At 37.7% G+C, this 72,089-nt stretch overlaps 1 protein-coding gene and 2 pseudogenes across 1 annotated transcript; 1 reads left to right on the top strand and 2 right to left on the bottom strand.

Moving 5' to 3' along the window:
• Nucleotides 1–817, bottom strand: part of LOC143589097 (protein RESPONSE TO LOW SULFUR 3 pseudogene) — a 2,110-nt pseudogene extending 1,293 nt beyond the window's left edge.
• Nucleotides 818–1,992: 1,175 nt separating this feature from the next.
• Nucleotides 1,993–4,413, top strand: LOC143589100 (uncharacterized). The gene is made up of 4 exons (XM_077069950.1): nucleotides 1,993–2,312; nucleotides 2,392–2,445; nucleotides 2,981–3,106; nucleotides 4,088–4,413. The coding sequence occupies exons 1-4, from the start codon at nucleotides 2,097–2,099 to the stop codon at nucleotides 4,268–4,270; spliced, it is 579 nt and encodes a 192-aa protein (XP_076926065.1). The 5' UTR covers nucleotides 1,993–2,096; the 3' UTR covers nucleotides 4,271–4,413.
• Nucleotides 4,414–16,828: 12,415 nt separating this feature from the next.
• LOC143589095 (cellulose synthase-like protein D3) lies at nucleotides 16,829–60,732 on the bottom strand (annotated as a pseudogene).
• Between the last annotated feature and the right edge of the window lie 11,357 nt (nucleotides 60,733–72,089).

The following is a 72,089-nucleotide window of genomic DNA, read 5'->3' as shown; positions in this document are numbered from 1 at the left end:
AGTATAGAGCCGGAGGTCTCACCGGAAGCAGCCTCTCTATCCCCATGGGGTAGAGATAAAGCAGTCTACATCTTACCCTCCTCAGACCCTACCATAGCTTTACCATTGGTGGGATATACTGAGTACGATGATGATGATGAATTTTTAATATATTTTAAATATGTGTATTTGTTTGTTTTAGCTTGATTCAAACCGGGTAAGTGTTCAATCTCTATGTGTCTTAAGCTTAACTGAAATCATGTTGTATGTATCTGTTATATATGTAAAATCTTATGAAATTTATTAATCAACTAAAGCAAATAATAAACCAACATACTATTGGAATTCCGTTGCAAGTATTAATATAGCATAATCTCTCCTAAAACCAACACACCACTGAAATTATTTATAGTTTAGTCGGATTTGTCGGCTACACTGCCCCCGATCCCTCGAGTTGGGTGTTCAGTATGCAGAATTGGGTATGGGAGAAACCAAATGGAAAGTGAAGGGTGATGAGTGATTGGGTATGTCATGTAATCCGGGTAGCACCTCCGATACAATGGTAAAATATGATATGTAGATTGATTTTACACTATATATAGAAGTCAATATAAAAGTGATGAATTTTAAGTTTAGTGTTCTTCCCAAAATCGACCTAACCAGCCCTCACATGCAGCCCATTTTATGATTAAACCAACGTTAAACCACTTCTAAAAGTTAGGAACATCAAATGTTTTGATTATAGGCCAAAAGATATCTCAAATCCATTTAAAAGCATATTGAACTTTATGTATGACCTCATACTTGATCTAGGGAAGAAGCTAATCTCGTTTACCATTAAGAAATAAGTTTTTATGCTTTCCTGCACTTTCATTTCCGGATTCAGATGTACTACTCTTCTTGGGAGCGCCTCTCAAAACACAAACACAATACACTAGAATTTTGCACAAATGAGGAGATCTAAACAACCAATACTCCTTTTACCAGCCTTTAAGACTTGAGTTTGATACAACACCAAATCCCAAGTATTATTTGTTTATGTTTACTATATGTGGCGAAGACTACGACCAATAGGTTGTGGCGACAAACAATGATAGTAGGTGTTTCTCGTCATTTAATTCTAGCCGAGCTTAAACAAGCTGAAGCTTCAAAATAAATAAGTAATCTTATTTAATGGACCTAAAAAAACCTATTACTTATATAACTTTTATTTAATACACCAGATATACATTTATATAATAGTATGTAACATAAAGAAAAATTAAAAAGATAACTAAATAATTACATTGTTTAATATAAATCAGTTGTTGTTTAAAAATATATAAAATAATTAAAAAAATATATATAGTAGTTGAGCTTGACAATAAAAACGACTCACAAGTCAAGCTTAAGTTTCACAAAGAGCTCGAAATCATAATAAAACTAGTGAAACTGAAGCCTCTTGAGTGAAAAACAAATGAGCCTTCGTAAATATAACTAAGCTTATAGTTTTTTTTAACAAAGCTTATAGGCTTTTTAGTTTTTATTTACAAAATAAGCTTAGCTTAGTGTTTGGTTTAGTTTTTTAAGCTTATATTTATGAGTTTATATAAGCTAATATGAAGAAATTTATTTGAAGATGGATTTTTAGCTTATTTGTGTAAAGGTGTAAGTTACTCTCGTTTATCCTCAAATGGTGATGAATTATTAGCTTATTATTGATGTAACTTATTACTTTAACAAATTAAAAGATAATAAACTTAATAATTTATTAAAACACATAATTAACTTGTAGAATATATAAACTAATTTAAACACTTATTAAAAATATTTTATCAAATAATAGAAAATAAGCTATAAGATATTTTGAAAGATGAGCATAAGAAAAAAAGAAAAAGGCTAGACCAAACACCCACTAAAAGGAAAGAGAGACGCATAATTCGGCCATCCATCCATCAATCGTTAGCCACAAAGCCAGTGACCATCAACCGTCGTCCTCCCACCAAACCGTTCATGGCGACAAGCCACCCACTCCAAAACCCAAAGCCACCTCCTTTCCACCACCAACAGACCCACCTACTACCTCACTCAGAGTTCAGGCATTCAGGCGATCCGATTTCGACGTCTTCGCCAAGCGTATGGCCTCCGGAGAGGCCTGGAAAGACGCCTGGCGCACTGCCATTAATGGCTTCGAGCACCTCGTTTACGAGGCCAAGAAGACCGCCGAGCGACTCGACCGGGAGTATTCCGTTGGCCGCTCGGCGTCTGACCGGGCCAGAGAGCTTGACCGGGATTATTTGATTACGCAGCGCTGGCGGACCTTTACTCTTGATTTCACTCGGAATTGGCCTAGGGTTTGCTTTTATTATTAACATTCATATTATTTATTTATATTATTTGAATTCAAAATATATACGCAGTTTTGTGTTTCAGTACAGGAAGCAGTTTAGTGATTTTCTGGATACACCATTAGGGAAGAGTTTTGGGGTAAGCAGGGTTTTACTATGTCTTTTTGTATAATCTATTTATTCTTACTTGTTGCTTTTGCATATAATTTAGCCCGAGTTCACAACAGATTTCTTGTCTATTAACTATAGTATGTTCATCTTTGTATGAAATTTAGGGTTTTAGATTTTGTGATTCTTTGACTGACTGCTATTGTTTTATGTGAGTTTCCTTCGCATTGCTCCCTTTAGATGAACCAAGAATTGTACTATATAATTGTATATTGATTATGTCTATAATAGAGTTATATAGGGGCTCTTGAGTTATCTTCCATATATGATAATTATATAACCTGTCTAATAGTGGATACCCTTGAAACAAAGTTTTAATGGTTCTTCGTTTTAGCATTCTTCAAAAGATTTATATGAATACATTGTAACAATAATAATATTAATTGCTTAAATGACTTAGTGGTTACTCAATTCTAGTGTAGTCGTAGAAGGTAACTTACGCCATAAGCAACCTGTGAGGTTTTTTTTTCCCGCTTAAATTGCTAATAAAATGATTGTTTTTGTAGACTATCTTCTTTCTATGGTTTGCACTTTCTGGATGGCTGTTTAGGATTCTGATATTTGCAACATGGGTATTACCAATTGCTGGCCCGTTACTTATTGGGGCTGTTGCCAACAATCTCGTCATTAAGGTGATTTCTTAGTTATTTATATGTGATTTTAGAATAATAAGTTTTTCCACTTGATTACTGCTTGTGGCAGACTCATTTCTCAACCACCCTATCCTGTTTATTTCACCACTTGGTTGATATATTGTTGGCCTTGTGAGTATATTTGCTTACAATATAAAACAATTTTTTCGACATGGATAATTCTTAGTATCCAAAAAATGGGCTGCAAATGTATATCAATTATCTTTCCCAAAATTCAAAACTTATCCCAGTTGTTGTGATTTTTCAAATTACTGAGTAAAGGAAGGATTACAACTAGGGGTGTCCATGAGTCAGTTTTAGGCTCAAACCGAACCATTAACTGAAAATTCGTTTTTTGAGTTTTTAAAAACCGTTATGCTTCAGTTTTGGGTTTCCACAACGGTCGGTTTTATCATTTGGGCTCAAAAATTTTGGGTCGAAAACCAAATGGCCTAAGATAATTAATTTGAGCTTGAAACTTTGAGTCTTATTCTTTTGTTGAGTAATGATTAATTGATCATTGCATTTGAACCTAATGTTTCTGGTTTACAATATTTATTATTTTTTTATAAATTTCATAAAAGGTTTTTTTTTGGGTTTTGGGGTTCAGTTTGATATTTTCGGTTTTTGGTTGATGTAAACTCAAAACTGGACCGAAAAATCAGATTTTTAGAAAACATAAAGGCAAACCGTTGGTAGTTTTATGGGTTTGGTTGTCTGTTTGTTTTGGTTACGGTTCAGTTATATCGGCTTTGTGCAACTTCTAATCACAACATGTTTTCATTTCAACTTATTATTTTACTGTTACAACTTCAAACAGCAAGAACACATCCGAACACTATTACAAATTTACAACTCATAATCGAATTGTCAAATTCTGACTATTCAGCACATATAATCACTGCCAAATATTTTAATTCCACCATGTCGCGTAACAATCTTCATGAAATGTTAAAAGTATGCCATTATTGACTTCCACAGGGAGCGTGTCCTGCATGTAAGAGACAGTTTGTCGGTTCCAAAAACCAGATGGTGCGATGTGCTGGTTGTGGAAACATTGTTTGGCAACCGAAAGGAGACTTCTTTTCTAAAGGTGGGGCCCGCCCTTCTTCGTCTTCAAGATCTGATCCCGAGATAATAGATGTTGAGTTTGAAGAGAAATGAACAGATGATCCATAAATACTAGTAGTAAACAAAATCAAATCACTGGTTGATGTCTGTCTATTTTGTTTGCCTTTATTAGGTGTGATAAATATGGTTATGTAACTATAATTCTCTTTATTGTGTTTAAAATTTCTTCCTTTTTACTAGGGGTGTGCATGGGTAGGTTTGGGGCGGTTTTATGTCAAACCCATAACCATAACCAATATGTCGGTTAATGGATAACCATAACCATAACCGATCCGTTATGGCGGTTTCGGTTAATCGGTTTTTCAAGGTTATAGCAAGTCGGTTATGGGTCGGTTAACCGTGACCAAAACATGATGTAATTGAGTCTAAAACTTTGATACTAAATATTACCTAAAAAAATTAAAATTGGCATAACATAGTTCAACAAAATATATAATCCATAGTATTCATAATATATATATTCAAACAAACAATAAATGGATTAACTTTCTAGTAAAATTAAATCATATAGTAAGAAGATGAGAGCAATATTAGTTTCTCTCCTTTAATTTTCAGCAAATTATCAACGTCTTCTAATTATAATTCACAAAGTTGATAATCTTGTAAATGGGGCGGTTCGGTTATGGCGGGTTTGAAATTATCTTTAACCAAAACCAACCTGTAATTAACGATTTTAAAAAATTCATTAAATCGACCCACCGGTTATGTCGGTTATGATTCGGTTAACGGTTTTGACGGTTAGTTTGCACACCCCTACCTTTTACCATCATGTTTTTATTATGTTTTGGGTACCTGATTGTTGGGCACACAAGCACTGAACTTGTGTGATATCCCATTGTGCCTAGCAGAATATAAAAGTGATACCCAAAAGATTGTTTTGGGCTCTGGAAAATGCACCTATTTTCAGTGAGGTGCAGTGAACATTGTTTCAGGTTATATCAACATTGTCTTTGGAAAATGCATCTCATTTTAGAGAGGTGCACCTCATGTACATGTATTTGTCCTCTAGGTGCACAATATCGGGTATTTTTAAAATCCGGAATCGGTTCGGAATCGGTTTTTTTGGGTACAAAATGGGGCTGGTTCTAGTCAGGAACCGGGTCGGTTCCGGACCCGACCCGATGGACTGAAATGGGAACCCAGTGGAACCGGTTAGGGTAGAAACCGGGAGTAATGGATTATGTTAGTAAGTGCTTAACTTGTTTGCAAGTCAAGGCTGAACACCAGAAACCTTATGGAAAGATGCAGCCTTTAAAGACACCAGAATGGAAGCGGGAACACATCACCATGGATTTCATAACTAAGCCACCCCGTACAGCTAAACATCATGATATCATTTGGGTGATTATGGACCATTTGACTAAAAGTGCTCACTTTCTGCCTATATGAGAGGCCATCTCGTCAAAAATGTTAGCAAATGTGTTCATTAAGGAAGTCGTGGCTAAACATGGAGTGCCGTTGTCAATAGTTTCTGATAGAGATACTCGCTTTACTTCGAGATTTTGGAAGAAGTTCCATGAAGCTATGGGAACCAGACTGAACATCAGTACGGCGTATTGATGTGTTGTAAAACATACTTACTTTCCTTATGATTTTATCATGGTTTTTATGCTTAATTGTTTATTTTATGAAAGTATTGGGGGTTAAGCGCAATAATTTACAAAGTTTAAATGTTAATTGTAGGTTTATGAAAGATGGTGAAAAAAGAGTTAAGTTGGAAGACTCTAGGGGCCTTTTTGGTCAAGTTTCAAAACTACAACTCAAGGCCCGACCCAAGCCCACAAGTTAGAAGCCTTACATGATATTATATTAAGTTAATTAACTTAATTTTCTGCCATAATCCAGCCACAAAACCGAAATCAAAGAACCCTAACTCCTACTACCTAGTCTGATTGGCAGCAAGAGGAAAAAGAAAGAAAATTTTGTGGTGGCTAGTTGGCGGCTAGTAAAGAAAGAAAGAAGGCTTGGGTGACTTGGGACAACAGCTATACTCATTTTTCATCATTTATATCAGCCATATACTCTAAGTAAAACTCTCATAAACTTTACTTTTTGTTCAAGAATCCTAACTAGTTGAATTGATCTTTTTCTTTGGATTGTTTTGCAAGTAATTGATTGTTTGACTTTGATTTAGTTATTCTTGGATTTTGAATGAGTTTGATTATGTTTATGTTGATGTTTATGATGATTTACTTGAATGTTAATGGCTGTCCAAACTTAATGAGTAGCTAATCTTGTTTGTTCTACCTAGGTTTGATGAATATTGTTAGGTTTTGACTAGTAATATGGATTGTTAATGATCATGGCTTAAATTGTTAATGTAAAGTTTGATTTAACAGTAAATTAGATTGTGTTTAGTGGCTGTGTTTTGTTTGATTATACCTAATAACCTCGTGCTTTAATTAATTGAATCGGTTTTGATTAATTGTTGCATGTTTAAGGCTCTTTACTTTGTGTTTAGGGTTTATTTGCGGGAAGTACAACCGTAGGGATAAGTGGGTAAATTAATTAGATAAAATCAGTTGTGAAACATCTTCTTAGAGACCGAGAGGTGATAAGAAGTAAACTCGTCTCATTACTTTTACTTGTTAGAATTAAGATCGCGCGAGAACGGGTTTTGTTCTTGTCGGGTTTGGGTGTTTGAGTGATTAGTTGGTCTAGTTTAAGTTAAGTTGAATTGTTCCTCTATCCTTGGTTGCGCAGTATTCGTTTCCATTAGGCTAGTGTGTCGGTGAGACCGAGAGTTGAGTCGGTATTAGAACACGTTAATAATTTGTTTTCCCGGTTTGTTCTTAAAATCAACTAAGATAAGTTAGAGTTTGTTAGTGAGACCGAGAGGTGATCTGACCTTCTTGAGCGAACCTTAGTTGTGTCATCCTTTAGAACCGGTGTCGTGAGAATTTTCAACCCATTGTCTTGTCATCTCCTTCAATATGATTCTTACCTAGGTAGACGTTTTTATCACTGCAATCAAAGTTTCCGAAGTTTTGTCAAAAGTTTTCATTTAGTTGAGTTAAGTAGTTAAATCAAATTAAAAAAAAATCAATTAAATATTTTGGTGAGTCTTGGTTAGAGTTTAGTGATTATAAACGTTTTCACGTGTCTTCGAGTTCGATATCCGGACTTTCCTCATCTGTGCTATACGCGACCGGTACACTTGCCGTTTGTGTGAACTAGGATAGATTGTTTGGTTTTTAAAGCTTAGTTGCGACTTGTGTTTTATATATATATATATATATATTATATATATATATATATATATATATATATATATATATATATATATATTTTCGCACAACAAGTTTTTAGCGCCGTTGCCGGGGACACGGGTTGAGGCGTATTAAGAAAGACTCGAGTTAGGACTTGCCTTGTTTACTACTTGTTTTTCTTATCTGTTTTGTTTGTTAGTTTAAAATAGTTTAGCTAATTATAGTTTCTTTTTTTATTTTAATAGTTGTATGCGACGTACTCGATCTCTAGGACCACCAGAAATTGAAGGATTTCCCGAACCAGAGAGAAAGCTTTTTGAGAGACGTCGTACAAAACCGTCTTCTAGTTCATCTACATCCGTCGGTAATACATTCTCTTCTCCTAGTTTTTCTGAACCCGTCATTTGGGATAGGATTATGGGCGACGCTAATCCACCACCGAGGAGGACAGTTGCAGACCGGGCCCGTCCGGTCGATGCTGGCGCGAGATCCAGCATTGCTCCACCAGCTATAGGAGTTCAAACGACTTGGCAGATTCCATCTAATGTTCTGAACACGATTGCTCATTCTGCTCAATTTCACGGGTTACTCCATGAGAACCCACATGCTCATATCACTCGCATCACACGAGTTTGCGACACGTTTCATCTTGCCGGCGTATCCGAAGACGCCATCAAACTCCGAGTCTTTCCGTTCTCACTCGTTGATCATGCGAGTCTGTGGCTTGAGTCCCTCCCACAGGGATCCATTGCTACTTGGGCTGCCATGCGACCCAATTTCTTGAAAAATACGATCCTCCGGCTAAGGCTGCTCGTTTGCGTAACCAAATTCATTCTTTCCAGATGGAGGACATCGAGAGCTTCTACGATGCGTGGGAAAGGTTCAAAAATCTACTTGCGTTATGTCCAAACCACGGCCTACAAGACTGGGCGGTTGTTGAGAAGTTCTACAACGGAGTGACGTACGCAACTCAGAGTATGCTCGACACAGCTGCAGGAGGTAACCTACTGATAACGAAGGATACGGATGAGTGCATTGCCTTGTTTAACGGTTTAGCCATGAGTGGATACCAGCGACCACCAGTTAAGAGTACCAAAACCGTCGATTCCCTATCACGCGGCATGCATTCGGTCGACACGAGCACCGCACTTGCGGCACAAGTTGAAGCGTTAGCAAAGATCGTGAAGGACTTGCAGGTGAAAAGTAAGTTATGTGAGATCTGTAGAGGACATGATACTGTTCAGTGCCCCGTAGGTTTCCAGGAGGAGGCAGTCGACTTCGTTAATAATCCAAACCGAAATCAACATTCTTTCAATTCTTATAATTCGGGGTGGAGAGGTAACCAAAATTCCAACTGGAGGAACGGAAATCAGTCCGGCTTCCAGCAACGTCAGAGCCTATTCCAGGATTCCGGTGAGGGAACGAGTAGTGGGGAGAAGAAGCCCACGTTAGAGGAGATGATGGCACAGCAGACACAGATGCTGTCGCAACTCATGACTCGAGAGGACTCCCGTCACAAAGAAACTCAAGAGAAATTCCGGGAGCACGAGTCATTCATGAGAAATCAAGGAGCGTCAATTCAAAATCTTGAGCGTCAGATAGGAGAGATAACAAGTCGTCTAAATGAGAGGTCGCCAGGTACACTTCCCTGAACAAAATCCGAAGGCGTTCGCGAAGGCTGTGATGACAAGGAGCGGTGCAGGGGCACATAGCGAGCCCGTGATTCAAGAGGCGACAAGAGGAGTCGTTAACGAGCCTGTGGTAGATGTAGAGGAGCAGGTAGACGAGGAGATTCAGTTGGAGTCTCCACCGGCCAAGGTGCATCAGAGGCACAGCCCCGGAAGTTCAGCACAGGCCGAGAACCAACCATTACCCAGCACACCACCGAGAGTCTACAAACCTAGACTCCATATCCCGGGAGAGTCCGTAGGGGTAGAGACGAGGAGCAGAACTCCAAATTTCTTGTTCTTCTGAAGCAACTTCATCTTAATATTCATTTCCTTGAGGCACTTACGCAAATGCCGAAATACGCAAAGTTTCTTAAGGATATTCTTTCGAACAAATAGAAGTTAGCCAAAGTCTCTTCCATTCCTCTGAGTGCTGGTTGCTCTGCAGTCTTGCAGAGAAAGTTACCAGAAAAGATGTCCGATCCTGGGAGTTTCACAATTCCCTGCATCTTGAGTGATAATACGGTCGTCCATGCGCTGGCAGATCTTGGTTCCAGTATTAATCTCATGCCATATTCCGTGTATCGCAAGTTGGGTCTAGGCGAACCGAGGCCCACCCGTATGAGTATCCAGCTTGCTGATCGTTCTGTGAAATACCCCCGAGGGGTGGTCGAGAACATGCTTGTTCATGTCGACAAGTTCATCTTCCCGGTGGACTTTGTCATCCTGGACATGAACGATGACGATAGTGTCCCACTCATCTTGGGCCGACCATTCCTTGCCACTGCACAGGCATTGATCGATTTCTGCGAGGGTAAATTAATCTTAAGAGTTGGGGATGAGAACGTCACCTTTGACGTTCGACAGTCACTGAAACACCCCAAGTCTGCTGATGACTCCTTATACTTTATTGATACCATCATGGAACATGTCGGGGAGTTTCTCAGCGAAATTTGTGGAGGATCTGCCTCCGACACCCAGATTCTCGATAGGGAGATTCCAGAGATTGAAATGGTTGCCGTAACCAATCAGTCCTTAAATGACGACACCGAGTCGCATACCCCTGAATCTGGCGTGTCTGCTGAGATCGTACGAGACTATCCGATGGACCAACCTTCGGTCGAGAGTCCTCCTTCTTCCTTAGAGCTTAAGGATATACCTTCCCACCTTGAGTATGCATTTTTAGATGAAGAGAGGAAGCTTCCGGTTATCATTGCATCTGCTTTGACCGAGGTCGAAAAGGAGAAGTTGTTGAGGGTGCTACGAGAGCACAAGGAGGCTATTGCGTGGAAGATTATCGACATCAAGGGTATCAACCCGTCGTTTTGCACTCATAAAATCCTCATGGAGGAAAATTTCAAAACTGTCGTCCAGCCGCAACGGCGGCTTAATCCGAAAATGCAAGAGGTCGTAAAGAAGGAGATCATTAAACTCCTTGATGCGGGGATCATTTTCCCCATTTCTGATAGTGCTTGGGTGAGTCCAGTCCAAGTGGTTCCTAAAAAGGGTGGCATGACTGTTGTCACCAACGAGAGGAACGAGCTTATTCCCACGAGGACTGTGACGGGATGGCGAGTCTGCATCGACTATCGCTGACTGAATGATGCCACCAGGAAAGACCACTTTCCTCTCCCATTCATTGATCAGATGTTAGAGCGTTTAGCAGGTCAGCAGTACTACTTCTTCCTAGATGGGTTCTCCGGGTACTTCCAGGTTCCGATAGCTCCCGACGACCAGGAGAAAACCACTTTCACCTGCCCTTACGGAATGTTTGCTTACAAACGTATGCCGTTCGAACTTTGTAACGCTCCGACCACATTCCAGAGGTGTATGGTGGCCATTTTCCATGATACGATCGAGGATTCCATGGAGGTGTTCATGGACGATTTTTCCGTATTTGGGAGTTCCTTCGATCATTGTTTATCAAATCTCGAGAGGATGATGTCCCGCTGCGTTGACACCAACCTAGTCCTTAACTGGGAGAAATGTCATTTCATGGTTCGCGAGGGCATTGTTCTAGGTCATCGAATCTCAAGTGCGGGGATAGAGGTTGACCGGGCAAAGGTCGAGACCATATCTAATCTTCCCCCGCCTACTTCTGTGAGATCAATTCGTAGCTTTCTAGGTCATGCCGGGTTCTACCGCCGGTTCATCAAAAAAGATTTTTCTAAAATCGCGAGACCCATGACCAAACTTTTGAAGGATGCTCCATTTGTTTTTTCTGAGCAGTGTATCGAGGCGTTTGATATTCTAAAAGACAAACTCGTTAACGCCCCAATCATGGTTGCTCCCGACTGGTCGTTACCATTCGAGTTGATGTGTGACGCGAGCGACTTCGCAGTCGGAGCGGTTCTTGGACAACGGAAGGATAAACATTTCCATCCGATCTACTATGCGAGCCGGACCTTAAATGGCGCACAGGAAAGCTATACCACCACCGAAAAAGAGCTTTTAGCTGTGGTGTTCTCTTTCGACAAATTTAGATCCTATCTGGTTTTGTCCAAAACGATTGTTTATACGGATCATGCCGCTATTAGATATCTTTTCAGCAAGCAGGATGCTAAGCCTCATCTTATCCGATGGATCCTGTTGCTTCAAGAGTTCGATATTGAGATCCGTGATAAAAAGGGGGCCGAGAATGTGGCGGCTGATCATCTTTCATGTCTAGAGGGATTTGATTTAGGAGATTCGGGAGTTAGGATCGATGATCGTTTTCCAACGGAGAGTCTGATGTTTGTTACTGCACAAGAGGAAGGTTTTCCATGGTTTGCTGATTTGGCAAACTATCTCGCTGACAGATACCTCCCAAAGATGCCTTACCAGAAAAAGAAGAAATTCTTTGCTGACATCAAATTTTACCTTTGGGACGATCCATATCTTTTCCGCATTGGTGCTGATTAGCTTATTAGAAGGTGTGTAGATGTCAAGGATGGATGGCAAATTTTTAGCCATTGTCATGTGGGACCGACTGGAGGTTACCACGGTTTAAGTTCTACGGCAAAGAAAGTATTTGATTCTGGTTTTTACTGGCCGTCTATCTTTAAGTATGCTCATCTGTTCGTTAAGAGTTGTGATCGTTGCCAGCGTGTCGGCAACATTTCTTCGCGAAACGAAATGCCCCAGAATGCGATTCAAGTTTGTGATGTTTTTGATATTTGGGGTATCGATTTCATGGGACCGTTTCCATCTTCGCGTGAAAACAAATACATACTCGTGGCCGTCGATTACGTGTCTAAGTGGGTTGAGGCCAAAGCTCTACCCACCAATGATGCCCGAGCGGTAGTCCGTTTTCTAAAAAGTCTATTTGCTCGTTTTGGAGTCCCGAAAGCCTTGATCAGTGATCGAGGTACTCACTTTTGCAACTCGCAGATGGATAAGGCATTGAAGCGTTATGGGGTCACCCATCGGCTTGCGACCGCCTACCACCCACAGACTAGTGGGCAGGTAGAAGTGAGTAATCGGGGAATCAAACGTATTATCGAGAAAACGGTTGGTTCAAATCGTCGGGATTGGTCCAACAAATTAGATGACGCTCTGTGGGCCTTCCGTACAGCCTACAAGACTCCGACTGGTTCCACACCATTTCGGATGATTTATGGGAAGGCCTGTCATCTTCCTGTTGAATTGGAACACCGCGCTTCATGGGCCTTTCAAAGGGTTAATCTTGATTTACCCTCTGCAGAGGGTATTCGTTTCCATCAATTACACGAATTAGAGGAGCTCTGGGATCACGCATATGCACAATCATTTCGGTATAAGGAGCATACGAAGGAACTGCATGACAGGAAATTGAAGGGTAATAAGCAGTTCAAGTGTGGGGATAAGGTTTTACAGTATAACTCACGGTTGAGGTTATTCCCGGGAAAGTTGAAGTCCCGATGGTCGGGACCGTTCACGGTCACTGAGGTTTTCCCGTATGGCACGATTGAGATACAAGATCGAAGCGGGAAGTTTAAGGTGAACGACCATAGATTGAAGCACTACATAGGAGAGCCGATAACTGATCAGACAGTCGAGGTGTTCTACCTTGACTCATTCACCGAGGAATAGACGTGATGGATGCATCACTCGGGAGACAGCCCGAGTTGTAGAGTTTGTATTATGATTCTCTTTATTATCTTTTTTTATTTTTTTATTTTTATTTTTATTTATAAAAACATAAAAATAAAAAAAATAATAAAATAAAAAAAAATTCAAAAACACAAAAATATGTTTATTTTTTATGTTTTGTACGCCGCTACATGCGAGCGAGCTTGAGTTTTTACAGGTATTATATTGCGCATGGTAGCTCTGATGGCGTTTTGGAACTGGTACACCCGAGGTTGCGGCCGCGTATGAAATGCTGTACGGTCGTTCGTTCTAGTCATACACAGCTGATGAAGAATCTGCATCTAAACCAGGGGAGTAACCCGTTCTCTATTTTAATTTCTGTTCTTTCAAGTTTTAATTTTATGCTTTACGTTTTATTTTTATTTTATTTTTTCCTTGTTCTCATCGAGGACGATTTCGTTCTAAGTGTGGGGATTGGAATTTATTTTACTTAGTTGTAGAAAAAATTTTTTAAAAAAAAAATTAAAAGTTTTCACTTGTTTTTCGTTTTCGTACGTTGTTTAAGTTAAAAACATAAAAAAAAATGTGTCCATTGTTTTTAGTTTCTTTTGCATTAAAGTGGGAGATGATGATATTTATCGGAAATCGGTTTTTCAAACTTCTAATAATATGAGATAAATAAAAGAAAACGCACTTAACTTGGGATGTGTCGGTAGGCTCAGCCTTGAAAATGAAAGGGCAAATTTGATAAAACGGTTAAACGGAAATCTTTTGTGGGTAAAGCGTTTTGTCCGTGGAAAATAAGCAATGAAAGGTCGGGCCATACTCAAGCCTCAAATTTTGGTATGAAAAAAGTGGAAGTATCATGAGTTTTAAAAATTTGAATACGTTATCTTATGATGCTTGGGTAGGTTTAACGTTAGAGTATGCCGTGTAGCCTGTGATATAAATCTTAACTGCTAGTTTAGTGTTTTACACCTCATTGGCATATGATTTTATAACCTTAAATCCTGTATTGATGGGATGCTTCGGGTCCGGAGACCATGGGTCTGTATGCAATCTATTTATCTGGGTATTCACAATTCCTAAGTGGGGTTGTGGATATTTAAAATAAAGTCAAAGAGCAAACCCTTATAAGTCTATAAACATGATCACAAAAGTACAAAAGTACAAATACATTACAGACTTGATCATCCACGCTGTTAGCCATGTGGGGTCCCCTTGCTCGCATCTCATTACCATTAAGAAACGGACCACAAGGGACACGCTACATGTAAGCCCTACAGATGAAATTTTGCATACTCACCTATGGTGATGGATTTGGGGTATTGCTTGATAACGGGGGTATGTCATGTTGTGGGGAACACTAGCTATAAATTAATTGAACCTTAATCGTATCTAATGGCTGCTTGGTAGACTTTGATGCTTAAGCTTAGGTGGATAAACAATACACTTGATCGTCTTAACTATTCATAAGTATTGAGCAACAAAGTTTTAATTCTGCTAATTTTGAGGTTTAAGTCAAGTTGGGGTGGTCTGGTTCGGTAAAAGCTGAAAATAAGCGGGTCTTAATTGTGTAAACCACTAAGTAATATTATTGTCGGATCTTATTTGTCCCGGTAAAGATTAAGGCATGGGTTTAGGTGGACAACAATATCGATGATCGCGGTTTTTGCGTTTTTCTGAGCTTTAAAATCTAACCTATATGTTTGATTTGACTATGATTTTCCGATTTTGATCCAACTGTAGTCAAATCTTTTTCAGGGACGAAAAAGTCTTAAGTGTGGGGATGTTTGATGTGTTGTAAAACATACTTACTTTACATATGATTTTATCATGGTTTTTATGCTTAATTGTTTATTTTATGAAAGTATTGGGGGTTAAGTGCAATAATTTACAAAGTTTAAATGTTAATTGTAGGTTTATGAAAGATGGTGAAAAAAGAGTTAAGTTGGAAGACTCTAGGGGCCTTTTTGGTCAAGTTTCAAAACTACAACTCAAGGCCCGACCCAAGCCCACAAGTTAGAAGCCTTACATAATATTATATTAAGTTAATTAACTTAATTTTCTGCCATAATCCAGCCACAAAACCGAAATCAAAGAACCCTAACTCCCACTACCTAGTCCGATTGGCAGCAAGAGGAAAAAGAAAGAAAATTTTGTGGTGGCTAGTTGGCGGCTAGTAAAGAAAGAAAGAAGGCTTGGGTGACTTGGTACAACAGCTATACTCGTTTTTCATCATTTATATCAGCCATATACTCTAAGTAAAACTCTCATAAACTTTACTTTTTGTTCAAGAATCCTAACTAGTTGAATTGATCTTTTTCTTTGGATTGTTTTGCAAGTAATTGATTGTTTGACTTTGATTTAGTTATTCTTGGATTTTGAATGAGTTTGATTATGTTTATGTTGATGTTTATGATGATTTACTTGAATGTTAATGGCTGTCCAAACTTAATGAGTAGCTAATCTTGTTTGTTCTACCTAGGTTTGATGAATATTGTTAGGTTTTGACTAGTAATATGGATTGTTAATGATCATGGCTTAAATTGTTAATGTAAAGTTTGATTTAACAGTAAATTAGATTGTGTTTAGTGGCTGTGTTTTGTTAGATTATACCTAATAACCTCGTGCTTTAATTAATTGAATCGGTTTTGATTAGTTGTTGCATGTTTAAGGCTCTTTACTTTGTGTCTAGGGTTTATTTGCGGGAAGTACAACCGTAGGGATAAGTGGGTAAATTAATTAGATAAAATCAGTTGTGAAACACCTTCTTAGAGACCGAGAGGTGATAAGAAGTAAACTCGTCTCACTACTTTTACTTGTTAGAATTAAGATCGCGCGAGAGCGGGTGTTGTTCTTGTCGGGTTTGGGTGTTTGAGCGATTAGTTGGTCTAGTTTAAGTTAAGTTGAATTGTTCCTCTATCCTTGGTTGCGTAGTATTCGTTTCCATTAGGTTAGTGTGTCTGTGAGACCGAGAGGTGAGTCGGTATTAGAACACGTTAATGATTTGTTTTCCCGGTTTGTTCTTAAAATCAACTAAGATAAGTTAGAGTTTGTTAGTGAGACCGAGAGGTGATCTGACCTTCTTGAGCGAACCTTAGTTGTGTCATCCTTTAGAACCGGTGTCGTGAGAATTTTCAATCCATTGTCTTGTCATCTCCTTCAATATGATTCTTACCTAGGTAGACGTTTTTATCACTTCAGTCAAAGTTTCCGAAGTTTTGTCAAAAGTTTTCATTTAGTTGAGTTAAGTAGTTAAATCAAATTCAAAAAAAAAAAAATCAATTAAATATTTTGGTGAGTCTTGGTTAGAGTTTAGTGATTATAAACGTTTTCACGTGTCTTCGAGTTCGATATCCGGACTTTCCTCGTCTGTGCTATACGCGACCGGTACACTTGCCATTTGTGTGAACTAGGATAGATTGTTTGGTTTTTAAAGCTTAGTTGCGACTTGTGTTTTATATATATATATATATATATATATCAATCAATCAATCAATCATACCCAGTAAAATCCCACCGACAGCAGAGCTATAGGTAGGGTCTGGGGAGGGTGGGATGTAGGCACACCGTACCCTATCCAAAGGAATAAAGAGGTGGCTTCCAGAGAGACCCTCGGCTCTAAGAACATGTGTATGAAGCAAAAAAAAGGAAATCAAAGTTTAACAGTTATATAAAAAACTACTACTAATTATAATAATATTAATAATAAGGTCACAGTTTAACCGCAATATAAAAGCTAATAATAATAATAATAAAATATGTAAGGGAAATACCATTATGGTATATATATATATATATATATATTTTCGCACAGCACGTATCATCCTCAAACAGATGGGCAGTTTGAAAGGACTATCCAAACCCTTGAGGATATGCTACGTGCTTGTGTTTTAGACTTTAAAGGAAGTTGGGATGATCAGTTGCATCTGGCAGAGTTCTCCTATAACAACAACTACCATTCAAGTATTGGTATGCCACCGTTTGAGATGCTATACGGTTGAATTTGTAAAACCCCTGTATGTTGGGGAGAGATTGGTCAGAAGGAGCTTGGAAGTTTGGAAGTTGTGCAAGAAACCTCTTCAAAGTTGGATCAGATGAAAGCAAGAATGAAAGCTGCTCAAGATCTTCAGAAGTCCTATGCTGATAAGCGGCGATGACCGATCGAGTTTAACGTTGGTGACAATGTGATGCTCAAGGTCTCGGCCTGGAAGGGAATTATCCCTTTCAGGAAGAGAGGGAAGCTAAGTCCAAGGTACATTGGACTGCTTAAGATTGTTGAGCGTGTGGGTGAGGTAGCTTACAAGCTAGAATTACCTGAGGAGCTAGAGGGAATTCACTCAACCTTTCATGTTTCCCATATGAGAAAATGTCAGGCTGATGACACGTCGCATTTACTATTAGTAGACATTGAGGTTGATGAAAAATTAAACTATATCGAACAGCCTGTAGAGATCGTCGATCGCAGGGAGAAGCAACTTTGTCATGAAGTTATCCCTTTGGTGAAAGTGATACGGAAGCATCACAAATGATCGGATGCCACTTGGGAAGCAGAAGAAGAGATACGCGAGTTTTATCCTAATTTGTTTCTGTAATAGTAAGGTTTCGGGGACGAAACCTATTTAAGGAGGGAAGACTTGTAACATTCCGTTTTCCATTTCGGTTAATAAAATAATAATAATATTTGATGTTATGAGTTAAGCTTGTGGTGGGTTAAGTAAAATGGGTAATGGACTTGGGTTAATAAGGAAACGAGAAAGCCCATGGGCTTAAGCCCATGACCCATAGTATATAAACCTTAATTAACCCATAATCCATTCATTTCCACTCATTCCATACACCTTCAAAAACACACACTTAAGCTCTCTCTCATCTTTCTCTTTCTCTAACCGAAACCAAGAGGGAAAACTGAGCATTGATCTGAGGTAATAATATTACGATATCATATGGATCCAAGCCCTCTAGATCTAGTCACGAAACGACTAGCCCTCACCATAAACTGTTAAAGTCATGAGGTCCGGATGGAATCAGGTATAAACCGATCAAAAGATAAGCTTAGCGGTCACCCTAGCTCAGATCTGGATCAAACGGGACGAAAAACGGTGGAAAATGAGTGAGATCTTTTTTTTTCCGGCGAGATCCCGGTTATCCGGCGAAGACTGCCCCGGAAAGGCGGCGCCGGAAAACGGCGTACGAGTTTAAAGGGAATGTCAGAGTATATTCTGACATTCTTTGACCCAACCCTAATTCGTTAACGAAAGAATAACGAATTAACAGCAATTCTTTATGCCCATTCGTAAAGGAAGAATAACCAATTAACATCAATTCGTTATGCCCACTCGTTAAGGAGAAATAACGAATTAGCAGCAGTTTGTTATGATCATTCGTTAAGGCCAGTTCGTTATAATTTCCAGTTCGTTATAAAGGCCAGTTCGTTATAAAGACCAATTCGTTATGAGGGTTGATTCGTTATAAAGATCCATTTGTTAAGAAGTAACGAATAAACCTCATTCGTTAAGGGGCAGGATAACGAATTAGAATTTGAAGAAATGACAGAAAGGTCCTTGGACTTAGAATAAAATTATTTAATTACAGAGGCTCTGCTCCTTGTACCCCGCTAGAGGCTTCCGCTCCTAGAACCCCACTACCAGGGGCGCTGCCCCCGGACCCCCGTTCGTTGAGGGTTATAATTAAACTAGAAACGTGATATGGGTAGTAATAGTAAATTGATACATGTAATTGTTATACAGTTAGTCGGGCACAACTAAAGAAATGAATAAGCATTAATGGTGAACGTAACAGAACGCATGTGAGTTTGTAGCCCATTTCCTTGTTATGTTTTCGGGGCTGTGTGCATACTCAATGTGAATGTTAATAAACTTACCTTAACTGGTAAGTGTATGCTATAATGATCGATGTGATAGTATTTATGAATATTTTGAATGTATGCTTGCCGGTATGTGAACTATCTTCGGATATTGCACGTATCTCCAGGAAAGGTGTGTCTTATATAAGATGCATGAATGATCTATGAATGAGTAAGAATATACATGAATGTATATAATAAAATGTATGTATGAAGAAGCGTAGGAATGGTTGATTAGATAGAGAAGGAAGGGACTAGATCCTAATAATATCTGAGATAGAGAAGGTAGGGACTAGACCCTAATAATATATGAGATAGAGAAATAAGGGACCAGACCCTATTAATATCTGAGATAGAGAAGGAAGGGACCAGACCTTAATAATATTTGAGATAGAGAAGGAATGGACCAGACCCTAAAAATATCAGACATGGTAAAGATAGTTATGTATGTATTATGAAGGTATGAAAGTATGAAAGATAACAAGAAAGTATGTATGTACGAATGAAAGAAAGATAACATGCTAAGTATGTAATATGTATCTACGGATACGTATATATAAATATGTGAATGTAATGTATGTTGCCTGATTAACTAGAACACACTCAACGTAGCTGACTTTTAGTATGCACGCAGGTGAGTAGGATGAGACAGCTGGCCTGAAGGGGGACACTTGGCAGATGAATAAAGAAGCTGGCATCTGAAGACTCAGTTTTTAATGTTTGAACTAAAAGACATATTTTAAGTTGTGTTTTAAAGACAAGTTATGAATGTTTTGTAATGAATGTTGAAGTTTTATTTATTCCGTGAAAGTTTTAATTATCTCTGATATTTAGAACTGTGTTAATGAGTAAATCAAACGCTAAAGTAGGGCACCGGGAGCAGGGCCTTACACGAAGTCATGACCATCACAATAGTTAGTTGTAAATAACGGGGTCGAGAATAACATGGCAATCAATGTAGAATTGAGCTAACAAAATATCAACACATAAATCGAAAACGCATTGGTATAAAACACGAGATTGAGATAATAGTAAACAAATTCAACAATGCAACCATGAATGACAACGAAACTGGCTCAGCAATCACTAATGGCCAAACCCAATCCTCAAAAGGATTTGAGACATAAAATTTCTCTGGTTATATTATAATAGAATAATATATATATATATATATATATATATATATATATATATATACTAGTAGGTATCGCGCGATGCGGTGGCGACAACATTTTACAAAAGCTGTATTCATCTATATTTACTTTACAAAATATATACTCGTTAAAAGTTAGTTTATCAATCATCTGGTGTTACAAAGGTAAATGTCAAACATATTCATCATATTATGAAAGAAAAGTAAGAAATCAATATTTGTAGTCGATCAATGACCACATCTAACCAAAAGACGGACTTCCTATTTTGGACAAGTTTGGTCCCAAACCAAACTATAAAATGTAAACAATTTTATCATTTTATAATTCGGAAAATACATATATAAAACATCTCTTCAAATTAAAGGAAAAAAAGAGGTTCAACCAAGTCATTATTTGAATTTCTATATATAATATGAACTCCACTTCAAACAAAGGCTCCACAGGCATAGCTTTGCTCATTTTCCTATCCTGGACAGATTTCCTCAACTAAAATCAACAAAAAAGAATGTATCCAAGTATCATATAAAGCATTAAAGTGTAGATTAGTCTTGTAAACGAACGCAAGAAGTTTGTTTATGTTCGTTTATTAACAAATGAACACATGTCTTGTTCGTTTGCTTGAAATCGTTTATGTATGTTCCTTTATGTTTCCTAGTTTAGGTTTATTAATATATTCATTTATATTTTTTTGGCCCATTACACTATAATTTTAATAAATTTTTAGGCACAACAAATTGTTCTTCACGTTACTTTAAAATAATTTTAGCTCAATTATGTTTGCTTGCCAATGTTTAGTTATGTTCGTTTATGGTCACAAATTGTTCATTTATATTGTTAATGAACGAACAAAACACGCTCATTGTCTTAATGAATAAAAAAACCATGCTCGTTTACTTGTTTATGTTCGATCATTTGTCGCTGAAAGTCAAACGAACGAACATGCTCCGACCGTGGTCGTTCAGTTTGTTTACAAGCCTTATCAAAATCATCTAAACATTGATATGCAAAAACATGTTTAATGAGTGAAAACCTTAACATTTGTACCTGTATACTGTAGGCACTCTCACCAAAGTGAAACATTTTCATATCTATTAGCAACAGCCCGAACACGCAAAGTTAGAAATCATGTCACTAATTTTTAATTTAATGAAAAGGGGTAAATATAACATCTTAAGTTTCTGTATGGGTATTTTTATATTAAAGTTTTTAAATGTTTAAATGAGAGTTTTTTATACTAAAACGAGTTATTACCAGGTGGACATTAGCGGGAGAGGGCTGGATGAACTTGGTGTGGCGGTTTCCTAAGCTTTAGTCACGAGGAACTCAATGCACCATTGTTATCAACAAACCTATCAAAAAAATTAAAAAAATCATATAAAATTGTATTTGATCGAACTGCTAAAATTTAAATGTTCATAAAAAAATTTCAAACAGTAACTATAGATACAAACAAACACACACCTGCATTATTTGACCCATCAGAGACAAACAAAAAAATATCCCACACACACTTGTTTATCAATGATCTTTGTTTCTGGCTAAAGTGCATCTAGTTCAGACCAAGGGTTGGTTTTTAGTTGCTCCATTAACAGGTGGTCATTAAATGTAAAACTTCTCATGCTATGTGTACACACCAGTTAAGCTGTTATGCACCTTACTTTTAACCCACATGTCCCAACTCTTCTTTTCAAGTTTCATTTTTAAGAGGGGAAACAATTTACACAAGCTACCACTCAAAAACAAGAATACGCTTCTAAATATCTGAAAACGACTTCACTGCTGTTCCTCATGACCTACACATCATATTAGTTATTAGTATTTTTAAACAAAAATATATTTAACCATATCCCACTTAGAATAATGTAAATTTACTCTTCCATATATACAAACAGTATTGGATTAAACTTACCAAACAATGAGTTCCAACAGCATTTGCTCATAATCTATCAACTTTTTTATCATATCCTAAATGCACAGCCTTTGGAGCTTCTACATTGATCTGATCTAATTATATGTGATGTGACAAACCATATAAACATAAAGAAGTCAACTAAACAGAAAATAATTGTTACATTACATACCTAAAGTCGTTTAAGATACTTTCGCATCCGCACTATCATATTCGACTTCTAAAGATATTAGGAAAGCATCAAAATCTAAAGAAAAAAACATATTAAAAAATATTCAATATGACTAATAACACCACCAGCAGCCGTCACTGCAAATATTTGCTGCTACTATTGAACGACTTTATAATAAGTGGCATCTAATAAAATAATGAATAAAATCATGGGAATTCAGAGTTTCGATTGACAATAAATTTATAGTAAAATAATTGCTAAAAACACTTTCAACTCACTTGCAATTAGCTAAATATGTGCTCCAAACTTGTGCACAATACTCAATAGCTGCATCAAAATTATGATCGGCTTTAATCCCACTGCCCGAGCTACACAAACATAAAACATGAACTGACATCATTTTTACTACCTGCAACATGGAGAAACATAGGTGATCATTAACTAAAACTAATATGGTTCTGGTTCTTCTTCAGTTTTGCATATACTTAAAAACCAAACTAAACCAAATTTATAGAATTTAATTTCTAATTGGCGTTAAGTAATTATAAGAATCAATAAATAGTGTTACCCAAAATATGTTAGCTCAAATGGAAGTGTAAGGAAGTTCAAGATTAAGAATGCAAGACAATTTAATGACCTTACCAACTTCTGTAATACGTACCTTTCTTTTACCAATACCTTTTGAAGAAAGAGTAGAGAACTATAAATCACCTTGCACTTACTATCACACAATACCCTTGTTGCAAACCTTCATTAGCCACCTAAACAACATCATATTAGAATTAATTATTAATATACCTAGAAAAACAAAAATATATACACAATTTAAGTAGTTTACTCTGGACCTTCCATGTTATGAGCAGGCCATTAGACATAATAGCCGAGGCCCGAATCAGCGCGTTCATGGCTCCAGCCTTCTTGTTATGATCGTAGCCTGTTCGTTTTTCACGAGACACATAGACTAAAAGCGGAAGCCGGATATCAACTTCACTGAAATTAACCGGATTCGCCTCGTCATCTGCACCATTCAGTGGTTCATCATTCAGTGACTTCAACATCACCTGGCATTATTTACACATAATCAGTTTAATACATGTACAAACATAAAAAATAAAATAAAGAGAAAATTGCATAAATGATCCATGTAGCAGGGTTGCACGTTTAGCCCCCACCGTTAATATCAATTGGTTTTCACGAAAAAGTGATGTCATGTTCGAACTAAGTTTACAATTTTAGATTTGAGAACCAAATTTGAAATATGGTAAAAACACATGAACAGTTTTGTCCAATTTCCTATAAAATGAAATTACCAAATTACCTGTATAATGCCCGCGTGATCACCCTTTGAGTGTTCTGGAGACGGAATCATCCAAGTACCGGGCCAATGAGTTGCATCCGCCATCCATGTTGCTTTTGGGATCTTAACGGGTTGCAAAAGTTCATCACCCGCAACTTCTTTTTGAAGTTTCATGGCTTTAATTTCTTCTTTAGCATTATAAGCATCACACCGTCTACAAAAGAATCCGAAAGACCGTTAATCCTCACCTTAAACTCATCATACTCCCGTTTAACTCGTCTGCAGTCCCTTACAAAGTCCGGTCTCACCTTATTCTTTACCTTATTCTTAAACAGATCTTTCTTCAAATTAAAATAAGTCTCAGGGTTCCTCGGTTCAATAGCATGCTTCCGACAAAATGGGACCCACAAATTAGCAAAACTTGCAGCTTCGGCCATGGGTTCAATGGTTAAAAGAGCACCACCATCATCAGAAACATCACACGATAACTTATCAACAGGGTAATCAGCAGCAAGAATTGATAATATTGTGTTTGCGGTGACTAAAGGTGGTTCTTTTTTGGGATCTGCGGTTGACACAAACACATCCACCGGGAAGATCAGACTTTCCTGGCGGATTTGTGGGCTCGGGGTTTCAAACTTCTCTTTTAAAGCGTTTAAGTCGGTTGCACGGTTAACCGGTGCGAGTTTTGGAAGCTGGTCAAGTAACCAAGAAAATGCAAACCATACTTCACAGATAACCGACATGAACCATAGCCATATTGCATCTTCATTCGAGTGAGCAATTCTCCAATGAAGAAACAATCCAAGAACCACCATCCGAATCAAGGCTAGAAGCCTGCATTGCATACACAAAATAAAATTTAAATAGATAAACATAGATAATAAAATAAGATGATGTCAGCGATAAACATACCGATAAGGACTTATAACAGCAGCAGGTATCTTCAACTTGCGAGTAAGAGGCCGCCATGGTTTGTTAAGCAGTTCCAACTGTTCGGTCCCGCTTACACCAGATCTATCCTCGCTTATTCCTTCATCTTTGGGCCAAAACACGTTGCCATAACCGTATGTCCCACTGGTCTCAAACAACCATCAGTTATGATCAAATTCACCCGTTTGACTCCTAACCAAAGCTTACTTTGTTGACTTCATCAAAGATAATCTCCTCTCCATCTTTAATGACAACCATTTCTCCATTTTAGAATTTTGAATATTTGATGGTAGAGATAACGGTTGCCTAGGGTTAACAATGTTTTTATCAACATCGGTTTTTTATATGGCTCTTTAATTTACACCACAGTAGTATGAAATGATAAGTGTACAAGATCTTCAACCTTAAAACAAATATAAAACATACTTTGGTGTTGAATTTACTCATAAACACAGTTCTTGAATATCATAGTTAATTAAAACTTTCGCGGAATAATAATAATAATAGTCAACCATTCATTACAAACATTCTTAACTTGTCTTTTAAAACATAACATATATTTTAACATTCAGAACATCATGACAAACTTCAGATGCCAGCCTCTTCAATCCTGCCATGTGTCCATCTCAAACCAGCTCTCTCAATCTATTAACCTGCGTGCATACTAAAAGTCAGCTACGTTGAGTGAGTTCTAGTTAATCACGTAACTTACTTTACATACACATATACGTTCCCGAAGGTACGCTTTTCATACATAACCTGTTCATCATTCATCCATACATATTCATAGCTAACCTAACATTATAAAGAGAATTTCGCCCTACATACCTCGAATATTATTAGGGTCCGGCACCCTCCATCCTCGGATAATATTAGGGTCCGGTCTCCCTTCATCCTCGGATATTATTAGGGTCCGGTACCCTCCATCCTCGGATGTTATTAGGGTCCGGTCACCCTCCATCCTCGGATATTATTAGGGTCCGGTACCCTTTCTTCCATACCTCTATAACATACTTTCTATATACATAATCGTAAGTTTCGCACATGCACACATCATTCATTCGTCATTCTTATAACTTACATATAACATCAACCGTTACCTGGCAGTACATGCAATATCCAAAGATCGTTCATGTACCGACAAGAAAGCATTCATACATTTCACATAATACATATATGATATACAATTATCACTTAGGATAAGTGTATTAACTAATTACATCGAGTATGCACACAGCCCCAAAAACATAACAAAGAATGGGGCTAGAAACTCACCTGAATGCGGTTACGTTCACCGTTAATAGTTATTCCCCTCTTGAGCTGTGCACGGCTAACTGTATAATATTTACATATATCAATTAACTATACTACTCATATCGCATTTCTATCTTTATATAACCCACAACGAACGGGGGTCCGGGGGCAGCGCCCCTGGCAGCAGGGTCTAGGGGCGGCAGCCCCTAGCAGGTTCCAAGGGGCAGAGCCCCTGGCTGGGGTCGAGGATTTCTTTGTATTAACTGTCTTAACACATATTCTATTAGGATATTGGATCGTTATTAAATTTTCTAACTTAAAAGTTCGAGGACTTCTTTGTAATTAATCCATTCTTCTATGTCCAGGGACCATTCTGCCATTTTATTAAAATTCTAGTTCGCCCCAGTCCTTTAACGAATGGGGTTCATAACGAATGAACCCATTCGTTACTTTATAACGAATCAGACCTTATTCGTTTGGTCTGGTTAACGAGTTGAACCTTATGACGAATTGAACTCTTATAACGAATCAGTCCTCATAACGAATTAGACCTTTTAGCGAACTGGACTCATAACGAATTAGTCCATAGCGAACCAGTCCTGGTAACGAATTGGTCCATCTAATTCGTTATCTTCTTCTAACGAACTGGCTATACGAATCAAGGGTAATTCGTTACCCTTTTCCCTTAACGAATCTGTTAACGAATCACCTTTAATTCGTTACATTCCCATCAGCGAACTAGGGTTAGGTCAGAGAATGTCAGAAACATTCTCTGAAATTCCCTTCCTCGTACACGCCGCCTTTCCGGCGCCGCCGCCGGAAAATCGCGTATTCGCCGGAAAAACGAGTTTTAGCTCGTTTTTTTTACTGTTTTTCGTCCCGTTCGATCCAGATCTGAGCTAGGGTGACCCCTAAACTCATCATAGGTTCGGTTTCTACCCGATTCCACCCGGATCTCGTGATTTAAACGGTTTAACGGTGTTGGCACATCGTTTCGCGACTATATCCTACGGGTTTGGGTTTATACAATATCATACTATCATTACCTCGGGTCAGTGATCGGTTTCCTTGGTGATTTCGGCTAGAGAGAGAACGATAACTAGAGAGAGATCTTAAGTGTGTGTTTTAGATGCTGTATGGAATATGTGTAAATGAGGAATTAAGTGGTGATTATGGTTTATATATTTATGGATCATGGGCTTAAGCCCATGGTCTTTCCTTCTTTCTTTTATACCCCAATTCCATAACCCATATTCATTTACCCAACACTAGCCCAACTCGTATTCTATTTATCTAAACCGATAACGACCCACTATAAAATAGACGAAATTTATTTTATTATTATAACCAAAAGTAGGATGTTACAAGTCTTCCCTCCTTAAAGAGGTTTCGTCCCCGAAACTTAACTATTACATAAACAAATTCGGCTAAAACTTGCGCATCTCATCCTCCGCTTCCCAAGTAGCATCTGAACCTTTGCGATGCTTCCATATCACTTTCACTAAATGTATAACCTTGTGACGAAGTTGTTTCTCCTTGCGGTCAACTATCTCGATCGGTTGCTCAATGTAGTTAAATTGTTCATCAACCTCAATGTCTATCAATGGCACGTGCGACGTGTCATCAGCAAGACACTTTCTCAGATGAGAGACATGGAAGGTTGAATGAATTCCTTCTAACTCTTCTGGAAAGTCTAGCTTATAAGCCACTTCACCTACACGATCTATAATCTTAAACGGTCCAATGTACCTTGGACTCAACTTTCCCCCTCTTCCTGAAACGAATGAATCCTTTCCAAGGCGAGACCTTGAGCATCACATTGTCACCAACGTTAAACTCAATCGGTCGTCGCCGCTTATCAGCATACGACTTCTGTCTGTCTTGAGTGGCTTTCATTCTTGCCTTGATCTTATCGAACTTCGAAGAGGTTTCTTGCATAACTTCTAGGCTCCCCATCTCTTTCTGGCCAATCTCTCCCCATCACACCGGGGTCCCACATCGTCTACCGTAGAGCATCTCAAACGGTGGCATACCAATACTTGAATGGTAGCTGTTGTTATAGGAGAACTCTGCTAGATGTAGATGATCATCCCAACTTCCTCCAAAGTCTAAAACGCAAGCACGTAGCATATCCTCAAGGGTTTGGATGGTCCTTTCAGACTGCCCATCGGTTTGAGGATGATACGCCGTAATGATGTTCAATCTCGTTCCCATAGCTTCTTGGAACTTCTTCCAGAATCTCGAAGTAATCTAGTATCTCTATCAGACACGATCGATAATGACACTCCATGCTTAGATACAACCTCTTTAATGAACAAGCTTGCTAACGTTTCTGACGAGATAGCCTGTCGTATAGGCAGAAAGTGAGCACTTTTGGTCAAACGGTCCACAACCACTGAGATGGCACCATGATGCTTAGCTGTACGAGGTAGCTTTGTTATGAAATCCATGGTGATGTGTTCCCATTTCCATTCTGGTATCTCCAAAGGTTGCATCTTCCCATAAGGCTTTTGATGCTCTGCCTTGACTTGTAAACAAGTTAAGCACTTACTAACATAATCTACCACATCATTCTTACTTTCTGGCCACCAGTAATCTCTTTTCAAATCTTGGTACATCTTTGTAGCTCCTGGATGAACTGAATATCTTGACTTATGAGCTTCGTCTAAGATTCGACCTCTAAGATCTCCATGGTGTGGGATCCACATACGGTCATACCTAGTCTTAACACCCTGAGTGTTTTCCATCAACTCGTCTTTCTGACCGAAAATCCTTTCTTTCCTAACTAGCCCCTCATCTACCAGCACTTCTGACTATACTTTGATGATTTCTTCAAACAAACATGAATTCATAATCAACTGGTATGACTTCAATGTTGCAAGGACTTCTTCATTCTTACGACTTAGCGCGTCGGCGACCACATTAGCTTTACCAGGATAGTACTTAATGTCGTAGTCGTAATCCTTAATCAACTCCAACCATCTCCTCTGTCTCATATTCAATTCCTTTTGCTCGAAGAAGTACTTTAAACTCTTATGATCTGTGTAAATAGTACACTTAGTACCATACAGATAATGACTCCATATCTTGAGAGCATGCACTACTGCTGCTAGCTCTAAATTATGCGTCGGATAAGTACTCTCATGGACTGTCAACTGTCTAGACGTGTAAGCTATCACCTTTCCTCGTTGCATCAATACGCAACCTAACCCACGATGCGAAGCATCACTACAGACAACCAAATCCTCGTCACCATCAGGTAAAGCAAGGATTGGGGCTTGCGTGAGTCTCTTCTTTAACTCCTGAAAAGCCTCTTCTTGAAAGTTACCCCAACTGAATACTATTGACTTTCGGGTCATACCGGTCAACGGTGCGGCTATCTTGGAGAAGCCTTCGATGAATCTCCTATAGTAGCCAGCTAACCTAGGAAGCTTCGTATATCAGTTGGATTCTGTGGAGTTTTCCAATCTGTTATCGCTTCAATCTTAGCTGGGTCAACGGTAATCCCTTCAGGATTAATCACGTGACCTAGAAATTGCACTTCTAGCAACCAGAACGCGCATTTCAAAAACTTAGCATACAACTTCTCTTTCTTCAGAGTCTCCAATACCTCTTTCAGATGCTCAGAATGATCAGACTCGCTCTTGGAATAGATCAATATATCTTCGATAAAGACGATTACTGACTTATCCAACATTGGCCGACACACCCTATTCATCATGTCCATAAATGCTGTGGGAGCATTCGTTAGACCGAATGACATAACAAGGAACTCGTAGTGTCCATAACGCGTCCTAAACGCTGTTTTAGGGATGTCTGCCTCTTTCACTTTCAGCTGATGATAGCCTGATCTGAGATCTATTCGTGAGAACCAACTTGAACCTTGCAGTTGGTCAAACAGATCATCAATCCTTGGCAGAGGATATCTATTCTTTACCGTAAGCATTTTCAACTCGCGGTAGTCTATGCACATTCTCATACTTCCATCCTTCTTCTTTACAAATAAAACTGGTGCGCCCCATGGGGAAACACTTGGTCTAAAAAAACCCTTGTCGAGGAGTTCCTGCAGTTGGGACATCAATTCTTTCATCTCGGACGGTGCTAGTCGGTAAGGCGCTTTCGCGACGGGTTGGGCTCCTGGTACTAAATCTATCTGAAATTCTATCTCTTGCTCCGGTGGCAACCCCGGAAGATCCTCAGGGAATACTTCTGGGTAGTCGCACACGATAGGAACATCTTTCATCTCTTTCGTCTCGGCCGTAGCGTTGACAACATACGCCAAGTAGGCACCGCACCCTCGCCTTAACAAACCCTCGGCTTTTATCATCGAAATGAAATTAAGCCCAGAACTTTCCTTATCACCGTAAACCGTCACGGTACTTCCATCCAAGGATTTTAACCTTATTATCCTACTCATACATACTATCTGAGCTTCATACTCAGACAACCAATCCATTCCCAAAACCACATCGAACCCTCCTAAGGTCATAACATACAAGGTAACAGGGAACTCATGTCCCTCTAACTCTATCTTACAGTTTTTAACCATTCTCATTATTTTAACCGAAGAGTCACTAGCGGTTTATACTATAAAAGTTTCAGGCACTCGGCAACATTTCATTTTAGCTAATTTACTAAACGGTGTAGCTACGAAATTTTTATTCGCACCCGAATCAAATAATACTGAAGCAGAAATACCGTTTACTAAAAACGTACCAGTCACAACATCCGGAATCTGTTTAGCCTGCTCCTGGGTTAGCATGTAGGCTCTAGTCCTTGGCCTAGTTTGGTCGGCATCTTTCTTTCCACTACCTCCAGCTCCACCATCAGTACACTCCCTTGCCATATGACCCGTCTTACCACACTTGTTGCATGCCGGTTTTACATCACACTCATTAGCATAGTGCCCCACCTTCCCACACTTATAACAGGCATTTGTCCCAAGCCTACAGTCTCCACCATGAGCCTTTCCACACTTGTGACACACATTCGAACCAGTACCCCACTTGAACTCGCCACCTTGCACCTTCCCACACGTCTTGCACGTCTTCCTCTCCCGCACCTTCTGCTTCTTGTCCTTAGAGTTCCATAACTGGGTACCGGGTTTGAAATGATTGACCCACTTCTTATCTTTCTTCTCTTCTTCCACCACAACGTCATCCGCAGCCAGGTCCGCATAAACCATCTCTGCGAGCTCGACAGCAGAGTCAAAGGTAGCAGGTTTACTCGTCCTGACTAGCGTGCAGACTCTCTGTGGCAATCCCCTCACATAACACTTGATCCTATTAGCCTCAGTGTTAACCATATCGGGTACCAACCTAGACATTCGGTTGAACTCGGTGGTATACTCACGATGTGTCATCGTTCCGGCTTTCAGGTTCACAAACTTCACCTCCGCCCTCTCAACTTCTGCGTCAGCACAGAACCTCTTCATCACCAGCTCCTTCAGATCCTCCCACCTCAGGGCCTTAATCTCATCCCGGGTCTTCCACTGCTCCACACTTTCCCACCAATACATTGCCTCCTCCTCGAACGATTGTGTGGCATAACCGACAGCTTGGTCGGGACGGCACTCGCTGATTCGGATAATTTTATCCATGGCAGTTATCCATTGAAGAGTAGCGATTGCGTCTCCCAAACCAGTCAGTTTCGGAGGGTCACAACCCTTGAAGGACTTATAGTTGCAGCCACCTCGGCCCCTCTTTCTATCATCAGCCTTCACAGACCTCACCACGCTCGAAGCCTCCCTTTCTCCTTCATCATCTTTCCCACCATCTCCTTACGCCCTTTTAGCAGTTCTTTCACGGTCTCCAGCAGACCTATCCGGATTCATGTTCTTTACAGCAGCGGCTACTGCTTGGACAATGGCTGCTTGGATTAAGGGATCTAGCTGAACCCCTTCATTGTTGCTTGGGTTTCGTCCAGCTGCGCTTCCTTCACCTCCCGTGTTGGAAGCTGTTTCTACCGAAGGTCGTTGGACACGACGAGGCTTGCCATTGCGTCCAGTGCGGCCTCCTGCTCCACCAACTGCCCTAGATCCAGACATCGTATTCTGGAAAGGAAAACACAAACGTCATCAATCAAGGAACTATTTAGTACAAGGATAGTAAGGCTAACAGGTAATAACAGTGGCCAGCTGTGATTAGCTGATCACGTTACTTTCCGTGTCCTATGCACTTTCTCTTATGAGTCTTTTTGTGCTGGTTCTACTCTAAACAGTTAACCAATCGAACAATCAATTAACCCTATCCCTAACATTCACATATTCTTTCTTTAGCAATTAAGCTAACATTTACATACATATTTAATCATACACTTTACCGTTACTGAGCTTTCTTGAGTGACACATGGCTATCTCGAACTGACATCTTCTTTCCTTTTTTACTTAAATCCCATTATCTATTCGAGTCTAAGCATGTAGGATGCTTAAATCTCTTGAACTTTGCTCTGATACCAACTTGTAAGGCCCCGTTACCGGTAGCCCTACTTTGGTGTTGGATTTACTTATAAACACAGTTCTTGAATGTCAGTGTTAATTAAAACTTTCGCGGAATAATAATAATAGTCAACCATTTATTACAAACATTCTTAACTTGTCTTTTAAAACATAACATAAATTATAACATTCAGAACATCATGACAAACTTCAAATGCCCGCCTCTTCAATCCTGCCATGTGTCAATCTCAAACCAGCTGTCTCAATCTATTAACCTGCGTGCATACTAAAAGTCAGCTATGCTGAGTGAGTTCTAGTTAATCATGTAACTTACTTTACATACACATATACGTGCCCGAAGGTACGCTTTTCATACATAACCTGTTCAACATTCATCCATACATATTCATAGCTAACCTTACATTATAAAGAACATTCGCCCTACATACCTCGGATATTATTAGGGTCCGGCACCCTCCATCCTCGGATATTATTAGGGTCCAGTCTCCCTTCATCCTCGGATATTATTAGGGTCCGGTACCCTCCATCCTCGGATATTATTAGGGTCCGGTCACCCTCCATCCTCGGATATTATTAGGGTCCGGTACCCTTTCTTCCATACCTCCATAACATACTTTCTATATACATAATCGTAAGTTTCGCACATGCACACATCATTCATTCGTCATTCTTATAACTTACATATAACATCAACCGTTACCTGGAAGTACATGCAATATCCGAAGATCGTTCATGTACCGACAAGAAAGCATTCATACATTTAACATAATACATATATGGCATACACTTATCACTTAGGATAAGTGTATTAACTAATCACATCGAGTATGCACACAACCCCGAAAACATAACAAGGAATGAGGCTAGAAACTCACCTGAATGCAGTTACATTCACCGTTAATAGTTATTCCCTTCTTGAGCTGTGCACGGCTAACTGTATAATATTTACATATATCAATTAACTATACTACTCATATCGCATTTCTATCTTTATATAACCCACAACGAACGGGGGTCTGGGGGCAGCGCCCCTGGTAGCGGGGTCTAGGGGCGGCAGCCCCTAGCAGGTTCCAAGAGGCAGAGCCCCTGGCTGGGGTCGAGGACTTCTTTGTATTAACTGTCTTAACACATTTTCTATTAGGATTTTGGATCGTTATTAAATTTGCTAACATAAAAGTTCGAGGACTTCTTTGTAATTAATCCATTCTTCTAAGTCCAGGGACCATTCTGCCATTTTATTAAACTTCTAGTTCGTCCCAGTCCTTTAACGAATGGGGTTCATAACGAATGAACCCATTCGATACTTTATAACGAATCAGACCTTATTCGTTTGGTCTGGATAACGAGTTGAACCTTATGACGAATTGAACTCTTATAACGAACCAGTCCTCATAACGAATTAGACCTTTTAGCGAACTGGACTCATAACGAATTAGTCCATAGCGAACCAGTCCAGGTAACGAATTGGTCCATCTAATTCGTTATCTTCTTCTAACGAACTGGCTATACGAATCAAGGGTAATTCGTTACCCTTTTCCCTTAACGAATCTGTTAACGAATCACCTTAAATTCGTTACATTCCCATCAGCGAACTAGGGTTAGGTCAGAGAATGTTTGAAACATTCTCTGACATTTCCTTCCTCGTACACGCCGCCTTTCTTGCGCCGCCGCCGGAAAACCGCGTATTCGCCGGAAAAACCAGTTTTAGCTCGTTTTTCACCGTTTTTTGTCCCGTTCGATCCAGATCTGAACTAGGGTGACCCCTAAGCTCATCATAGGTTCGGTTTCTACCTGATTCCACCCGGATCTCGTGACTTAAACGGTTTAACGGTGTCGGCTCGTCGTTTCGCGACTATATCCTACAGGTTTGGGTTTATACAATATCATACTATCATTACCTCGGGTCGGTGATCGGTTTCCTTGGTGATTTCGGCTAGAGAGAGAACGAGAACTAGAGAGAGATCTTAAGTGTGTGTTTTAGATGCTGCATGGAATATGTGTAAATGAGGAATTAAGTGGCGATTATGGTTTATATATTTATGGATCATGGGCTTAAGCCCATGGTCTTTCCTTCTTTCTTTTATACGCCAAGTACATAACCCATATTCATTTACCCAACACTAGCCCAACTGGTAATCTATTTATTTAAACCGTTAACGACCCAATATAAAATAGACGAAATTTATTTTATTATTATAACCAAAAGTAGGATGTTACAATAAGTTAAACTAAAGACACAACAAAAAGATCACATCTTATTAATAAATACCTCAACAAGTTTAATTAAGATATAATCAAATAGCACACTGAGTACATAAAACTAAATATTATACACCAATACATGATATCTAGTTGCAACAAACCATACCTCTGGTAAGATTTTAATTATCTGCTTCATTTCGTCTTTAAAGTTGGCTTCCAAATTCTGTCAGCTTCATCAATTACAAAGTACTGCAAATTCAAAAATTAAAACACGAGCTACATGTGCTTATTAATCAAACTACATGGTGAAAACTACCTTGAGGTTCTTGAAGACAAAGGCTTTGGGGTTTTGCAGATGATTATGAAGTGGCCGTAGTAACTACCTTCACAAGTTGTTAGAAAAATTAGGTTTAATCAAACCCTTGGAAGAAAAAAAAAGCTTACAGGTTGCCTAAAAGTTGTCTCGTTACCATACACCACCTTCGTTTAACAGATCCACCACTGGGGACGCCAGTGGTGACTGAACCATCACCCCGAGTCATCGTTTCAAACCACTTTGCTGATTAGCACCGCCACGACACCATCTGAGCCAACGTCTAAGATCTTCACCGCTGGTCCCCGAATCTCGTTCTCTCTAGTTTTAGGGTTTATGTGTCTGGTGAGAGAATTTGGGAGGAGTATTGAAAAGTAAAAGGATATGGATTTGAGTTTTGAATTTGAAATTTGATATTAAGCGAAAGGGCGGGGGAATGAAAGGTGTGAGGAAAACTATGCATAATAAGTTGTACAAGAAGCTTTTTGGGTAGTAAAACTCTTATTTTTAAGAGTTTTGTTGAAAAGACCATTTTGCCCATCCTATATGTATTATAAGATAGGTATATATATATATATGATATATATATATATATATATATATATATATATATATATATATAAAGAAAATAAAAGAAAATAATGATAATAAATAAAATAAAACACGACGAAACATGCGATACTTGTCTTCTCGACGGCAGATTTGAGGTATGAAGGTTATGCCGAGGGTGGAGCCATAATTTCTAAATTGAATTTGTTGGCGTTGACGAATAAGAAGAGGAAAATGCTCTCTCTAAATTCGCTTAAGTTAATGAAAATCGAAAAAGAATGCGATGCTTTTATAATAATAACTTTTGGAAAAGCATAGTAGTAGTAGTAGTAGTAGTACTAATAATAATAATAATAATAATAATAATAATAATAATAATAATAATAATAATAATAATAATAATAATAATTTCTTAGTTAGGGCTAAAGTTTGCGACACTTTATGAATTTTTTAATGTAAAATAAAGGTTTCCCTTATGACGGCGCCCTATGAAAACTTTAAAGAGAATCTCCTACTAAAATGACTCGTTTTGATAGAACTGTTATGATGACAATATAATAATATCAATGGTTTAGGACTTGTTTGAAACAACGATTTTACTTTATTTAACGTTTTCATTTAACCTTGAAAAATATTATATATAATAAGAATTATAGTAGTAAAAATAATAATAGTGACCATAACAGTAGTGATGAAATAATAATGATAATAGTGATATTAATAATATTAAAAATAATAGTGATAATAATAACCATATGTTTGACTTAAAGTCTTTTTGAAGAACATCAACTTGATTAAATACCTGTTAATTAACTATTTAAAATAATTTGAGGATTTGAAATTGTAAGGTGTTCATAAAAAAAAAAAAAAAAAAAAAAAATGAATGTGGAAAAACATGCATGGTTTTAAAAAAACATATATGTATGTTTGACGAGTATGAAAGGACTAAGCATTGGTGCAAGGCTACGAGTGAACTTCAAGTGATCAGTGAATGCGGTTTGAGGTATTGCATGACGGAATCAAGTTAGGCCTTCTGAAGCATAGTGGGCGTCTTTGGGTCACTATAATGGTAGCAGGCTTGAAGCGGGAGCATATGGTAAGGCATATGGTTGGGATACATGGTTGGGTAACAGGTCGTGGGAATAAATGAGTGGTGTTGTATAGGTTCTTCGCAAGAGTTGGTGGTTGAAACTACTAGAATTTGGAGCATTTCGATATGGAATTGTAATATAGTGTTGGGATATACATATGTTACACCAAGGGTGAGTTCCCGTGCAAGACTTTTTGCTGAGGTAAGTTTGAGTTTCCAGGAGTTGTGTTGGGTTTAGAAAGGTTCAGGCATAGTTTTGAATTTAGTGTTAATGGATTTTTGGTTATCATAGTCAGGATCATGACGGTCAACAACATGGTAATCTGAGTTGTCATTTTGCGGGTTGAGTTTCGAGGACGAAGTCGAGGAAAACAAGATGACATGCGGCGAAACGTGAGTTATTCGCGTGACATGGGTCGCAAATATGTAATTTCGTATTAACAACCAAAAGGAACATTGGAATCAATCTATATAAATCATAGAAATAAGTAAATAAATAAAATTAAATGAAACAAACATTGAAATCAAAATTGAAATGCCCATGAACCTTCACGAATTTTCGTATTTCAATAAAAACTTCATAAATTTCGAATAACCATATGAAAAAATATGTATATATCAAACTTAATATAAGTAATGAAATCGAATTAAAAAAAAAGTCTATTGTTCATGTACCACAATGACTCTTCGTATTCCAAATTCAAACCATAAAGATAAACAAGTATATAAAAATAAAGAAAACACATTGAAAATCGACTATTCATGCATCTCCATGACCTTTTGAATTTTCAATTCTAAACCATAATAGTATATTAATATAATTATAACATATTCAAACTGAAACTCGACTATTCATGTATCACCATGACTTTTCGAATTTTCAATTATAAACCATAATAGTAAATGAATATTTAAATAAATAAAACGAGTTGAAACTCGAATGTTCTCGTATTCAACACAAAAATGAAAATGTATAATCAAATCGAACCGAAAGCTGGGTGTTCGTATATCACCAAGAGTTGCCAGACATTCAGTTAAAACACATTGTAAAACATTAAGGGTCGGACGTCACACATCGCAAAAACCACCATGACTTGTATGACATCCTAAAAGTGTAACCATATTCTTTTCACAAAGAGAACATGATCACGACTGAAAACTTAAAGTTGTGATTCGTATGGCGTTGAGTGATATATTTTGGCCTAGTAGATTTCGTGTCCTATCCGCAATCTCCAGGTAAGCAACCAGTTCCCGCGTATGATTGGGATTTATGTGCATTACTTATCCTTAGGTTTCAATGACCTTGGTGTCAAAAGTTCGGAAAATAAGCACGTCACCCTTCCAGTTACTACATACCCACCACATAGAACCATATTTAAGAAGAAGAAATATCGACAAATTAAAATCGAAAATTTGACTATTGAAAATCCTTTGGAACTCTTTGCATTAGGCATAAGCCTTGTACTTGTGTGTAAGGCCCTGCTCCTGGTGCCTCACGTTGGACGTTGGATGTACTCATAAACACAGTTCTATATATCAGAGTTAATTAAAACTTGCGCGAAATTTAAAACTTCAACCATATATATTACATATCATACAAATCTTGTCTTAAATACACATATTTTGTATTTTAAGATAAAACATAAATCTTTATAACGTCATAAAATTTCTTAATTTCTTCCCTTGAGATGCCAGTGTCCTCAAACCCATACCATGTGTCCACGCCAAGCGAGCTGTCTAAATCTTTTTACCTGTGTGCATACTAAAAGTCAACTACGCTGAGTGAGTTCTAGTTAATACAGGTAACATACAATACATTCACATACTTAAATATATATACGTATCCGAAGATATATATTCATACTTAGCCTATTACCTTTCTTTCACATACATACATACATACATACATACATACATACATACATACATACATACATACATACATACATACATACATACTTACATACATACATACATACATACATACTTTCATCCATACATATACATTTTGAAGATCATATCGCCCTATAACCTACACAGATATTATTAGGGTATGTTCCCTACGTTCGCATATATTATTAGGGTATGTACCTTACATTCGTATATATTATTGGGGTATGTTTCCTACATTCGCAGATATTATTAAGGTATATTCCCTACATTCGCAGATATTGTTAGGGTTTGTTCCCTACATTCGCAGATAGTATTAGGGTATGTTCTCTTTTTAACCATAACTTCCATCCGCCCTATAACCATGCATACCTTTCTTTATATAGTCATACTTTCGTACATACTTATTTCATTAAGTACTTTCATGCATACATATTTCATACTAGGCATACTACACATTACTTTCCCTCTCGATACATGCAATATCCAAAAACCGTTCACGCACAAACAAGCATTCATTCATAACATTCATACATACTATCACATCAATCATTATAGAATACACTTACCAATTAAGGTAAGTGTATTAACGTTCTCATTGAGTATGCACACAACCCCGAAAACATAACCAGGAAGTGGAGCTAAAAACTCACCTGAATCCGGTTATGCTCGGAGTTAATAGTGATCCCCTTTTTTAATTGAGCACGGCTAATTGTTAAACATATATATGTTGGTTAAGTAACCTCGTTAATAATTTAGTGGGTACTTAATTAATTAATGCAAACAAGGTGGTTGCCGATCAGATCTAATTTGATGGGCTAACTCTATGTAACTAGGACATAGGCTTAGCTAGATCAGGCCAAAATAGTCACATCTGGACCTAACTAAGTTGGACTGGCCTAGTTTAATCAAACTAGTAACCCAATAGAATAGCCATGTTCAATCGAATGGCTCACATTTATTCGAATCAATTGGCTATTCGAATGGTTCACCCTTATTCGAATCAGATTGCTATTCGAATGATTCACCCTTATTCGAATCGAATGGCTATTCGAATGGTTCATCCTTATTCGAATCGAATGGCTATTAGAATGGTTCTTCCTTATTCGAATCGAATGGCTATTTGAATGGTTCATCCTTATTCGAATCAGATGGCTATACAAATGGTTCATCCTTATTCGAATCAAATGGCTATTCGAGTGGTTCATCTTTATTCGAATTAAATGGTGTTTGCACCTATTCCTTCTTTTTTTTCCTTTCTTCTTTATCATTCGAATGTCCTCCATTCGAATACACGTTCCTCATTTGAATGTACCCACTATTGGGGTAACCACATCCCTAATCTCATTTTTACTTCATAGTCTAACATCCATTCTCATATTTTAGTGTTATATAGACTTTTAAACATTTTCTTTTCCATCTTAGACCATGATCTAGCTTGTTTATCAATAAAGTTTAAACCCTTATTGACTTTAAACCCATTTTAGCTAGATCTAGGGTTTCTAAGTGAACCGTATATACTAACAAGTTCATTAAGCCCACTTTTAACATCAAGTTTACTTTTTTATGGTATAATAATACCCGATTTGCCTTAGTACCAAGTCTTAAGGCAAACGGTTCTTAAACACATAATCTTTATATATAAAACGTACCTCTTTTGATGTTTTATGCTACGGCTTAGCTTCACTATGCGACTCTAGACTCGTATCTTGCTTGTATAATCAAAGATATAACACAAATATTCCTTCTTTAGGTTCGGGTATGAGCCGTAGGATTTAAGGAGTGTTTGGTGTGCTTTTGAGTGTGTAAAGAGGCTTATGGATGAGAATGCGAGATTTCAGGGTTTTAGGGAGGTTTAAGGAGTATTTATACTCTCTTAAGCCCATGGACCTAAGGCCCATCTTCATCCCTTATTTCTTCTTTCATTAATCAAGCACACACTATATTATTTTATATAACTTAATTAATTATTAACACACTTTTAAACAAACACATTTCTTTTTATTTACTATCAAGAGTAGGATGTTACAAGTCTTCCCTCCTAAAACAGGTTTCGTCCCCGAAACCTAACTATCACTTAAACAAATATGGGTAAAACTTGCGCGTCTCTTCTTCAACTTCCCAAGTGGCATCCGATCCTTTACGATACTTCCATATCACTTTCACCAACGGGATAACTTTATGACGAAGATGCTTTTCCTTGCGGTCAACTATCCCTATAGGTTGTTCAATGTAGTTTCATTGCTCATCAACCTCAATGTCTATCAATGGCACGTGACACGTGTCATCAGCCATACATTTTCTCATATGAGATACATGGAAAGTAGAATGACTTCCTTCTAGTTCCTCGGGTGACTCTATCTTGTAAGCCACTTCACCCACACGATCCATAATCTTAAACGGTCCAATGTACCATGGGCTTAACTTTCCTCTCTTCCTGAAAGGAATAATTCCATTCCAAGGAGAGACTTTGAGCATCACACTATCACCAACGTTAATCTCAATCGGTCATCGCTACTTATCGACATATGACTTCTGTCGATCTTGAGCAGATTTCATTCTTGCTTTGATTTGATCGAACCTTTAATAGGTTTCTTGCACAGCTACCAAACTTCCAAGCTCCTTCTGACTAATCAATCCTCAACTTACAGGATTCCTATAACGTCTACCATATAGCATCTCAAACGGTGGCATACCAATACTCGAATGGTAGCCGTTTTTATAAGAGAATTCTGCAAGATGCAAATGTTCATCCCAACTTCCTCCAAAATATAAGAGACAAGCACATAGCATATCCTCAAGGGTTTGGATCATCCTTTCATATTGCCCATCTGTTTGAGGATGATACGTCGTACTAATGTTCAGTTTTATTCCATAGTTACATGGAACTTCATCCAGAATCTCGAAGTAAAGCGAGTATCTCTATCAAACACGATCGACAATGGCACTCTATGCTTAGTCACAATTTATGTTATGAACACATTTGCTAACGTTTTTAACGAGATAGCCACTTGGATAGGCAGAAAGTGTGCACTTTTCATTAAACGGTCCACAATCACCCAAATGGTATCATAATGTTTAGCTGTACGGGGTATCTTAGTTATGGAATCCATGGTGATGTGTTCCCATTTCCATTCAGGTATCTCTATAGGCTGCATCTTCCCATAAGGCTTCTGGTGTTCAGCTTTAACTTGCAAACAAGTGAAGCATTTACTAACATAATCTACAACATCATTCTTCATTCCTAACCACCAATAGCCTCTCTTCAAGTCTTGATACATTTTGGTGGATCCTGGATGGATCGAGTTTCTTGACTTATGAGCTTCATCTAAGATTCGTACCCTAAGATCCCCATGGCGTGGAATCTACATACGGTCGAACCTAGTCTTCACACAATGAGTGTTGTCCATCAACTCATCTTGTTGCCTATAAATTATTTCCTTCTTCACTAGCCTTCATCTATAAGCACCTCAGACTTCACCTAGATGATCTCTCTAAAGAGATCTGAGTTAATGATCAACTTATACGACTTCACTATTGAAATGATTTCTTCATTCTTACGGTTTAGCGCGTCGGCGACCACACTAGCCTTACCAGGGTAGTACTTGATATCACAGTCATAGTCTTTTATCAACTCTAACCATCTCCTCTGCCTCATATTCAGCTCTTTCTGCTCATAGAAATACTTCAAACTCTTATGGTCGGTGTCGATAGTAGACTTAGTACCATATAAGTAGTGCCTCCAAACGTTGAAAGCATGTACAACTGCTGCTAGCTCTATGTCATGCGTTGGGTAGGTACTCTCATGGACCTTCAACTGTCTCGACGCATAAGCTATCACTTTTCCTTGTTGCATTAATACCCAACCAAACCCATGATGCGAAGCATCGGTACAAACAACCAAATCCTCATCATCATCGGGTAGCGTAAGGATTGGAGCTTGTGTGAGTCTTTTCTTCAACTCCTCAAAAGCTTTTTCCTGAAACTTACCCCAATTGAATACTACAGACTTTCGGGTCAAACCGGTCAACGTTGCAAATATCTTGGAGAAGCTATCGATGAATCTCCTATAGTAGCCAACCAACCCTAAGAAGCTTCGTATATCATTCGATATTTGCGGAGTCTACAATTCGTTATCGCCTCAAACTTAGCTGGGTCCACAACGATCCCTTCAAGATTGATCACGTGACCAAGAAACTGTACTTCTCGCAGTCAGAATGCGCATTTCGAAACTTAGCATACAACTTCTCTTCCATTAAAACTTTCAATACTTCTATTAGATGTTCAGCATGGTCGGACTCGCTCTTTGAATAAATCAATATATCATCAATGAAGACGATAACTGATTTGTCCAACATCGGCCGACATACCCTATTCATCATGTCCATAAATGTCGTGGGAACATTCGTTAGACCGAAGGACATCATGAGGAAATCGTAGTGTCCATAGCGCGTTCGAAACGTTCTCTTAGGAATGCCTGCCTCTTTCATCTTCAGTTGATGATAACCTGATCTAAGGTTTATTCGCGAGAACCAACTAGAACCTTGTAGTTGATCAAACAAATCATCAATCCGTGGCAACGAATATCTGTTCTTCACCGTAAGCTTGTTCTACTCACGATAGTCTAAACACATTCTCATACTTCCGTCATTCTTGTTAACAAACAATACTAGTGCGCCCCACGGAGAAACACTCGGTCTTATAATTCCTTTATCGAGGAGTTATTATACTTGGGACATCAATTCTTTCATCTCAGATGGCATTAGGCGGTAAGGTGCTTTCGCGACTGGCTGTGTTCCTTGTAAGGTACCTCTCGCTCCAGTGGCAACCCCGGAAGATCCTCAGGGAACACTTCGGGGTAGTCGCGCACAACAGGAACATACTTTACATCTCTCGTCTCGGCCGTAGCTTTGACAATATACCCCAGGTAGGCGCCGCACACCGCCTCAACAATCCTTCGGCTTTTATCATCGAAATGACATTAATACATGATTTTTATTTATCACCATACACCGTCACCGTATCGCTATCCAAGAACTTTAACCTTATCAACCTACTCTTACACACTATCTGAGCCTCAAATTCAAACAGCCAATCCATTCCTAAAACCACATCGAACCCTCCTAAGGTCAAAACATACAGGATAACAGGGAACTCACGTCCCTCTAACTCTATATTACAATCCTTAACCATTTTCATTACCCTAACCGATGTTTCACTAGCGGTTTCGACGGTAAAGGTTTCAGGCACACGACAACATTTCATTTTCGCCAACTTACTAAATGTCGTAGCTACAAAACTTCTATTTGCACCTGAATCAAACAATACAAAAGCGGAAATACCGTTAACTAGAAACGTACCTGTCACAACATCATGGATCTTCTTGGCTTGCTCCTGAGTCAGCATGTAGGCCCTAGTCCTCGGCCTAGCCTGATCACCATCTTTTCTCTCGTTTCCTCTAGCTTCACAACCCGTACAATCCCTTGCTAAGTGACCTGTCTTCCTGCACCTATAACACGTGGGCTTTGCATGGCAATCCTGAGCAAAATGCCCCATCTTACCATATTTTTAACAAGCATTCGACCCTAGCCTGCATTCCCCACCATGGGATTTCCTATACTTATGGCAAACATTAGAACCATTTGCCCACTTGCACTCACTAGCATGCATCTTTCCACAAGTCTTACACGACTTCTTTGTAGGAATCGGTCTGCCCAAGACACTATATTAGAGTTGATGTGGCTAGTACGTTATGATCCAAGTCGGGTCATACCCAATAACAAGCTAGACAAACACCATAATATTTATTGTAGTTATGATCTAACAAATAAATATTAGCACTTACGATATTTAGAAAATGGGTTTCTAAATATTTGAACTTGAGGAATCAATAAATTATATGGATAATTTATTTAGAGAGATTATCTTATGATATTATTTAAGTTGGTTAAATGATATATATATGATAATGGTTGTGGTATGTTGCATGAAACTTATGGCATGTTAAAAGTGTTAAATGCCACAAAGTTTTAATAAACCTGTGACTAATACATGGAGTATTAGTCCTGCGACTGGTACATGGAATATTAGTCTTGAGACTAGTACATGGGGTATTAGTCTGTTTCCAGGACGAAAGAGAAAATAATTTCTGGTAGGACCAGCCCACTTTTGGGGGGAAACTTCCCACCCATTGTTTGAAAGTTTTCTTTTATTAGTATTCTTCTTGGGACACAACACAACACAACCAACCACATTACATGCAAATCTCTCTCTCAATCCTCCCTCTCTCTCTTTGATTTCGGCCAAAAGAGGAAGAACACAAGAGGTTTTCTTTCAAGTGCAAGAGTCATTAAATCCTAGCAAGCAAGGTGTTTGTTGAAGGCTTGGAGGGTATACAAGCTTGAGGCTCTTCTCCATTGTAGGCTAGCCATTCAAACCGTCATCTCCTTCATCTTCTTCCTTCTTGAAAGGTTGTATTACATAAACCCCCTATGGTTGATAGTTTTGGTATGCATGTAATTCGTATATGGATCCGGGGCTTGGGTTTTACATATAAAACGGGTTTTATATTAATCAATATAACAAGATTTAAAACAAATTAATCCACTGCGCTTTTCATATAAATGGGTTTATATGGATATGATAATCTTGTTAAAACCTAACAATGGCATCAAGAGCCGCTTATACGGATACATGCATCAATAGATCTAAAAATTTTCGGGTTTGATGGTGTGGTTCACCATATGGCCGAAATTTTTATGGCTTCTGGTTACCCCTTGGTCCTTCAAGGTTATACTTTACACGCATGTGATAATCTTGAAGAATTAAGTCATTTGGATGATTGGTTGTTTTGTTTGGATAAAACCCGAAACATTCGGTTTTTCTTATCCTTGGCCGAAAGTTTGAGGTTCACAAGGGGAACCATTTTAGATATGTAATACTTGCATATTTGGATGTGCATTTGGATGTTCATAACCTTGCCATGACCTTGTGCTTGGATATGTGTTTTTGTTGTGATTTATTCAATATTCAATTTGGTTGTAATATTCTTTTATTTGGGTTTGTAATCTATTTATTCATTCATACTTGTTTGTAATAATAAGTAGATTAGTTGTATTTCTTTTACTAGATAAAAATGTATTAGGATATATTTTTTTTGTAAAAGAAGATGTAACAAGGTTACGGGGTTTGGTTTTGGGCCTTAATGGACCTTGTAGTCCAAGATGGGATTTTAGCCCAAAGGCCAAAGCCCAAACGTGGAGGCCCAAGGAAGCAAAGAGCTGAAGTTGGAGCCCAATTAGAAGCCCAAATAAAGTGGAAAGGTCACAACACAAGGTGGACACTTGAAGCATATGGACGCGGGATCAAGTGGGAGTTCACCGACACATGCCTTGTGTCATTTCTCGTCCTTTAGGAGAGCCCTTTTGGCACACTAGTTTCGGTCAAAAAGTGTGGCCAAGATTAGGTGGCTAAGGTTATGAACTTGTGGTTGTTTATTTATGCTTGCATGGTTGATTTATATTTTTTGTTTTATCTTATTTGGATAAGGATAATTAACAAACTTAATATCAACTTGCTTAAAATTGGTTCCTTAGAAATCATTAGGTAATAAAATTGGTTTGATTAAAGGATAATGATTTCACAATAAAATGGGTTTTATTAAAAGGAACTTTGAAAATGGGTTTTCAAATAAAGTACCATACATTTGAATGCATGCAAATGCAAGGTACATAGTTTTCCAATCTAGAATTTAGAAAACTTAAATCCCTTTTAAAACAAGTTAAACACCTATACAACACTGGAGTTACTTGTAGACTTGATGTGGGGTAAGGGTCACCTAACCACATTTAAGAAAACTTGTGATCTTGAGGTGGTTTTACAATACTTGTGGGATGAGGGTCACCTAACCACTTATATGTGTAAACTCACAAGTGTGTGTAAGTAGGACGACATGATTTGGAAACCATGGTTATAGGGTCACCGAAACATGGCATACAAAGGTGTTGATGGGATTAAACGTGCCAACTAAACATATGATGTTTAACCGATCCCATAAATCTAGAAGTCGCAAAGGGTTGCAATTGTCAAACGTTGATTACCTTTATAATTTGAATAGCTTCATGCATGTCATATGGAAGAAACACAATCGGTGAAGAGGCGTCACCCGGAACCTAAAGCAAAGGTTGCTAGAGGTAAGGGACACGCCAAGGGTAATGTCAAAGGGAAAGCTAAAGCGGAGCCACCCAAACCAAAGGAAAAGAAGCTAAAGGTTAGCTTAAACGACTCGTGCTTTGGTTGTTGTGAGATAGGACATTGGAAAGGGGATTTTCCAACCTATCTCAAAGAGTTGAAAGACAAGAGGGATGCGGGGCAAACCTCAGGTACAACTTTCATGATCCATGGGTATTGGATACCGGATGTGGAACTCATATTTGCAATTTGTTATAAGAGTTCAAAAGAAATATGCATTTCAGGAGATACAAGTCTCTTCATGGGCAACGAAGCAAAAGTTGATGTCGAAGCCCAAGGAGACTATGTTTTTAAGCTTCCAAATGGTTTGGAAGTTTTTTTGAAAAATATTTTGTATGCTCCTAGTTTGACTAGGAACATTATCTCCGTTTCTCTTTTAAGACAATGTGGTTATGATTTCAAGTTTGTAGACAATGGGTTTTATGTTTTCATGAATAATATCTTTTATTTTAAAGCAATGCCGCTTAATGGCATTTATGAATTGGTTCATGATAATAAATCCATTGATAACTCGCTGTACCAAGCTAACACCAAAAGACTCAAATTGGATTTGAGTAAAACGTTTTTGGCACTGTCGCCTTGGTCACATAAACAAGGATCGCATTCATATACTTCAAAAGAATGGTCTTTTGAAATCAAATGATGATTCATTTGATGAGTGTGAATCTTGTTTATTGAGAAAGATGACCAAGGAGCCCTTTAATGTAACTAATGAAAGGGCGAAAGATTTATTAGGTATCATACATTCGGATGTATGTGGTCCTTTTAAGACAATGAAAAGGAATGGTGAAAGATACTTCATTACCTTTACCGACAATTATAGTCTCTATGGATATGTATTCTTGTTAAGACACAAAGATGAAGCCTTTGAAATGTTCAAAGTATTCTAAAATGAAATACAAAATCAACTCAACAAAACAATCAAAGTACTACGATCCGATAGAGGAGGTGAGTACCTCAATGATGCGTTTCTAGATCATCTTAGGAGTTGTGGGATTGTCTCACAAGTTACTCCACCTGGAACACCACAACATAATGGTGTGTCTGAAAGGAGAAATCGAACTCTAATGGATATGGTTCGATCAATGATGGCTAGAAGCACATTACCTCTATCATTTTGGGGCTTCGCATTGATCTCCGCAACCCGTATTCTAAATATGGCACCAACCAAGAAAATGGAAAGGACACCTTTTGAAATATGGCATGGAAGGGTTCCATCGTTATCATATTTAAAGGCATGGGGTTGTGAGGCTTATGTTTAGAACCACACCCGTAAAAAACCGGAATGCCGATCCACTATGTGTATTTTTGTAGGATATCCCAGAGATTCGATGGGATATTATTTCTACAATCCAAACGAGCATAAAGTGTTTATTGCTAGAAAGGCTGTGTTCTTGGAAAGAAAGTTCCTTAGGGAAGGAGCTAATAGAACTGTGGAACTCAAAGAGGATCGAGAACCACAAGCCGATACACGTTTGGTTGACACTAGCAATCAACAAGAGGTTGTTGATGATGATCAAATGGTTGATCGAAACACACAAAGCGTTCGCAAGTCTGGTAAAATTAGCACCCCACCTGAAAGATATGGATTTTTCATGGATGGATGCTACGTGGTAGATTTGGATGAACCCAACACATACCGAGATGAAATGTCGCAATCTAATTGTGATAAATGACTGGAAGCCATGAACGTTAAGATGCAATCCATGCATGACAACCAAGTATGGGACTTGGTTGCTCCACCTCTTAATTCCAAACTGGTTGGAAGCAAGTGGGTTTTCAAGAAGAAAACTGATATGCATGGAAACTTGGATACTTATAAAGCTAGACTCGTAGCAAAGGGTTTCACTCTAACTCAAGGGGTTGACTATGATGAAACTTTCTCGCCCGTGGCGATGCTAAAGTCTATTAGGATATTAATTGTCATAGCCGCATATTATGACTATGAGATTTGGCAAATGGATGTAAAAACCGCTTTTCTAAATGGACATGTTGAAGAAGATGTCTATATGGTTCAGCTCGAAGGTTTTGTCGATCCACAACATCCTAATAAAGTATGCAAGTTAAAGAAATCAATCTATGGATTGAAACAAGCATCTAGAAGTTGGAATCGCATTTTGATGAAGAAGTCAAGAAATTTGGATTCATCAAGAACGCTGATGAGGCTTTTGTGTATAAGAAAGCTAGTGGGAGCATCATTACTTTCCTAGTATTGTATGTTGATGACATACTTTTGTTTGGGAATGACATTCCAACCATGGAAGGTGTAAAAGCCTGGCTTGGGAGTTGTTTTTCCATCAACGATCTTGGTGAAGCCGCCTATATTTTGGGAATAAGGATCTATAGGGATAGATCAAGGCGGTTGATAGGTTTGAATCAAAGTGCATACATTGACAAAATCTTGAAAAGGTTCAAGATGGACAACTCTAAGAAAGGTTTCGTACCCATTCAAAGAGGAACAATATTGAGTGCTTCTCAATGTCCAAGCTCAAAGGATGAGCAAGAAAAAATGAATGGAATCCCATGTGCATCGGCTATAGGATCCATCATGTATGCCATGATATGCACTAGACCGGTGTGTCATGCGCTTTGAACATGACAAGTTGATACCAACAAAATCCGGGAAGTAGGCATTGGATGGCGGTTAAGAGCATATTGAAATACCTTATAAGGACTAAGGATATGTTTCTAATATATGGCTCTGGTGAGGAGGAACTCGTTGTAAAGGGTTACACGGATGCGAGTTTCCAAACTGATCGAGATGATTCTCGATCACAATCGAGATATGTTTTCGTTATGAATGGTGTAGCTGTCTATTGGAAGAGCGCAAAACAAGATGTGGTAGCCTTGTCCACCCCTAAATCGGAATACATCGCCGCCTCATTGGCAGCTCAAGAAGCTGCATGGATAAGAAAGTTCATTGCCGATCTAGGGGTAGTCCATACCATTCGGGACCCTCTAGAGATGTTTTTTGACAACGAGGGTGCGATTGCTCAAATCAAAGAACCTTGTGCACATCAAAAGACAAGGCACATTGAGAGGAGATTCAACTACATAAGGGATGAAGTTGAAAAGGGAAAAATATGTATTTGCAAAGTTCACACTGATCAAAACTTTGCGGATCCACTCACAAAGCTCCTTGAAAGGCCGAAGCATGAGGGTCATACTTTCGCCTTAGGACTTCGATATTCTAGTGAATGCATTTGATCTATTTTGTATTTGGATATCGGAACAATTGTTATTTTGACTCATTCATATGATTATAGTTTATGATTATGATATTTGAGTTATGTTCCATTTTAGCATATTTAAATCCGTGAATAAGTTAATTATTCTAAATGTCCGTAGTCGTTCATATTTGTGGGAACAAGTATGAAGGTAAGACTATTATGAAATTGGATTGGTAGATACTCATAAGGTATGAATATAGCAAGGGTTGCTGCCAAGGTTCATAGATATTTATGAGATAAATATTGGACTGACCCGCCCTCAATTTTACTGCATGGAATCCTTGTGATTTGTGATCATAAGTAAATTTGAGTAAGGGCGAACATCATATTATCCTCTGACCTGAGATACATATTGGGTCTTGATATTCATCGACTATTATACTTTGACTTAGTTCTTCGCTTCTCTGAAACATGTCAGTTATAAGGCTGAGCTCAAGTGTAGTACGACGTGATAGTAAGAGACGTATGTAGTTAATAGGGGATTTGTCCCTCTTATTCGTTGAGAGTTAAATGTTTAAGGCCTGAAAAGTTAAATCGACAAAGAATTATCACTCCGTGTCTCTGGATTTAACATGACATTTATGGTAAAAGGATAAATGATAGATTCACCTAAATCATTTCAAGTAAGGGACTTGAAGGGGATGATGTTATGGAATGGCACTTCGTCATATGTATTAGGGGTAGTAAACAGTTGTTAGGCGGTATTTGCTATTTGCATCAATCTTCTATGTATCTTGTGCAAGTGGGAGATTGTAGGAATCGGTCTGCCCAAGACACATATTATAGTTGATGTGGCTAGTACGTTATGATCCAAGTCGGGTCATACCCAATAACAAGCTAGACAAAGACCATAATATTTATTGTAGATATGATCAAACAAAAAAATATTAGCACTTATGATATTTAGAAAATTGGTTTATAATATTTTCACTTGAGGAATCAATAAATTATATGGATAGTTTATTTAGAGAGATTATCTTATGATATTATTTAAGTTGTTTAAATGATATATATATATATATGTATATATATGATAATGGTTGTGGTATGTTGCATGAAACTTATGGCATGTTAAAAGTGTTAAATGCCACAAAGTTTTAATAAACCTGTGATTAATACATGGAGTATTAGTCCTGCGACTGGTATATGGAATATTAGTCTTGAGACTAGTACATGGGATATTAGTCTGTTTCCAGGAAGAAAGAGAAAATAATTTCTGGTAGGACCAGCCCACTTTTGGGGGGAAACTTCCCACCTATTTGTTTGAAAGTTTTTTCTTATTAATATTCTTATTGGGGCACAACACAACACAACCAACCACATTACATGCAAATCTCTCTCTCAATCCTCCCTCTCTCTCTTTTTGATTTCGGCCAAAAGAGGAAGAACACAAGTGGTTTTCTTTCAAGTGCAAGAGTCACTAAATCCTAGCAAGCAAGGTGTTTGTTGAAGGCTAGGAAGGTATACAAGCTTGAGGCTCTTCTCCATTGAAGGCTAGCCATTCAAACCGTCATCTCCTTCATCTTCTTGCCTCTTGAAAGGTTGTATTACATAAACCCCCTATGGTTGATAGTTTTGGTATGCATGTAATTCGTATATGGATCCGGGGCTTGGGTTTTACATATAAAACGGGTTTTATATTAATCAATATAACAATATTTAAAACAAATTAATCCACTGAGTTTTTCATATAAATGGGTTTATATGGCTTTGATAATCTTGTTAAAACCCAACATTCTTCTCCCACACTTTATGTTTCTTATCTCTAGGGTTCCATGATTGGGTACCGGGTCACTTGGCAGGAAAAACCCATTTCTTTTCTTTCTTCTCTTCCACCACCACCACATCCTCCACAGTTAGATCATCACAAACCATCTCTTCGAGCTCAAGACAAAGTCGAATGTAGCAGGTTTATTAGTCCTGACTAAAGTGCGGGCGTTCTATGGCAATCCACTTATGTAGCACCTGATCCTTTTTGCTTCAGTATTAACCATGTCGAGAACCAACCTCGACAAGCGGTTGAACTCAGTGGTATATGTCACACCCCAAACTACGGCCTAGGAGTGTGACACTTATGTTGGTACCACAATTGTAAATAAATCAGAGTTACGTTATTTAGCGGAAGACTTTACAACTTGTGGATTTAAAGTGTAATATTACAAAAGACGGGATTATAAAATACCTGTTTAAGTTATAACAAAAAAGTATTACTTGTTTATAATTACAAACCACCATTTTAGTATATTAAGTTTATACAAAACAAATTCGAGTCATCAGATATATAAGTAGCACTTCGATACTTCAAGTGCTAATCTTGGTCACCTTTAAAATGTAAGAAAATACGTCAGCAACGAATGCTGGTGAATATGTTGACGCTTCTTTTCTTTTTTACTTTATTACCCCTCGAGACTACTCCTGCCTCGGCCCATCGTGGCTAGGAATAACAAAGTTAAAACAACACATTTATAAATTCGAGTCTCTATACTAGGTCACCTCAGCAAACACCGCAACGTTCGACTTAGTTAAGTAGCCGTATGTATACACATGGTCGTGCTTCCTGCAGAAAAGCGTCCTACGACCAGGCGTGGTGCGATGTACCACCGCGTACTACCACATATGTAAGGATCCAGACAAACGTATACTAAAGCCTGAGGGCTAGGCTTATACCCTTATTTATAACGGTTTTAGGAACACGTAGTTCCTTGTAAATAATTTTCATATAAAATGTTTGACTTGTTTTAAAATAGGTTTGTAAAAGTTTTTGGGCGTATTCACCTTTTCACTTTGGGATCGGCTTCATACACCGTCCGAGGGTCTTTCCCTTGCTATCTCGCACCTATAGTACGAGTATAACCATTTGTTAGTCGGATATACAATCCGGCTTAAGACCTTTAATCTTATTTTATAAGCTTTACCTCGATGAAACTTTAGTTCAAAATATCTTTTACTTTAAAACCTTTAGTTAAAAAGTAATTATAAACCTTTAATTTATTTATAAAACCCGTCGTTTCTTCTTCTCTAAGAAACATATTCTTTTTTTATTATTTAAGAATACTTATTTATTCGTTAAATAATATTTTCATAACAAAGAAGAATATATACTTTCACACATATATATTTATCAATATTGTCACACCCCGACTAGGTAGTTGCGGAAGCGTAAAACGGGAATGTAACAGATAATACTGGTATCAACAACAATGTTTATAAAGAAATTCACAAATTAATTTACATCATATTACATGGGTTGGTACTATGTTTACAAACTAGATGAGAATCACATAACCAGTTTACGGGCTTTTTATTCATTACTACGTATTTGCATCTATTCACAGCTATTCAACTTTCCTTCTAACACCAAGCACGTAAGCAAATCATTCCAACTTCGGCTTACCTGAAAAGCATGTTAAAACGGGTCAACTACGTCTAGTTGGTGAGTTTCAAGTTTCACGAGTATCAACGAATCAGTATACGAGTTCGTAAAGTTTACAGCGTGTATGTATACATGTATGTGTATGATGTATTATACTAAGCCACAAGTGAAACCGAAACGAGCTAAAACACATGGCCACCCCTGCCCATGCACTCCCGTTGGCATTTAACAGCCACTTTGCCACAAGTATGTACTATGTCTAACACCACATAGCAGTATGTAATAAGTTTAAATGACAATGTGCAACTGGGTTAACATGTTTCGGCATACCCCACCGGCTCTGTCAGTTGAGTTTGTCAAACCGATAGTACTATCCACACGTCACCGGCACGAAGTTAATCACTTGTGTTTGTGGGGACTTTCAAGTGTTAGTACTTAGATAATTCACATCACCACACGTTTTCAAGTATATAAGTATATGTAAACATGCTTTCTACCCCAAAAGTTCGTAAAACAGTTTAGAAAGTGCGGTCGTGAAACTCACCTTATTGTAGTTCGAGCAGGTAATATACGTCAATAAGTGTTATGCCTCGATTATAACTCGTATCCTATAATCGGTATCGTACTGTTAATACTAGTACAGTGTTTAAACCAAATTGGGTTGTATAACTAGTCTGGTTATAGCTGTTAGGCCCAAAACATGACCATAGTCTTAGATTGTGACGTTGTATACTGTGAAATACTTAAAATCAGATTTGGCTCAGTTTCACCGTTTTCCGAGCCTAGCCAAGTTGATCGTTTACGCGTTTCGGGAATAGGTAAGATCATAAAAACTTAAGTAAACATATTGATTGATAAAATGATTTAATTTATAAAATAATTTTAAGGTTTCGGTTTCTGGATTGATCGCAAGGTTCGTTTCTGTTTTCACACGGGTTTGATTATACAAGACGCGTACAATCCACCCGAATTGTCTGGAATTCTCGTAAAAAGTTTGTTTTTATCAATTTCATCCAAAAATACAATATTTGACCACTTTTGATTTTTTGACGTACCAGTCAGTCCGTTAAACATCAAACTGCTGGTTTCGTTAAAACAATAATAATTTAAATCTTTGATTAATCATAACTAAATATGTACTTACATATAAATTATGTAAATTTTTGTAATAATACATTAAAATATGGAGAATTTTATAAAAATGTTTTCAGAAATTTTATGATTAATTATTTATTTATAAAAATTCATTTAATAGGTTATCATCGTGTAATAAATGGCCCGTTTATATCAAACGACCTCCGAAAAATCCGATAATTTTTACAAATGGCATCAATGTTATTAAATAGCCCCTGAAAATATCCAGAACCTAACTCTTTTGACAAAATGCCTTTTTGTGTGTTTTTCGGCGGTTAAAATCCGGTTAAATCATAATTGCACAAACCATACTTAAGCATTTCCAATGATCCCCAAACTTTACCAGTGATCTTACCATCACATTTTAATCTCCAAAACCAAATTTCATAATTTTTCAATATGTTTTGCTATTTTTCCCAATTAAACGCTCATAAACGGAAATAAATTCACCAAATATTATCCGTTTATCGAAAAATTACCAAATTTGAACAGGGACTCATTTATATGATCCCTAATGTCCCTGAAAATATTCACAAGCTAACAACAAGCACGTCACAACCTAATACTAAACAGCCCTTAAACGAGTGTTACGGGTTTACCTTGTCGGTTTCGATGAGTTTTGCTAGCTTAAACGACTTTCCGGGTCTCGGGTTGCAAACTCAGTGTATCTACATATCATATAACATCAAAACAAGCATAAATCATCCATTGAACATACTTGTTAACTAGGGTTTCGGTTTTGGTATCAAACCGAACTTTCAAACCGTAAAAACGTTGTATTCATGTTCTAATCGTGTTTTTGACCAAAAATCAATATGTTTCAGCTTTGTAGACATGTTTAACATCAAAACATGATTTTACTTGATTTTTATGGTTTTTGGATGGTTAAACATGTTTAATACTAATCAAGAACTAATTTTCTATGTTTAAATCTTACTAAACAAGCTTGAAATCTTCATGAATTTAATGTTTACCTTTAGGGTTTTGGACAAGAAATGAAGATGATCAGCTGGATATTGAGTTGGTTGGTGTTTGGAATGAGAAAATATCTTTTTCCTTAGCTCATTTAACAAGCTAATCAAAAGCCCCCCCCCAAGTCGCGACCGGAAACATTAAGGGCCCATTGGGCCTCCTATTTGGCCCAATGGTTCCTCGGTATTCGTGCCATACGCAACGTCAGTCCAAAATTTAGTTCGGGTTTGGTTTTTCGTAAGGAAACTAGTTCGAGTGCGAAAACCAGCGCGAAAACGTTCTTTTTGTAAAATAAGAAAAACGTACCGACTCGTTGTAAAATTCCAAAATATTTTCACGGATTGCTTAGAACATATCATATAAGTGTTTTATAAATCTTTTTCGGCTTAACGGATGCTACAATGCTTGTTTTGATATTAACGATTGCGTTTAAGCTTATAGCGTATCGATAAACGAAACCTTTTTCGTTTAAAGAGTTTTAAATGTACTGGGGCCTAAATATCAATATGTTAGCCTCTATAATATATCTATAACTCGTATATGACCCCTCAGTATGTATACGGGTCATAATTAGTATCGGTCAGTTACTCGTTTAAGCACTACGAATTAACCGATTTATCGTTTACTTGCTACATAGTGAATATAATATACCTCGTTTTGTCACGAATGTCAAAAATATTCAATACCTTATCTTTTGCTCATTTCTTTGTTATGTTTTCTTTTCTTTTATCGAGGTATTGAGTATAACCTCGACTTAAGATTTAAGCCTTTATAAGAATACTTTATTATACTCAATTATCATTACGCCTACTTTGTTGGCGTTTTAGAAACCCTAGGAATTCGAGCAACACTTCAATGCCGATTGGTCTACATTGACGTCTTAATCAACGTCCCTCTTTGTCGCCAAACGATATCACAAATCTTCAACACTCCTTGGCACGCTTCTCGGGATTCATCGTTATGATAACAAACGCCTTCTTGGTTATATGTGGGTGGAGGGTGGCACGAACTACGAGGAAACGAACACGTAGATCGAGGAATCGGGGCACACTTATCGAGACTGTCAGGTCCCCGATTTCAGCTGGATCTTACTTAATCATGTCATAACTCACACAGATTGATGTGTCGACAAGGGAGTTAATGACGGGTTGCTATATTTAGAAAGATTACTGTTTGTTAAAGGCGGAATCAATAACAAACATGATAGTTGCAATTAATAATCAGAGGTAGATAACACAAACAAGATTCACTCAAAAGATTTCCATTTATATAATTTTCATCATACAATATGAATAAACGATTTAGGGTTTCTTTTAGGAAAACGGCAGTAACTCAATAAATATTATCGTATTCAGCCGCCTATTTTTCCGTGTTCTCTCTCTCTCTCTCTGTGTGTGTCCTCAGGTGTGCCCTAATTATTCCTTTTATAGGCTTGACACCCTTGGACAGCTGTCATTCCTTCTAGAAACCCTAAATACAACGTACATAATCAAATTACATATTCAAAATAATCTAAGTGTAAAACAAGTCTTCCGGGTAGGCTTTGCATCAATATTCATTTTCCGAGTACGCTGTGTACTCTGCCATCCTTCAGGACTTGGTAACATATAAGTGTGCCCGAGATCAGTTTCCGGGTTGACTTTACTTGAAGAGTATTTTACCAAGTAAATACTCACCGGGTAGACTTCAATCTTCTTGACTTTGCCAGACTTTGCCCGACAAACTCTTACGAGCAACATTGTTCTTCAATGATCCATTTCAACTCTTTGCTATAACATAACTTATTAGCAAAGTGTACTCGGGAGTACTGTTCTTTGCTTGAGTTGAACCTTGCCCGATGTTACTTAGTGATATTTCATTTCAATCATCAAGCATGTTCGGACCACTATTATTAATGAATACCTTGCCCGGTCTTCCAATCACTTGGCTTCATGGAGTTGGTTAGCCAAAAGCTTACTCGGGAGTGAACTTTACTTGGATATGAAGAACAGACTTGCTTGATAAAGTGAACCTTGCCCAGATTTACATAAACTAGTGAACCATGCCCGGTAATACACTAATTTGCAAACCCTGCTCGTATATCCACTAAAGAAGACTACTTGAAGATAACATTGCCCGATAGACAAAATATCGTACCCGGCTAAGTAAAAGCTTGCTCGGATGTCTAAGGTGTGCTCGGATCCATACTTAGCGAATTCTGAGGAGGTTGAGAAGATTCCAATCTTCCATGTACTTCATCTTGGTCAAATCTTTGACTCAACAATCTCCCCCTTAGGTCAATTGTTTGACTCAACAATCTCCCCCTAGATTGGAACACCTCATCTGACCCAAAACATTTCTACGGTTACTTAAACTTAGTCAAAATACACATCAAGTCAAAAGTCAAATTACATGACCAAATAACATAAACAGATTACATAATAAAAAGTTGTCCGAAGACATTACAAAACAAAGCCTATTCTATTGATCTTGTCTCTTTCTTGCATTATGAACGGCTTGTCTTCGATTGACTATCTCAGAAGCAGCTTTCATTTTGAAGATATTAAGGGCTTGGTAGTGAGTGTGACTTTCTGGTATAGCCAAATCCCTTATATCCATCAAATCTTCATTATGCAGGCAGGTCAAGTCTTCATCTTTCTTAATAATCCCCAGTATTTTTCCATCAGAGTTTCTTAGTACAACATGATCAGCATTCTCTTTGTATTCAATTTCAGCTATAATGCCATTCTTCTGTACTGTGTAGTTGGGGCGTCTCATTCTTCTTCCCAGACTTATGCATGTATTCATGTTAGACAATGGATTCTCATCTCTGACAGTCATTTGATAATCTCTCTCAGCTATGTCCATTCTCCTCAGCTTCCGAGTCCTTTTTGACTTGTGAAGTTGGATTGTTCTCCAATTTCTCTTTTCTTTTAAGAATTTGAACCCTTTGTCAGCTTCTTCCATCAAAAATTTTGACAGATCATTCATCTGTCTACCTGCCATTTTGTTTCTGTTTCGATAATCATAAAATCTAAGAGTGACCATCCTTTCCAGTTGTTCTTCATTATATTCACGGAAGTCACTCCTAACAACAATCTCTCTCAATTGTCTACTTTCCATAATCACCTTCAAGGACTCAGTGACAGAATCAAAGTACAGTTCTCTAGGAAGATCCACATCAGACTGTGGTCTTATTGTTCTTTGTTGTGTAGAACTGCTTGATTCACCTCTTCCACCTTGTGGAAATCTTCTTGAAATTGGAGGCCTGAAAGGAATAGAATTCTTTGGTTTCCCAGGCCTTAAGTTGAAAAACTTTATGTAGATGGCCTCTACCATTTCAGTTGGAAGATTGGCAAGTTCAACAACATTTTCTCCATGTTCTTTTAGTTCTAGTAACATTTTTGCCATTCCATGAGTGTTTGCCAACCCAGCAGGTACAAATCTTCCATCTGCATAGTATCTTGGGTTCTCACCTTCTCTTAAAGCTTTTTCCCATTCACTCTTTTGAAGATAGAAAAGGTTTTTCAGATCCTCTTTTTCCAAGACATTAAAGTCTGCTTCACTCATTCCTCTTTGATTGATCATTATGTTCCTCATAATGTTGATCATCTCTTCATTCTCCCAAGGAGCAAATGGTTCATCCTTAGGTTCAGGCTTCACTTCTTGAGGAGTAGGGGTTTCAACTAATCTGACGTTTTCTTTTGTCTTCTCCCTCAAAGTTTGAATTCTTCTCTTCTTTCCGTGAGGTTCATTAGTTGGTTCAGACTGTTTAGAGCTCTCAGTTTGGACCCTCTTCAGTTTTTCTTTTCTTTTCAATTTGTTGTATTGGTCCAACACTGATTCTCTGGATAGGTTCTCAACAATCTCAGGCTTCATACCTCTTTCCAGCAGGTATCCACACATACCTCCAAACTTTTTCTTTAAAGGTTCTGTCTTTTCAAGTTTCTCATTTTCTTTTATACACTTTTCAATGACCTTTTCTCTTTCACTGTTATACAAATCTTGTAGTTGGTCAAAGTTAAAATGAGACAAACTTTTTTCAGAATAGTTATGCCTTCTGAGATAATCTCTGTATTTCTGGGCATCTCTATTCTTTTGTTGCATAAGCTTCTTGAGAGTTTTATTTTCTTCTTCTAATCTCTGCTTCAATTCATCATCATTCATAGCAGCCAGGGTTTCGAAGCTTATACCAAATCTTCTTAACTTTATAACCAATGGATTTTTCTTTTTATCTTACAACACACTCAGCTCAATGTTTGCCCTATGTTCCTCAGTCATTGTGACTTGAGGAGACATAACATTAGCAGCCTTAACAGTTTTTCCTTGATCATTTTCATGGTCATCATCATTTTCCTTGATCAGTTTTTCCTTGATCATTCATTGCATCAATCTTTGGTTCATCAGAAGGTGGATGATCTGGTTCACTTCTGATTGGCACATTAGGAACACCTTGAACTCTTTCACCTGGTTGCAAGGTTTGTAGTGGGACAGCCCTTATAGGACTAGCTTCATCTTCTGGTGTTTCAATAAAATACTTGTTTTTATCATCCCACTTGCCCCTCTTAGAAGATCTATCATGCTCAGTCTGCTCATATGTCCTCCTTTTCCTCATGTAGGTCTTGGCAAACCTATTGACTTTTTCAGCAAATTCTTCATGAAGTTTAGAAAGTCTTTCTCTTTTCTGGTTAAGTGTTTCATGAGGCTCAGTCACATTCACCCTTTCTGACCAGATGTCAGTTGGGTTCTTCTTAAAATCTTCTCTTACCTGTTCAATCCATTTCTTGGGAGCCATAGAAGCAATGGACTCACCAATCTCTTCTTCAATCATCATATATGTATTAATATTAGCTGGTTCAGTAGTTTCAGCTGACTTCTTTTCTGGTTGACTTTGGGGTTGAAACATGCTAATCACCATAGCCAAGGAGTTGTCTGCTTCCTCAACTTTGCTCAGATTAATCAACTCCTCAATAATCTCTTGATCAGCCACATCATCAATTATTTCTTTTGCAAGTTTGGCTTGTGTGATCAAGTTCTCCTGCTCTGCTAACTCTACAGGGTTCATATTTTGGGACAATATTTCTCTGTCCCTTGTCTCTTTTAAGATATTTTCTTGTTCCCTTAGAGCATCATCGGCAGCATCAGCATCATCTGTAAACAGGATGTCTTTCTTTTGATATGCCTTATTTGGCTCTTCTTCTATGACTTTTGCTTTTCCCTTATCTAATCTTTTCTTTAATTCTTCTTCAGTTTCAGGAGGGAAATTATCAATATATCTATCAAGCTCATCCATTTCTTTATCATACTCTACAGTCTTGGAGCATTCTGCTTGTTCAATTTCTGGTTCAGTAAATACTATCTCCTCAGTAGCAGTATCTCCTTCATTTATCACTTCAGTCTCTACTTCTGTCTGTATGTCAGTTATGACATCAGTAGCTATATCAGTAAGAATATCAGTAGCTACATTAGTGATAGCTACACTCTCTTCAGCACTTGTCTTTTCAACTCCTTTCTCTTTCTCAACATTTTCTTCAACATTCATCTTTTCAACCCTTTCCTCTGTCTCAACATACTCTCCAACCCTCTCCACATTAACTATTTCTTCATTGTAATCATAGTCTTATTCACCCACATCTGATCTGTCACCATCATACTCAGCATCTTCAGTCCTCCTCTCCTCACAACTTTCCTCTCCATCATCATAATCAAACATAATCAGTTTTAAACTATCAGCAGTCTCTGCAACTGTTGCAGTTAATTCAGCAATCACATTAGAGACAATTGGTATTTCTTCATCCCCCCCTGTTTTGGGGCAGCTGAGGTCTTCTCAACCGCCTTCACCAAGGCTTGAATTCTCAAGTTTGCTTGTACCAACTTCTCTAACAGCATCACATTTTCATTAGTCACCTCCTCATTTCTTCTTCTCAACTCAGCATTTTCTAACATTAAGTCCAAATTTCTTTGAAACATGTCTGTATGTGGGGTTGTATATTTCTTCATTGTAATCATAGTCTTGTTCACCCACATCTGATCTGTCACCATCATACTCATCATCTTCAATCCTCCTCTCCTCACTACTTTCCTCTCCATCATCATAATCAAACATAATAAGTTTTAAACTATCAGCAGTCTCTGCAACTGTTGCAGTTTCTTCAGCAATCACATTAGAGACAGTTGGTATTTCTTCATTCTCCCCCTGTTTTGGGGCAGCTGAGGTCTTCTCAACCTCCTGCACCAGGGCTTGAATTCTCAAGTTTTCTTATACCAACTTCTCTAACAGCATCACATTTTCATTAGTCACCTCCTCATTTCTTCTTCTCAACTCAGCATTTTCTAACATTAAGTCCAAATTTCTTTGAAACATGTCTGTATGTGGGGTTGTAGGTGGTGATGTAGAAAAAGGTTTAAATTCAGGTTATTCTGTAGTGTGAGTTTGGAAAATGGATGGTGGTGGTGATTGTGTATGAGGTGGGCTTGAAATGAATGGATCAGAATGAATTGGACTTGTTGTTGGTGATGTTTGTGGTGTTTGGGATGTATGTGTTGAAGTTTCTGGTTGGCTTAAGGGTTGGGTTTGAGGTGGTGTGTGAGTGATTTGGTGTGGTGGAGTTTGTGGTGGTGATTGTGGTGGTGTTGGAATAGGTTGTTCAATTTGCTCAAATTGCTCCCCCTAATCAGGTGCAACAATGTTTACAGCTACCCCAGCTCCTCCTTCATCTCCATCAACATCATCATCTCCATCATAAGAGTCTCCATCATCATCACTCTCATCATCATCTCCTTCTTCCTCCTCTGAGCTTAACTCAGGCACTGACATTATATTCAAATCATGGTCCAACAACCATGGAAATATCTCAAATGGGACATTTGAGTTGTACATATTTGAAACACCTGGATTCTTGATTTTTCTGTATGTATCATGGTTTTGCAGTTGGTGTGTAGTTCCAACAGTGGGTAGATTTTGAAGTTCACTATTGAAGATTATCTGTAGGAACCTTGGATATTGTAAAAATCTTTTCTTTTCAGCCTTCTTCAGGTTTCCTACTAATCCTTCAAATATCATCTTCAAAAAATTGAAAGGTAGATCATATATAATTCCCACCGTGGCATTTGCCAAGTCATGACTCATCAAGGTCCATGATCCCTTCCTTGGAGAAAATCCGTGTATCACATGATGAATAAGAAACCTGTACAACATAGGGAACATACCCTTCTGAAACTGTCCATCGTGTACATTTCCTTGATACCCCATTGTTTCTTCAAATATCTTCATTAAGTGACGAATCCTGAAGTCTATAGAGTTATGATCACCATCATTCAACCGTAGACATCTTCTTATCATCCTTTCTGTAATGTGTATTTCTTGTCTATCAACGGTTGCTTCGATTCTTTTACCATTTATGTGTTCAACCAGTTCTGCAGATCTCTAGAAATCCAAGGAATGATTTCTGTAGATCACAGGGCTTTCAGTGAACGCGAAACTGACATTTGACCGTGCCATCCATGTTATCATCCTCGCCATTGGCTCATTGTTAGGTGTGACTTGTAACAATGCACAAATGTTGTGTTTTGGTTCGAAGACATATTTGGGTTCATTGTCTACCACATCTGAATCACATAAACAAACATATTCAAAGTGAAATTAGTCATAAAGTCCAGTACTTTAGATAATTTCAAATTAAAAAAAATGAAGAAGAAAGAGAGAGAAAATCATCAAGAACCTGTTCTTTGACAAGTTTATAACCTAAACACATAAACAAAGTATTAGTAATCAGATATATAATCAAAGTCCAATATAGTCTAATCGTGGTCGGAAAACACATTAATGTTGCTTACCGAGTCAGAATTAGAGGGTTGATTCAAGTTAGGGTTTGGATTAAGGTTTGGTTGCGATAAGTTGGTTAGGTTTCTTTGGGAGTAAGGAGTTGCAGTGGAAGGAGAGAGAGGGAAAAGTAATGTTGAAAATTTTGCTTAACTCCCTCTTATATACCTTTTGAAAGTGGGTTTTAAATGTTTTTTTGTCATTTTGTGAATTATTAACTGTCACACAGTAACATTATCCACTTGATATATTAAAAACAATATTTATCTTTTAAGTTAATAAAACCTTACTCAGAAAGTTTAATATATCCAAAGTCTACTCGGTATACTTCCACTTAAAAAGCTTACCCGAAAAATAAAACATCAAACCTTGCTTGGTCAATCAAAGTAATTTAAGTCAAGACATTATGAAGAAAGCTTACCCGAAATACAAGATTTCTTGAGAAATTAATCACAAGGAGAATAATCAAGTATGAAATATCAAATAATCATTCTTACTGGAATCAATTAAGATCCCAATATACATTTCTTGAATTCAAATTAAATGATATGATCTAGCATAAACCCTAATAAAATAAGAATCATAATCAAACAATCATACTCAAAACATATACATTCAAGCATACTTGGAAACATAGTGTGCCCGAACGACATTCTTATGCAAAGTATACCCGAATAACCTTCCTATAGTACAAAGTGTGCCCGAACAACATTCTTCTGCAAACAGTGTACTCGGAAAGTCATGTTTTGGAATTACCAAGTATATTGAGGGAACAAGAGTGTACCCAGAATATAAAGTGTGCCCGGAAAACAAAGTTTACCCAAAAACACTTGTAATTTCAAAGAAATCATAAAGAATTTTACAGAGCATGCTATATAAATGAGATTAAAAACACATAAAATAGCTTGCCCGAAACACCAAAGTTAGCAATAAGCTTACTAGGAAACACATATTCAATCATCAGGTATGCCCTTACCCAAGGGATTTCAACAGATCAAACCATACCCGAAAATCACAAACTTAAATAACAATATCTAAGTGTGCCCGGAAAGATTAAGAAATCTTTCCTAACAACATACTCACACAAATCACAAAGCTTACTCGGTGTACTAACTTAAGTTCACAAAGTTTGCTTGGAATAACAATCAGTATATATAAAAAAATGCAAAGCTTGCCCGGAACAAGAATTTCTTGTATAAAGCTAGCTATATCACATAATCATCTAAAGATTTCAAGCTTGCTCGGGAAAATAGTACAACAGTGTACTCTACCCGGAAAGTGTAAAACACTTCAAAGCATGCCCGAAAATCATAGACTTAGTCAAAAATGACTAAGCTTGCCCGGAAAGGTCATAAATAATCAAACCTTACCCGAAATAACATATTCAAACATATTCAACTGTTTTGTGCCCGAAAAGGTTATAAAACATCAAACCTTACCCGAACTTACATATTCAGCCAATTACAGGCAAAATGCAACACTTTTTGACTTAAACCACTTGTCAAATTTATATCTTTCATTAAAGATCATAGTTTAAAAGCAAATGGTGCATTTAGAGATCAAATTTCAATTGTGTTTCTCTTCAAAACAGTTTCTTTCTTTAACTGAAAAGATCTCAAGAAAGGGATCATATTGACTAAGTAGCTTTCTCAATACTTCATTCTCAGCATTATTATGGCAACATAGATAGGTTAACAGCAGGTATAAACTTAGCATGAATTTCATCTCTTTGGTGATATGATTAAGGTTCAATTTAAGCATAATGCATTAATGGTCAACACTGTGCTATGATGCCTCATATCTCTTCTCAAAGCTTATTTGGCTTTCCCTAGATCACCCCAATTTGACTCCAACCTCCTGTATTTGGTCAAAAACTTGTTTTTTTTGAATGACAGAACTTATTGGATCTTTTTGTATTTTTGATTTTCAAGCATATATAGAGGTTGAACATTGGACTTACTGTTAGTTAACAAGCCTTTCATTCAAGATGAGACAGATTATGTCAACATCTTTGTAGTTCTTAGTTGTAACCCTCTTGTTTGATAAAATATTTAAAACACTTATCAACTTTTGGTTGATTTATTCATTCTTCCCCTTGTTTTTGATATGTTCTCAAATTTTCTAACACATGTTCTTTGTCATATTTAAAGATGTTTCATTATTGGTTGACCAAATAACAACAGGCTTGTGTATGACTGGGTAATCACTTTTCTACCTATCATTTGGAGAGATTTATACTGAGACATACAAAGTGTAATGATTCCGACGAAACCAAGTATACCCTAACCGGTAGACAATAGTTACGTCGTATTTAATGTCGGGTACATGAATTACCATAGTAATTATACGAGAATACATGGTTCATTGTATTGATTGTACGTGAATATATAATTCACCGTATTGAATATGCGATCAATCGATCGATAGTTATTGAAACCCGAACGAATCGAGGGTTCAATTATAGACGAGATATATGATATTTAGTGATGTTACGAAGTATTAAAGCTTCGGGATAAGTGGATTAAAGCACAGAAAAAGAATTTCGATTTAATAGTACGTCGGTGCGTTAAACGAAACCTTTAATACCAAACCAAGCAAGAGACGATCGATCAAGCCGAAAAAGATGCGCAATTATTAATAATATGACGTTTTAAGTCAATAAATGTCATGGTTTAAGTTTTTAAAGTTTTTAAATCGGTTTTATATAAATTTCATTTTTAAGCCGAAAAACGACCGTCTTAACCTCGTTTTAAGCCGAATCAGACATTTAACCGAAAAACGAACTGAACCAGATTATCCAAAACATTATCCGGATTACGGGAATCCAATTGTGTGGCTAAAAATAGAGAAGTGGGTCCCACCCCACCTCCTATCTAACTGATCGGACGCAAGGGGGTCACTCCCCATTCCATTTTCTTTTTTCTCATCAAAACTCTCAACATTAATCAACCTCTTCAAGATCATGATCCAAAACCGAAAGTTTGTAGCAAGAAAACAAGGTAAAGAATCGAGTTAATCACGTTTTCATCTTCGTTTCTTGAGTTCATTTGCAAGAAAATGAGGTTTCAAAGATGAAAACCGATTCTTGCATGATCAAGTGATGTATACGGGTTATTCAAGGGATCTTGGTCCAAGAAAGGAGTTAAACGGACCAAAAACGAATTTTTTACGGTTTAAATCTTTGTTTTTGAATCATAACTGAAACTATAGTGTAAGAGGCTTGATCGTGAGTGTAACTTGCTTGGTATTGTGGTATGTTGGTTGTAGGTTTTGTATTTAGTGGTAGATAAGGCGGAAAGACGAGTTTGTAGCTTGTAGTGGCGGAAAACGAAAGGTATATTCGGTTATGTTCGGTTTTGGGATATTTGGACAGATTGTGATACGTGTAAAGTTAGGTCATGAAATTTTACGGAGGTGTTAGATACATGAAAATATGAGTTCCGTGAATTTTTGGTAATTTTTGGATAAAGGATGAATATTTGGTGAATTTAATGCTCGGTTTTGGCCAAAAATAGTGAAAAATAGTTAAATATTATGAAAAATTCTGGGAAATTGCAGATAAGCTTTTTATATCATGTATAAGTCACACACAAAATTTTAGGTCAGTTGGAGAAGTCTAAGTAGGCTTTTCGGTTAAACGAGTTCTAGGGTTTTCTAGCTCGGTTTTAGTGAAAATGGTATGTAAAAGAAGATTTTGGTTCTGGAAAAATTACAGGGGACTATGTGGATGGCAGGGGACATCCAGGAGAAATTTCGGATTTTTCTAAGATCGTTTGGATTTACGAGATATTTAGTGTTTAATGGTGTTTAAAAATAGATAAATAAATTTTAAATATAAAAAATAATTCTGGAAATATTTTTATAAAAATCCCCACTGTCAAAAAGTCTTTTGTGCAAAATTTCAAGATCCGAGATTAAACGGATAATTATTTGTGCAAAAACAAACTTTTAAAGCTTAAAACGAGTGAACCGGTAAAGTTCGCTTAAGCGAGCTGACTGGTGTATAAAAAACCCTAAAAATGGAATATTTTCATATAAATGAGTTAAACAAGTAAAAATGAATCATCTGAAAATAATTCGGATGATTTGAGTAATTTTAACCTATTTTAACAGTTTCCGGTACGCTAAAGACGGAAACGGGTCCCGCGGCCAATCGGGACGTCTAAACCGAGCTATAATTTCACATCTTTAATTAAATTATCAGTCAACCACCATTTTCGGGTCGTGTGTGACCAAACTCATTTTTGAAACATAAAAACGGATAACCGTGCTAGGCACGCAAAACGAGAAAAACGACTAATAGTAATTGTGACCATGGAACTCTAAACGATATCACAATCTGAGTCCGGAGAAGTATTTCGGGTACAGTACTGGGTTAACAGTGTCCCCAGATGTACCGGTTGATACGGTTAAAAGATTATATAAACAATAAGTGTATAATAACGATCGTAGGGATCATATTACAGATTGGACGTGTTAACTGATAATGATTGTTGTTACCTGCTTGCATGTGCTAAGGTGAGTTTCACGAGCCCCTTTTTCTGAATTGTTTTCAAATATTTTCCCGGGGCGGAAGCATGTTACTATTGAAATGTTTAAATACATACTGAACGCATGGATTTGCGTGTATTTATAAATATTTGATTGTACGGGAATCGTACGGAATGGGTACAGTATTGGGTTAACTGTGTCCCCAGATGTCTTTGGAAGTGTTACTGGGTTAACTGTGTCCCCAGATGTCTTTGGAAGTGTTTCTGGGTTAACGTTGTCCCCGGAATGAGTACTGTACTGGGTTAACAGTGTCCCCAGACAGAGGTTTCGCTTGTGGGCTCAGCATAATTACATCGATAATAGTATTATTTTATGATAATGATTTATCATGGTTTACTCGAATTGTGAAACTCACCAACTATTCGTAGTTGACCCGTTTTCTCACATGCTTTTCAGGTACAACTAAGATGAAGTAATTGCTTACGTGCTAAGTGCTTGATGTGTGTAAGATTTGCGTGCGGGATGTTAGGATACATTATAATAAATAGAATTTTGTATCGTATTGTATGATGTGTGTATCACCTAGACGGTAATGAAATACGAGTTAATGTAATTTTGAAGTATATTAATGCATTCAATTTTCTTTGTAAACAATGTGGTTGATATCAGAGGCGTCTGTTGCATCCCGTTTACGTTTCCGCTGCGGTTACGGGGTGTTACAGAACTTGGTATCAGAGCCATTGGTTATAAAAGAATTAGGATGTCTTTAAAAGATACCTAAAATATAACCAATAGCTCAAGTATTATAGGATCTGAATATCAACTAATAATTTATAGTGACGAGATCTGGATGAACTTGAATGGACAAGTGAGTTATTATGGTCCGGAACGTAATAACAGACTTGTCCGCACGAGGGAGTTCAGGGGAAGTCACGGGGTACGTTAATAGGTAAAAATGGCAACATATGTGTAAAGTATATAATACTATTTATACGTGCTAATGTGTATATATATATGTACATATCTTGTGGATACAGGTATTGAGAAATAGGACCCGGATAAGGAACCGGGGGATAAAATAATAAAAGTACTGAGGATGTTGAAAATTTCTAGAGCATCGGTTGATAATGAGTCTGACTTATCGGGCCATAGTTATGATAGTACCAAGTTAGATCTCCCGTTTGACATTAACCAGAAATATCTAGTAACCGTCACTCCCAACCAAAATTGATAAATCATTTACCCTACCAACACCGGTACCGTATATCCTAATAACCCCCTATGTTCACCCGAACCGCCAACCCTCACGTACGGACGGACCTGTACCTGAACCCGTTCTTATTCCATTAAGGTAAATAAATAAATAAATAAAATAAAATAAAATAAAATAATAATAATAATGAGTTTGATAATAAATGAGCAGATAAAAATAATATAAAGAAATATATATATATATGTATTGCTCACTCTCAAACATATGAGACATACCACCTCCAGATCGAGAATTACTGATTTTAGCAAACCTAGAACGCCTGAGGACATTGACTGAGCAAGTGATAGAGTTCCCCATAATAGTAATTGATAATATTTGAAGGCAACCCATGTTGCGCAATTACCTTGAACCTTGCAATTCCCTATGCTATCCTTACATCCGTTAGATGCCTATACCCATGTATACTCGAATAGAATGATTACCCATACACAAAGAGGTGTTGGAATCATTATAGCCTAGTGGGTTGTTCGTTCGTAGGTGGTATACCGTGTATGCCGGATATACAAATAGACACGGATATTATAACTCCGTGGTACGTAATCGTTTGGTGCTCACGGTGAGCATGTATCGGTTATGCTGACATGCAAAAGGATAGTGAAACCAAGCATAATAAACATTAATCTTTGTTGTGAAAGATCTATATGTCAGTTGGTGACAAGGGTTATGAAACATATTTAAACGTTAACCGACGTCAGGTTAAGTCCATATGTTATTATACTTGTGGGACATATATACTAGATACTGGTGTGTGTAATATGTATGATAATATTCGGTGTGTATGTATACCTGCTGTTGTGATTGAACTGGTAACGAGTTATACGGTGAGATTAGTATTGATTACTGCGTACGGGATGAGTACGGCAGAATGACATAAAAAGAGTAACTCCAATGATGGAGACTGATATGATTCAGTTGATTGCTCAAAGATAGCAGATGATGATACTGAATGTCGTATCACAGATCACTGCTAGTGTTGATGCAAATGTGATCGCAGCATTATAGATCGAGCAATCACATGATTATGAATATCTCAACTCTTAGTGTTATTACTAAGAGTGATAATGTTCCACCGAATACTATATGACTACAAGTATTAGTTATAAACTAAACATGAATAGTAGTCGTATTGAATTAGATCCGGTATGAAGGATATGTTTATCGGTTGTGTTAAGGGGATTATTAATTATTTACTGATGGTAATGGGAGGAATAGATTAGCGAGTGGATAGAAAAGACCGAAATGGTTAAGGATATTGGTAAGAGTCTAGAACATTGTGTAGTGAAATATGCTACAGATATGTTGGTAGATTATGTTGTATCGTGATGGAACACCATGGTACGAAATTATAGTTAGAAAATTATTACTCAGACGATATGGTCAGCATTTAAAATTCTTGTGCTAGAGCACTTTTATTCGAGTAATTAAGTTCAGAGATTGGAAATTGAGCTATGGAAGATAGAAATGTTGTGTGCTGATCACTTAGAACACGCTAATCGTTTGAAAGAATTGTCATGTCTGGTAACATGGTTATTTACTCCTGAAACTAAGCGAAGTGAGCGCTATATTGGGGACTAACTCCATCGATAAGGAGTATAGTCAATCCTGTAAAATATACAACCTTTGGAAGGGTTGTGTCACAAGCTAGCATCGATATATTTAACTCTATGGGAAGCGGACTGGAAGGACGTTAGGTGAGACATCGGGTGTTAAAGAAGAGAAGTGATAAAGGTATAGTGCAAGATAGGCTTTTGAATAAGTAGGTATGTCCTACAACCCAGAATTATACTAAGACTAGTTCTGGTGTGAAAACATGAACCGCATGAAGGGTCCTTCCCTAAATGTGGAAAATATGGTTATCGGCAGGAAGAAGAATGTCGAGTGATAGTAGGCCACAGGTGTGGTAAAGATGGACGTAATGCCCCAATTGTAGAACCAATTGAAGCCATGTGAACCGGCAACCCCAACCCATTCGTGTACAGCCACTCCGAACCCAACAACTTCAATAACAATCCATCCAAAGAAACCAAATTATGCCAAACAGTTGTACTTGCTATGAATGTGGCAGTACAGAACGTTTCAAGAGAAATTGCCCAAGTTGAACCAAGGTGTCGTTGGAAGACGAACCTCATGACAAACATCAACCTCTGATCAAGCAAGGAGCCGTACTTATGGGAGTAATTCGAATGAAGCACGTCATGATCCAAAGGTGGTATTAAGTATGTTGTAGTTTCAAATCAATAGGCACCAGTGATATTTTTACGGTCGTCGATAGTAGTTAATTCCTGTTAATCTCCTACCCTTTGGAAAGATACCGATTAGTGAAACTATAGAACCCTATACTGTAGAATCGCTAACGGTAAATCCCTAATGGTTAACTAAATTGTTCGGAATTGTCCTATTATTCTGAACGATTAACCTTTCCTTATTGACCTACGACCAGTAAAGTAAAGAAGTTTTGACGTAATAGTTAGCATGGATTGGCTAACTCAACATGAAACTGAAATCAAATATGAAAAGAAGATGATTAGAAGATCTCCTTCGGACGATGAAGCGATTTGATACAGAGAAAAGTGTACGGTATTATGTTACCACTCTAATCTCATCTTGAGATGTTATAATATTTACGACAAGAAGACGTGGTGTATTCAACAAACGTGATTGCCAAAGTATTTAAAAGAAAACATATAGAAGATATTCCGGTGTTACGTAAATATCCGAAAGTTTTCCCAGAAGAACTTCCTGGATTACCGCCAACCCGACAGGTCGAATTCAGAATCGATTTAATACCTCAAGCTGGCCCTGTTGCTAAAGCATCATACCGACTTGCACCAACTGAAATGCAAAAATTTTTGGATGAGGTTTTATACGACCTAGTTAGTCACCATGGGGTGCACCAGTGTTATTTGGGAAATGAAGGACGGAAGTGTTAGGATATTTATTGATTAGGGAGAATTGAATAAAGTGACGATCAAGAATAGGTATTCACTTCTTCGAAGTAAATGATCTGTTTAACCAACTGCAAAGGGCGATTTATTTTTAGAAAATTGATCTTAGATATAGTTATCGCCAAATGAAAAATCCAAGAAGAGGACGTTGCAACAACAACGTTTCGGACTCGCTACGGCCATTATGAATTCTTATTTATGCTGTTCGGGCTAGCAAATGCGCCGGCAGTGTTCATGGAACTCATGAACCGAGTCTGTAAACTTTATTTTGACAAATTGTCATAGCATTCATTGATGATATTTTGATATATTTGCAACGTAAAGAAGAGCACGAACGACGTTTAAGGAAAATGGTGGAAGTGTTAAAG

The sequence above is a fragment of the Bidens hawaiensis genome, unplaced genomic scaffold (assembly GCF_021521415.1).
Source record: "Bidens hawaiensis isolate Kalapana, Puna unplaced genomic scaffold, B.hawaiensis_p1.1 tig00037220_1, whole genome shotgun sequence".
Lineage (NCBI taxonomy): Eukaryota > Viridiplantae > Streptophyta > Magnoliopsida > Asterales > Asteraceae > Bidens > Bidens hawaiensis.
The sequence above is the reverse complement of the archived record's forward strand: the minus strand, read 5'-3'. Positions and strand labels throughout refer to the sequence as shown.

Bases quoted from the DNA above. Each gene is read 5' to 3' on its own strand.
- LOC143589100 (XM_077069950.1), top strand. From the start codon at position 2,097: ATGGCCTCCGGAGAGGCCTGGAAAGACGCCTGGCGCACTGCCATTAAT. The intron at 2,446-2,980 runs GTAAGCAGGGTT...TTGTTTTTGTAG, and splicing joins CATTAGGGAAGAGTTTTGGG to ACTATCTTCTTTCTATGGTT. The intron at 3,107-4,087 runs GTGATTTCTTAG...TGACTTCCACAG, and splicing joins CCAACAATCTCGTCATTAAG to GGAGCGTGTCCTGCATGTAA.